Source organism: Trachypithecus francoisi, unplaced genomic scaffold, assembly GCF_009764315.1.
Source record: "Trachypithecus francoisi isolate TF-2019V2 unplaced genomic scaffold, Tfra_2.0 Lachesis_group5, whole genome shotgun sequence".
Classification (NCBI taxonomy): domain Eukaryota; kingdom Metazoa; phylum Chordata; class Mammalia; order Primates; family Cercopithecidae; genus Trachypithecus; species Trachypithecus francoisi.
This window is the reverse complement of record NW_022681470.1, coordinates 140359940-140431864: the sequence shown is the minus strand read 5'-3', so window position 1 is coordinate 140431864 and position 71925 is coordinate 140359940. Positions and strand designations below refer to the sequence as shown.

The window sequence follows — 71925 nt, the reverse complement described above, 5'->3', positions numbered from 1 at the left end:
ATCAAACCAAAAATATACTAATCAAACCTGTTTATTTTGAAAGGAATTAACAAAACTAAGCAAATTCTAGCAATATTAATGTTTTTCATAAAGGAGAAAAGGCACAAGGAAATGATATCAGGAATGAAAAGGGGTATGCAAAAGGTATGTAACAGCAAAAGCCACAAATAATTAAAATATCAGAAAATATTATAAACGTCAAGTATAAATTTTAAAATACAAAACTGCCTATAAAAACAACTCTTGCCAAAACAGACTTAAGATGAAATTGGGAAAGATGAAATAAATAAAAATTTTAAAAAGATGAAATTGCAAATCTTACTAGTGCCTACAAAATACAAAAATAATTGAGTCCATGCTTTGAATTCATTCCAAAACATGAAAATAAAATCCCATAACAATGGCAACAAGTAATCCAGATTCAGCTGATTCTGCCAGTGAATTGTGACTGATAATGCTTGTAATAAGAAAGTACTGTATGCCTTAAGGAGAAAATACGCCAACCTTCATACAAAAAACAGGCAATGATAGACTAAGACAAGAATATTGCTTGGAACAGGCCCCAAGCCTGGCCATAAACATGCCGTGAGAAACTGGCCATAAACAAGATCTCTGCAGCACTGTGACATGCTTGTGGTGGCTATGATGCATACACTGGAGGTTGCTGGTTTACTGGAATGAAGGCAAGGAAAACCTGACCCACCCAGGGCAGAAAATTGCTCAAGGCATTCCTAAACCACAAACAATGCCATGAGCAATCTGTGCCTTAAGGACACGTTCCTGCTGCAGATAACCTTTGTTCTCCATAAAGAATATGCTCAGTTAATCTGTTAAACTGCAGAAACAATGTTTATCACAAGCTTACTGTCAATAAATAGGTGGGTCAAACTCTGTTCGAGGCTCTCAGCTCTGAAGGCTGTTAGCCCCCCGATCCTACTTTGCACTCTGTTTCTGTGTCTGTGTTTTTATTCCTCTAGCGCCGCTGGGTTGGGGTCTCCATGACCGAGCTGGTCTCAGCAAGTGGCGCCCAAACATGGGGCTCAAACCCGGGTTGGAGAACGTGGAACTATGCTGGAGGACACCCGAGTACTCTTAAGCAATCCCCGTGGTAAGAAGGGGAGCTCAGAAGCATCAGGGTAACAATGGGACAAGGGTCGAGTAGACACGAGGCTTATTTGAGTCTGCTTTGGCAGCTCCTCAGAAAAGGAGGAGTGAAAGTTAGCAATAGCCAACTTATGCAGCTTTTTAGTGTGGTAGAGAAATATTGCCCCTGGTTTCCGAACCGAGGAACTATGGACGTAGAGGTCTGTGAGAAGGTAGGCAGTGCACTGAAAAAGGCATATAAGGATGGTGCTGAGGATATTCCTATAACTGTCTGGTCAGTGTGGTCTCTGATTCATTCCACCTTGGAACCTTTTCACACTGATGAGGAGGAGGAAGGAGACAAAAGAAGAGGGGGAAGTGTGATAATGTTGCAGAAGAGATAAAAGAACAGATCTGTCAACCGCTTAAAGAGACCCATGAAGGGGAAGCTTGTCCCTGCTCCTTGGCACCCTCTCAATACCTTGAAGATAAAGAATGGCCTGACCCTCTGGATCTTTCTTTTCTGGAGGGCACTGAGTGAAAAATAGTCTCCCCAGCAACTGTTCGAGCAGCGCCCCAAGCGACTGCCCTCAGTTCTATTCAGGCAGGAATTCAGCAAGCTAGAAGAGAAGGTGATTTAGAGGCTTGGAGATCCCTGTTAGGATACATCCCCCAGGTCAACAGGTGAATGTTAGGGCTACATTTGAGCCTTTTCCCTTTAAATTACTGAAAGAGTTTAAACAGGCTATCAATCAGAATGGACCAGGTTCTCCTTTCATGATGGGTCTGTTAAAGAATGTTGCTACCTCCAGTCAGATGATTCCCATTGATTGGGATGCTCTTACTCGAGCCTGTCTGGATTCTACTCAATTTTTACAGTTTAAGACCTGGTGGAAGATGAAGATGAAGCTTCTACTCAGGCTGCCTGCAATGCACAAGCTCAACCTCCAATTAATATAACTACAGACTAACTTGGGAGTCAGTGGCTGGGCTGCATTAGACGCACACGTCTAATGCAGGATGATGCTATAGATCAGCTTACAGGAGTGTGTATTAGAGCTTGGGGAAAAAAAAATCTTCAGGTGGAGAACAATACCCTTCTTTTAGTGCTGTTAAGCAGGGGCCAAAAGAACCTTATGCAGATTTTATAGCTCAGTTACAGGAGTCTCTTATACAGGTGATTGCAGATTCAACTGCTCAGGATATAGTGTTGCTGTTGTTAGCTTTTGACAATGCTAATCCTGAATGCCAGGCTGCTGTGTGACCTATTAGAGGGAAAGCACATTTAGTTAATTATATCAAGGCCTGTGATAGTATTGGAGGTAATCTGCATAAAGCTACTCTGTTAGTGCAAGCCGTGGGAGGGCTGAGAGTGGGTAAAGGAAATGTTCCATTTCCTGGAGCTTGTTTCAACTGTGGGAAACATTGGCATACAAAGAGAGAATGTAGAAAAAATCAGAGGGTCCAACCCCCCTTTGATGGAAAAAAGAAAACTGCTGAACCAGGTCTACACCTGAAGTGTAAAAAGGAAAGCCTTTGGTCAATCAGTGTCATTCTAAATTTGATAAGGACGGAAACCCGATTTCGAGAAACGCCACGAGGGGCCTGTCCTGGGCCACATGTCAAACCAGGGCATTCCCGGCTCAGGTCACTCCCTCACTCCTGTACAATGCTTGTCCCCTGCCACAGCTGGTAGTGCCACAGTAGATCTGTGTTTCACCAGGGCTGTGAGTCTATGGCCTGGAGAGCCACCACAGAAAGTACCAACAGGAGTCTGCAGACCTCTGCCAGCAGGAACAGTAGGACTACTTCTGGGAAGATCTAGTTTAAATTTAAAAGGAGTGCAGGTTGATACAGGAGTAATTGATTCGGATGGTAATGGGGAAATTCAAATCGTTATATCTACCTCCATTCCGTAAAAGGCAGAGCTGGGAGAGCATATAGCGCAGCTTCTGATTTTACCGTACGAGGGATTAGGAAAAAGTGAAACTAAAAGAACAAGGGGATTTGGCAATACAAATAAACAAGGGAGAGCCACCTACTGGGTAAATCAAATTACTGATAACTATCCTACCTGTGAAATAACTATTCAAGGAAATAAATTTAAAGGTTTGGTAGATATAGGAGCAGACATTTCAATCATTTCTCTACATCACTGGCTGTCCACATGGCCAATTCAACCTGCTCAATTTAACATAATTGGAGTTGATAAAGCCCCTGAAGTATATGAAAGTACTTATATTTTGCATTGTGAAGGGCCCGATGGACAACCTGGGACTATTCAACCAATTATAACTTCTATACCTATAAATTTATTACAACATTGGGGAGCACAAGTTCTAATTCCTGAGCAATTATACAGCCCTAAAAGTCAACATATGATGCATGAAATGGGCTATGTTCCTGGTATGGGACTAGGAAAAACTTTGCAAGATTTGAAGGAAACTCTTCAAGCAGAAAGACAAAGTTCCCGCCAAGACTTAGGATACCATTTTTGATGGCGGCCATTGTTAGGCCTCCAGAGCCCATCCCGTTAAAATGGCTGACAGACAAGCCAATATGGATAGAAGAGTGGCCGCTGAGTAAAGAGAAACTGGAGGTTTTAAATGAACTAGTCAAAGAACAGCTTCAAAAGGGACATACAGCTCAAATGCTCTCCCCTTGGAATTCCCCAGTTGTCGTAATTAAGACAAAACCAGGTAAATGGAGAATGTTAACTGACTTAAGGGCCATTAATTCAGTTATATAACCTATGGGGGCATTACAGCCAGGACTGCCTTCTGCTGATTCCAAAAAAATTGGCCTTTAATACTCAAAGATTTCAGACTTGTTTCTTTACTATCCGTTTAGCTCATCAGGACTGCGAACGGTTTACATTTACAACTCCTGCGGTAAACAACCTGCAGCCTGCTAAGCTTTAATTGGAAAGTGTTGCCACAAGGCATGTTAAACAGTCCAACAATTTGCCTGACTTACATAGGGCAAGCAATTGAACCTACTCATAAAGATTTTCACAGTGTTACATTATTCATTATATGGATTATATTCTTTGTGCTTCCCCCACTCTGGAAATACTACTCTAATGTTATGATCACTTGCAAAATTCAACTTCTCATGCCAGTTTAATTATAGCCCCTGACAAAATTCAGACTACTACTCCTTACTCCTATTTGGGGACCTTAGTAGATGACACCACAATAGTGCCACAGAAAGTAGCCATATGTAGGGATCAACTGAAAACACTGAATCAGACTTTCAAAAATTACTAGGGTATATTAATTGGACACAGCCTGCTCTAGGCATTCTGACTTATGCCATGAGTAATCTGTTTTCTATCCTTAGAGGAGATACTAGTGTCACAAGCCCTCAGCAATTAACAAAAGAAGCTGAGGCACAGCTGCAGCTAAGTGAAAAGCAAGTCCATAAGGCCCAAATAAATAGAATAGATCCAGAGAATACTCTAGATTTGCTAATTTTTCCAAATCATCATTCACCTACTGGTGTTATTGTTCAAGAGCAAGATCTTGTAGAGTGGCTTTTCCTTCCACATACTGATCCACGGACTTTGACTCCTTATTTGGATCAAATTGCTACTATGATAGGAAATGAGAGGACTCAGATTGTTAAATTACATGGCTATGATTCTGAAATTATTGTCCCTCCCACAAAGACACAAATACAGCAAGCTTTTATAAATAGTCTTGTTTGTCAAACCCATTTAGCTGACTTCTCAATAACCATTTTCCTAACATGAAACTGTTTCAATTTTTGAAATTAACTAATTGGATTCTCCCTAAAATAACTAAATTCAAACCAATTGAAGGTCCTGAGAATGTCTTCACAGATGGGTCTAGTAACAGTACAACCCCTTATTTTGGATCGAAAGGTAAAGTTTTTCAGACACCCTATACTTCAGCTCAAAAAGCAGAGCTTGAGGCTGTAATTGAGGCATTGACTGCTTTTAATATGCCTATTAATGTGATTTGATTATTCATATGTGGTTCATTCTACACAGCTGAAAATGCTCAGCTACGATTCCACACAGATGAGCAACTAATGACTTTATTTACCCAATTGCAAACAGTGGTTAGGATCAGAATGCACCCTTTTTACATCACTCACATTAGGGCTCATACACCTCTTCCAGAACCTTTGACTGCAGGGAATCAAATAGTTGATCGCCTAGTTGCTACTGCAATATCTAATGCTAGACACTTTCACAATTTAACCCATGTTAATGTCTCCGGTCTCAAACGCAGATATAGCATTATCTGGAAAGAAGCTAAAGCTATTATCCAGCGATGCCCAACTTGCCAAATGGTGCATTTCTCATCTTTTACAGGAGGAGTTAATCCTCGAGGATTGGAACCTAATTGTCTTTGGCAAATGGATGTCACACATGTTCCCCTGTTTAGGAGACTAGCTTATGTACATGTATGTGTGGACACCTTTTCTCACTTTGGGCTATATACCAATCAGGAGAGTCTTCTGCCTGTGTTAAACGTCACCTTTTGCAGTGTTTTGCGGTGATGGGCATTCCAGCTTCTTTTAAAACAGATAATGCCGCTGGGCGCGGTGGCTTATGCCTGTAATCCCAACACTTTGGGAGGCCGAGGCAGGAGGATCACAAGGTCAGCAGATTGAGACCATCCTGGCTAACACGGTGAAACCCTGTCTCTACTAAAAATACAAAAAATTAGCCAGGCATAGTGGCGGGTGCCTGTAGTCACAGCTGCTTGGCAGGCTGAGGCAGGAGAATGGCCTGAGCCTGGGAGGCGGAGCTTGCAGTGAGCAGAGATCACACCACTGCACTCCAGACTGGGCGACAGAGCAAGACTCCCTCTCAAAAAAAAAAAAAAACAAATAATGCCTTAAACTACACTAGCCAAGCTCTAGCTACATTTTTCTCTATATGGAATATTGAACACATTACTGATATCCCATATAATTCTCAAGGACAAGCCATAGTGGAAAGAATGACTCTCTCCCTAAAACAGCAGTTGCAAAAACAGAAAGGGGGAGACAGTGACTATAGGACTCCACACATGCAACTAAATCTAGCATTATTAACTTTAAATATTCTGAGCTTGCCTGAAGGGCGATTGCTATCAGCAGCTGAAAAACATTTACAGAAGACAGCTACAAAGGCCGAAGTGGAACAACGGGTTTGGTGGAAAGACCCCAGAACAAAAGGTTGGGAAACAGGTAAAATAATAATACGGTGCAGAGGTTATGCTTGTGTTTCTAAAGGATCGAATCAACAGCCAAATTGGGTGCCACTGAGACATCTAAAGCCCTACTATGTTGGGGTGATGAGACCCAACACCAGGCTGTGGGGGCTATGAAGTCTGGTGGAGTCAAAGGAATGAGACAAGTTAAGAGTACATAGGGTGGGTCCAGGGGGCCCAACACTAGTATGAAGGCTGCAAAGGCCCTGAGCTCTGAGAGCCCACACTATTTATTGGTGATCAAACAAAGAAGCAGGTGGTGAGGATGTGAGGACATCAGGGTAGAAAGGTAGTGGTGCATCAAGCATAGCTGTGATGGTTTAGCATACGCTCTGCTACTTGAGATAATGGAGAATAGGTTCTTCTAACTCAAGGTACAATCGATTTATGAGCTGCAAGGGGTTTTATGCCCTGGGCTTAGACTGTAGTGTGGTGGGGCAGCCTTCCACCCTTAGGCACAGAGCTTGGTGTTCCATAGGCCATGAGGGGTTTTAGACCCTCAATCTAGGACATGTTCCAAGACTTTTTTACATTATGTCAGACAAGCAGGCCCTGCCTCAGCCCTTCTACCAACACAGAAGTGGAACAATGAGTCTGGTGGAAAGACCCGATAACAAAAGGTTGGGAAACAGGTAAAATAATAACATGGGCGAGAGATTATGCTTGTGTTTCTCCAGGACCAAGTCAACAGCCAATTTGGGTGCCATCAAGACATCTAAAGCCCTACTATGAGCCAGATACCCAGGAAGAGGTTTTGGGAGGATCCCAAAGACCCACCATGGCAGTGTTGTCCAAACTGATGCTGAGGATGAACTCTGTCACGAGCAACACTCATCAAACGCAGCCACCTACCTGGGGACAGATCAAGCAGCTGTCACAGATGGTGGAAGAAAACCTGAGGAAAGCAGGACAACCAGTCACAATGAGTCATTTTATGATAGCGGTGATCACCACTGACATCAGTATTCCTTCAGCAAGGGCTGACACAGAGAACAATTATACTCATTGGGCATATTTACCTTTTCCACCACTTCTATGGCCTGTAACTTGGCTGGACACCCCATTGGAAGTTTACACTAATAATAGCTCTTGAATGCCCAGTCCTACAGATAGAGGCCCATCTCACCCACATGAGGAAGGAATTGTTATGAATATTTCTTTAGGATTTAAATATCTGCCCACCTGTTTGGGAAAGGCCACTAGTTGTCTACCCCCTCGCTATCAAACTTGGCTGGCAATAATGCCTGGACATAATCACTCTATGGCACAGTTACACATGCTTTCTGGTCTCAGTATTTACCATAATGAATCTGCTCCTCTAATTGAGGCATACTGCCCTCAAAAACCTATTTGTAAACAGGATTGGACCTGGTCAGAAAAAATGAAGGTACTCATTTGGGAAGACTGCATTGCAGGACAGGCAGAGGTGCTGCACAATTCCTGTGGAATCATCATTGATTGGTCCCCCAAGGGGATGCTTAGCATGAATTGCACCTCTCAGTCTCTGTGCGGCGGCCACACTATGTTCAGCTGGTCTGAACAAAACGATTGCATGGTAGAAATGATAAGAAGTACGGCAAGAGTTCCTATTATCTGGAAACATTGCAGTATAGTGGCACCTCAACCTCAAATGATACGGCCCATATCTAAACTTAAGGATTTGTGGAAACTATTAATGGCTCTTGATAAGATCAAAATTTGGGAAGGAAAATATACTATGCCATCACAATATAATCCTAATTACATTTTAAAACTTGTTGAAAACAATACAATTTGGATACAAAGTTGTGTTCGCCCTCCTTTCCTGTTTGTAATGGGCAATCTAAAGTTTGACACCCCTAATTATCATGTAACTTGCCAGGAAGGTAGATTGTTCTCTTGTGTGAACTCTTCCTTGTTTAATACTAATCATTCTATCCTGGTAGTGAGAGCTCGAGAAGGAGTATGGTTACCGGTGAAGCCTTCCCATCCTTGGGAAGCCTCTCCCTCTGTACATATTATTACTGAAATTCTTCAGAAAATTCTGAGAAGCTCTCGGTGTTTCATTGCTACTTTAATCCTTATTATTATGGGACTGATCTCTGTCACAGCTACTGCTGTGTTAGCTGGAGTTGCACTACACTCATCAGTGCAGACAGCAGATTTTGTAAATAAATGGCAAAAGAATTCTACTCTGCTGTGGAACTCTCACACTAAAATAGACCAAAAGATAGGTAATCAAATCAATAGTCTCGGACCAACTGTAATGTGGCTGTGAGACTGAGTAGCTAGTTTGGAATATAGAATGCAGCTGAAATGCGACTGGAATACTTCTGACTTTTGTATCACTCCTCACCCTTATAACGAATCAGAGCATGAATGGGAAAGAATAAAAAAGCATCTGGAAGGACACTCTACAAACTTGTCTTTGGATGTTGCAAAATTAAGAGAATAAATATTTCAAGCATCCCAGGCACACCTGACCTTAATACCAGGAACTGGAGGGCTTGAAGGAGCTGCAGATGGATTGGCAGCCATAAATCCTACAAAATGGATAAAAACACTTGGAGGCTCTGTGACTTCTATGATGGTTGTGCTATTAATCTGTGTTGTTGGTCTTTGTGTAGTCTGCAGATGGAGATCCCAACTCCTGCAAGAAGTAGCTCATTGTGATAAAACTGCCTTTGCTTTTATTGCCCTGGAAAAACAAAAAGGGGGACATGCTGGGAATAGGCCCCAAGTCTGGCCATAAACAGGCCATGAGAAACATCATAAACGAGATCTCTGCAGCACTGTGACATGCTCGTGATGGTTATGACGCACACACTGGAGGTTGCTGGTTCACAGGAATGAGAGCAAGGAACACTTGGCTCACCCAGGGCACAAAGCCGCTCCAGCTGTTCCTAAACCACAAACAATGGCATGAGCAATCTGTGCCTTAAGGAGAAGTTCCTGCTGCAGATAACAAGCCAGAGCCTGTCCCTTTGTTCTCCTTAAAGAATACTTTCAGTTAATCTATAAACTGCTGAAATGATGTTTATCACGGGCTGTCAATAAATAGGTGGGTCAAACTCTGTTCAAGGCTCTCAGCTCTGAAGGCTGTTAGCCCCCAATCCCACTTTGGACTCTATTTCTGTGTCTGTGTCTTTATTCCTCTAGTGCCGCTGGATTGTGGTCTCCATGACTGACCTGGTCTCGGCAAATATTACATGCCAATGTAATATTTTTTACTAATATATTTTTTAAACCTTTACACTATAGGTATATAAAATAGTCTAGAAAAAAAAAAAGTTAATCCATTATACTCAAACTGCATTTTCCTGGAATTACAAGGATGATATAACATTAGACTGTCAATCAGTTATCTTTCCACATTAAAAAAAAAAATCCATTTACTTATACATTTAAATATTAGGTATCTATCAATGGCAGGTACAGTCAGTCCTAGGAACTTGAATTTTCTGAGTAAGGCAAGATCATCACAGAGGAATCGGGAAAGCATTCAATAAATTCTTAAGCCATTCATGGGAAAGACTCCCTAAACAATGAAAAGTGGAAAAAAGCCTTGACCTTTTAAAAATCTACAGCAACCAATACAGTGATTAGTAATGATGGAAAACATCTGCCATAAGGATTAGAAATAAAAGTATGCTTGTTTTACTACTTCTAGTTATTATTCTAGTCTTTTCTGCCTAGACAAGACATAAATTACTTAAGGTTACAAGTGGAAAAATTAAACTGTAAATTACAGATAATATGAATGCCTATGTGGAAAACTCAAAAACAATACATAAAACTAGGATGTTAAAGAATGTTAGGCCAGGCACAGTGGCTCACGCCTGTAATCCCAGCACTTTGGGAGGCCGAGACGGGCGGATCACGAGGTCAGGAGATCAAGACCATCCTGGCTAACACGGTGAAACCCCATCTCTACTAAAAATACAAAAATTAGCCGGGTGTGGTGGCAGGCGCCTGTAGTCCCAGCTACTTGGGAGGCTGAGGCAGGAGAATGGCATGAACCCGGGAGGCGGACCTTGCAGTGAGTGGAGATCGCGCCACTGCACTCCAGCCTGGGCAACAGAGCGAGACTCCATCTCAGAAAAAAAAAAAAAAAAAGAATGTTGAACAAGGCTTCTAGTAAAATTCAGTATACAAAGATCAAGTGACTTTATATAGACAATCGGAAATCAGCTTCTAAAAAAAATAAAACAGGTAATCAGCCTCTGAAGCTAGGCAACTTCTAGGCTATGAGACTAGAGTATCATTTCTTAGTGATACATCACTATTAGTCCAAGCACCAGGATGAGGCCAACCTACAGTATTGACCTCGCCTATGACCCACAAGTGCTCATACTCCAGCAACTGTGAAAAAGCTTCATGAAGAACCTATAGGTCTTATTTGAGACAATCAGGATGGCATCTAAGGACAGTCTATGAAGTGACAGAAGTCACACAAGGCAATTAAGACTAATCTGAGTCTTTTGTGTCACTGGCAACAGTTAAACACAACAAAGATGGGCTAAATAATCACACTCATACCACAAGAGAACCATTCTAAACTCCATTCCTCTTCATAAGAAAACATGTAACATGAAAATGCATGCAAAACCTCGGTTCACGTTTTGTTTTGTTTTTTGTTTTGTTTTTGAGACAAGGCCTCACTCTGTCACCCAGGTTGAAGTCCAATGGCACGATCACAGCTCACTGCAGCCATCACCTCACTGGGGTCAGTGAGACTCCTGAGTAGGTTGGACTACAGGCACGTGCCATTGCACTAGGCTAATCTTTATATTTTTTGTAGAGATAGGGTTTTGCCATGTTGCCCAGGCTGGTCTTGAACTCCTGGGCCCAAGTGATCTGCCTGACTTGACCTCCTGAAGTGCTGGGATTACAGGCATGAGCTATTACAACCAGCTGATTCAGGACTGAATCAGGTAAACTTACCTGAAGCTCTGGATTACCATTACACTGGTTGGATTAAGAACCACAGAAAGAATCACCAAGAAACAACAGTCTTAATGGCTGTACATGACATAATAGAAATATTTAAATTTGTACCACTCAGACTGGAACCTGGTTATGCAGCCTCTGTGTGTGTGTGTGTGTGTGTCCCAGGGCCACATTCAGGAAGTGCCAGTGATGGTGTCAAGCACAGCAGAATATCATGATCATCCATGTCCACAGGAGTTTTTTTCTGTTTTCATAGCACATGGGCAAAATGAAGACCCAGAAACGGGTCATACTGCCAATCATAGCAGTTAACTGAGTCAGGCATACATGATTGCTTTGCAAAACAGTGGCATCAAAGACAACATTCGTGGTTCCCACCACCTCTCTGCACTGCCTGATAGCACAAGAGTTCCCACCTCTCCAGGTGAAGGGTTATGGGTCTCCCTCCATGGCCATGAAATCACGGTATCTTAAGTTACTATCTGTTAGTTAACCCTTTCTCCACTCAGACCCTTCTTCAACCCTATTTATCTGAAAAGATCAGGTTTGAAAAGAGGAACAAGAGTATTTTTACATTTTGAAACTATATCATAACCTTTACCTTGGCCAGTGTGAGCCATTACAGGTGGACCATGTCTAAGAATACGACAAACCAAAAAGAGAATCCACACTGTTAAAATAGGATTGTCTGAATCCTGAAGGCCCACTTTAGGTCAATTGTAACCAAGGATGTATAGCAACTAGAGTGGTGTTGCTATAGGAGAAAGACATACCATGCTAGGAATGAGCAGCAGGGTATGAGAAATTTCCAAAATAGTTCTATAGAACCACCCAGAAAGCCATGTCTTTGACAGGTTTCAGGGAAGGAATTCTGATGTTCCATACATGCTCAGTTTCTCGTAAGTGTGAATGCCCCTCATATTCACTAAAGGAAGAATATAAAAAATTACTTTCCAACATTTATTACCTTCATCAGAAGTTTTTCTCCACTGTGAAATTATAGGTAAACACCAAAGTATTTGACAAAAATACAACTTCTGAACATATCTTACATCAAACATATCTTACATTAAAAGGGTTTAGCTCCTTACCTCCATTGCAAGAACCCAAGGAAACAGTGAAAGTTTTTTTTTTTTTTTTTTTTTAAGACAGAGTCTCGCTTGGTCACCAGGCTGGAGTGCAGTGGCATGATCTTGGCTAACTACAACTTCTGCCTCCCTGGTTCAAGCGACTCTCCTGTCTCAGCCTCTTAAATAGCTGGGATTACAGAGGCACGCTACCACACCCAGCTTATTTTTGTATTTTTAGTAGACATGGAGTTTCACCATGTTGGCCTGGATGGTCTTGATCTCTTGACCTCCTGATTCACCTGCTTCAGCCTTCCAAAGTGCTGAGATTACAGGCATGAGCCACTGCATCTGGCCAGCTTTCTATGTTTCTAACATTGTACAGCTTCAGAGTGAACTCTTACACAGTGCATTGTCAGCAGATTCCAACAGTTCTCCCACAGGCCTTTAACTTTTTTTTTTTTTTTGAGACAGACTCTCGCTCTGTCGCCCGGGCTGGAGTGCAGTGGCCGGTTCTCAGCTCACTGCAAGCTCCACCTCCCGGGTTTATGCCATTCTCCTGCCTCAGCCTCTGAGTAGCTGGGACTACAGGCGCCCGCCACCTTGCCCGGCTAGTTTTTTGTATTTTTTAGTAGAGACGGGGTTTCACCGTGTTAGCCAGGATGGTCTCGATCTCCTGACCTCGTGATCCGCCCCTCTCGGCCTCCCAAAGTGCTGGGATTACAGGCTTGAGCCACCGCGCCAGGCCAGGCCTTTAACTTTATGGAGCATCTTCAGAGTGTAAGGTCTTTCCTATCTTTGAAGTGAACAGGGACAAATGAGCACTTTGACACAGTGCTTACATTGATGTTTTCTCACCAGTGTGAATTACAATGTGACTATTAAGGCACATGCACTTCCAAAAGGATTTTCCTCATTCCTTACATAAAATGGGTTTCTTGGCAGGCACAGTGGCTCACGCCTTATAATTCTACCACTTTGGGATGCCAAGGCAGGCAGATTACCTGAGGTCAGGAGTTCAAGACCAGCTTGGCCAACATGCTGAAACCCCATCTCTACTAAAAATACAAAAAATCAGCCAGGTGCAGTAGTGTGTACCTATAATCCTAGCTACTCGGGAGGCTGAGGCAGGAGAATGGCTTGAACCCGGGAGGCGGAGGTTGTGGTGAGCCGAGATCACACCACTTCACTCCAGCCTGGGCTGCGAGACTTCATCTCAAAAAAAAAAAAAAAAAAAGGTTTCTCTCCATGGTGTTTTTACATGTTCAGTAAGATGAGAATGCCAGGTGCAGTTGCTCACGCCTGTAATCCCAGCATTTTGGGAGGCCGAAGCACATGATCCAACGTGAGGTCAGGAGTTCTAGACCAGCTTGGCCAACATGGTGAAATTCTGTCTCTACCAAAAATATAAAAAATTAGTCAGGTGTGGTGGTGCATGCCTGTAATCCCAGCTACTTGGGAGGCTAAAGCAGGAGAATCGCTTGAACTTAGGAGGCAGAGGTTGCAGTGAGCCAAGAATCACGCCACTGCACGCCAGCCTGGGTGACAAAGCAAGACTCATTGGAAAAAACAAAAGAGAGAGAAGAACTATGTTTTCCCACACCCCTTACATTTATAGGGTTTCTCTACAGCGTGAGGTTGTACATGTCTAGAAAGATTCAAGTGTTTAGGCTCACATTCCTTACATTGACAGTGTTACTCTCTCCTGTGAATTTTTACATGTTCAGTTAGGCTTGAGGAAACAGCAAAGGTTTTTCCACATTCTTCACATCCATAGGGCTTCTCTCTAGTGTATTTTCAAATGTGCAATACGAGCTGAGAAAGAAGCAAAGGCTTTCCCACACTAGTCACATTCAAAGGATTTCTCTCCCATATGAGTTCTTAAATGTTGAATACGTCCTGAGGATGTACGGAAGGCCTTCCCACATTCCTTACATTTATAGGGCTTCTCTCCAGTGTGAATTCGCACATGATTAGTAAGATCTGAATGACAAGTGAAGACTTTCCCACAGTCCTTACACGTATAGGGCTTTATTTCGGTGCGAGTTCTTAAGCGATCATGAAAGCACAAGGAATTTCGAAAGGACTTCCCACATGTGTTACATTCAGAGGTCTTCTCTGCAGCATGAGTTTTTAAGTGTTGAGTTAGTACACAAGACCTACTGTAAGCTTTTTCACATGCATTACATTTATAGGGTTTATATCCAGTGTGAGTTCTTAAATGATCAACTAGACTGGAGGAGACAACAAAGGCTTTCCCACACTCCTTATATTCATAGGGCTTGTCTCCAGTGTGTCTTCTTCGTAAATGTTTAGTAAGGTCTGAGCGTTCTGTGAAGGCTTTTCCACATTTCTTACATTCATATGGCTTCTCTCCACTGTGTCTTCGTAAATGTTTAGTAAGGTATGAGCGCTCAGTGAAGGCTTTCCCACATTTCATACATTCATAGGGTTTCTCTCCAGCATGTGTTCGTAAATGTTTGGTAAGATATGAGCACTTAGCGAAAGTTTTCCCACATTTCTTACACTGATAGAGTCTCTCTTCTGTGTGAGTTTGCATGTGAATACGAAGATAGGCAGAAGAGGTAAATGGTTTCCCACATTTGTAACACTTAAAGGGTTTCTCTCCAGTGTGAGTTCTCAAATGAGCAAAAAGAGATGCGAAAGAAACAAAGACTTTCCCACACTGGTCACAATCAAAGCGTTTCTGTCCTGTGTTACTTCTTCTATCTTCAATAACACCTGAGGATGTACCAAAGGCCTTCCCATATTCCTTATGCTCATATGGCATCTCTCCATTATGAACTCTCAAATGTCCAAAAAGAGATGGGTAAGAAATAAAGGCCTTCCCACAGTGGTCACATTTAAAGGTTTTCTCTCTGGCGTGACATCTTATATGTTCAATAAGGCCTGCAGATGTACCAAAGGCTTTACCACATTCCTTACACCCATAGGGCTTCTCTCCAGTGTGAGTTCGTACATGTTCAAGAAAGCCTGATGGCACAGTGAAGGTTTTGCCACAGTGCTTACATTTATAAGGTTTTATCCCAATGTGGGTTTGCACGTGATTATTAAGGTGGGTAGGATATCTAAAACCTTTTCCACATTCCTTACATTCACAGGGGTTTTTAATAATGTGTGTTTCAACATTTACAGCATGGCTTGTGGAGTGAGTAAATGTTTCCCCACATTGCTTCCATTCATAGAGTTTTTCTCCACTCTGAGTTTTCCTGTGTGCTTCATGGTGTGACTGATGAACCAAGCCTTTCCCACAGTCAATGCATTCAAAGGATTTGTCTTGTGTACACCTTCTCTGGACCTGAACATTTAAAATCAGGCTGAAAGATTTTCCATGCTTACTGAACACAGAAACTTTCCTTATGGTAGAAGTTTTATTGTACAGAGAAAGGAGGTCTTTTGCATACTGAATACATTCAGATGTCTTCTCTCTATTTTGAGTACTCACGTTGGTCTTAAAGCATGAATGTTTACAGAGGATATCTCCACATTGCTTACAGTCATAGAGTTCCTCTCCATTTTGGTTTCTTGCCTGTTAACACAGGAATGAACAATAAAGGAAGCATTTCAGCAGACTTATTAATAGATACCACTCATCTAAGAAACATGATAATTATTATTTTCCACTTTTATAACATGCATATAATTCCTACCCTTTGGATTTCCTTCAACTTGAATAATGGAACCCTACTGTAAGAATCCTATGCCATCTGCTCTAATCTTGGAAAGATTCCTATAGCTTTTCATGAAGTTATTTTAAAAACTCAAATGTCTAGTTATACATGTCACAATGAACATTCATGGGAAGTCTTAAGTACCAACCTTCACACTAGATATGGGATCTCTCTCCAGATATTTCTCCCATGGGTGAATTGGGTGAATGCCAAGTCTCTAAATTCTCTATCATTTCTGCTGATTTCTTTCTTTCTTTTTTTTTTTTTTGAGATGGGGTCTCACTGTGTTGCCCAGGCCTGAGTGTGCAGTGGCGCAATCTCGGCTCACTGCAACCTCCACCTCCTGGGTTCAAGCGATTCTTCTGCCTCAGCCTCCCGAGTACCTGGGACTACAGGCACACACCACTACGCCCAGCTAATTTTTGTATTTTTAGTAGAGACGGGGTTTCACCATATTGGCCAGGCTGGTCTCAAACTCCTGACCTCGTGATCTGCCTGTCTTGGCCTCCCAAAGTGCTGGGATTAGAGGCATGAGCCACCATGCCTGGCCATTTCTGCTGATTTCTACAATGCAACGTCAATCTTCTCTGAATGTGAAAAATAAAGTTATTTTGTTAATCTTACCAATTGTATCCCATTTGATGTTTTTAAACAAAAATTATCTTGCCAAAGGGCTGGCCCCTTGGTTTTCAGGCACATTTTCCATTCTGAAATAAAAGAGAAAAATATATATGAGAGTTTACATATGAAATGGTAGGTTAAATAAGAAGCAGATAGATTTGAGCAATTTATATATGTCTAAAATTTGGCAATCATATGGGGTCAAGTTTTAGTAGTTTTTAAAACAACTTATTCTATGAAAATTAAACACAATGGTGAACAGGAACAGTACTATCAGGGAAGGAAAAGTAAGAAAAATTAGAACAAAAGCATTAAACCATAAACATAAAGAAGGTCGTTTGTTAGATAACAGGGAAGTCTGGATAGAGGCAAAGCAATGGAGGATGAAACGTTAAGATATCCCAAAACGGCCGGGCGCGGTGGCTCAAGCCTGTAATCCCAGCACTTTGGGAGGCCGAGACGGGTGGATCAAGAGGTCAGGAGATCGAGACCATCCTGGCTAACACGGTGAAACCCTGTCTCTACTAAAAAATACAAAAAACTAACCGGGCGTGGTGGCGGGCGCCTATAGTCCCAGCTGCTCGGGAGGCTGAGGCAGGAGAATGGCGTGAACCCGGGAGGCGGAGCTTGCAGTGAGCCGAGATCCGGCCACTGCACTCCAGCCTGGGCGACAGAGCGAGACTCCGTCTCAAAAAAAAAAAAAAAAAAAAAAAAAAAGATATCCCAAAACATCAAAGCCCAGTGGACTCAGCCTTCTGATTTAAAGGGCATCTTTTAAAAAAAAACTTCATTATGCTTCCAAACATACTGAGAACTTCTCATGGACCAGGGCTGTTCTTCACAAAAACTCACCTTGGAGAACTCTTGGCAATGTGCTCAACTCTTCCTCTTCCTCCAGCCAAGAGATCAGACTGGGTTTGAAGAGCTGGTAACCTGTACACAGGGAAAGATACACCAATGGAAGAGGCTCATGCAAGAAATGGCAAACTTTTCCATGAAATAGGGCCTACGTTTCTAATTAAAGCAGTGAAAAGCACTTAAATTGCATATATCCCATCTTTCTGTTCTCTGAAGACACTGGTTATCTCTGACCCCTGAAATTCACATTCAAGCTTAACCCATTTCCTGTTTGCCCCAAGAAATGAGCACTAGCAGTCAGCTGCACTTTTTCTTTCTAAATGGCAAATATTAAATACAAATTTTAAAAACCACTAAAACCTTTATCAAAATAGAAACTAATGGAAGCTCAAAGAGAGATCTTGATTCTCCTGGGAAAACTCCCATACCAGTAGTCCTGAACTTTAGAGTGAATTACTCATCTGAAGACAGGGCCCCAACAGCAAACTTTCTGATTTAGTACATCAAAGGTGGAGTCTGAGAGTACACATGTCTAAGAGAGTGATGGTGATGCTACCGATGCAAACTACCACACAAGATTAAAACCCACTAGTACAGGAACTGTCTGTTATTTCCTATTTTATTCATGAAAAAAATTTTTTTTCAATGTGTATATATCCCACTGTATTCAGATTTGACATCACTAATCCTAGAGCACAGTAAGTACATAATTTGTATCTTGTTCCAGAAGAGGCTACAAGGGATGATGCCAGGCTTACCTACTGAGGACAGGTTCTTATAGTTTTCCAGCATCACATCACTATACAGGTTTCTCTGAGTTGGGTCCAGTAAAGTCCACTCTTCCTGGGTGAACTCCACAGCCACACTGTCAAAGGTTACCAGGTCCTAAACCAACAGACACATGCTGATTTGAACCAAGTAACATCTCCACCAATGTTGGCTGAAGAATGAAGAAAGAGGATCCAATCCCTGTACAGGGTACCGCGTGGTCCCACTATCTACACCCCAAGGTTCAATGACCCTAGGATCTCTTCTATCCACATTCACTCACTGTCAATTTCCTCCAATAACATGGCTGTAACAGAACCTCTTAACGTAAACTTATCAACCACAACTAGACTGGGAGCTCTTCTCATTTGATTCCTCTCTACTGCAATACACTCCTGAGCACATGACAAACACTTGATAAATGATGACATGGAAAAATTCCTTAAGAACAGAACACTTTCATACCCCTTACCATCTGTCCTGGCACCCAGAAAAATAAATACATGGTTGGCACCAGGAAAATGAACATTAATTCATAACTACAAAAATACTGAGATAATTTTCAGGGTAACTCCTCAAAAACACTGAGATAATTTTCAGGATAACTCCTCACCAATATGAGAGGTATGACTTTCTGGGGAAAATTCCACTAGGGTCTATATTTGCTTTAAGGAACAATAGAGACAGGTCTACCTACAAGAAAATGAGTCTTTGTTGGTATCATTACTCCAATTTTAGAAGGATACAACTTTCACACTAAGTTTGGATCTCCCCAAATTCATCATTATCAGAATATGTCTCCAGAGACATTGCTCCCTCTTGAGTGAATGCTATTTCTCTCAATTATCTTTTATGCTTATTTTCTACATACATTGGAAGTATCAATATTCTGAGTGTGAAAAATAAGAAATACCCTTTCTTAACATTACCGTTTGTATCCCATTAGAAATTTGTATTTTCCAAAAATCCTGCTGCAGTGCTGAAACACTGGTTTGATGTTTTATTGCCCAGTCTGAAATTAAACAAAAACATAAACTGAGGGTTTAAAAAAAAAAAAAGGTAAAATGAGAGAGTTAAAAATTATAGGCCTCATTCATATTTGTTTTTAAAATAATAAGAAAAAAAGAAAGTTAAATTTGAACATTTAGACTATATCAAAAATTTGGCAATAAGAATAAAGGGTCAAAATTTTAGCTAATTTGCTACAAATTGACTCATTTAAATTTAAAACTAATGTCAAACAGAAAATGTTATCAGAACAGTGGGAAAGATCTGGACCAAGGCCATAGTTCAAAGCAAAGAACTTGAAAAACAAAATATATAGTTTCATAAGAACATACAAAGTTGGAATAAATGGAAATTTAAAGAGTATCAGAAATTGAATATTTTCTAACTTCTGAGATAAATGGCCTTAACCTTGTGAGAGAAGGTGCAACTTCTGAGATAAATGGCCTTAACCTTGTGAGAGAAGGTGCATCTTGAAAAGTTCCCTCATTATGTTTCTGATGGTTTGGATGTTAGTTCCCTCCAAATCTCATATGGAAATGTAACACCAAATACTGGAGGTGGGGCCTGGTGGGAGATTCTTGGATCATGGGGGCAGATCCTTCATGAATGGCTTAGTGACATCCTCGGAGTAATAAGTGAGTTCTTGTTCTGAGTTCATGTGAGACCTGGTAGTTTAAAACAGGAGTCTCCAACTCCGGGACCATGGACCAGAACCAGGCCACACCACAGGAGGTGAGTGGCAGGGGAGCAAGTGAAGTTTCATTTGTATTTATAGCTGCTGTCCATCCTAATTGCCTCCCGAGCTCCACTTCTTGTCAGATCAGCGGCAGCATTAGATTCTCATAGAAAAGCAAACTCTATCATGAACTGTGCATGCGAGGGATTTAGCTTGCGTGCTCCTCTTGAGAATCTAATGCCTGATGATCTGTCGCTGTCTCCCATCACCCCTAGATCCCCAAATGGGACCATCTGGTTACAGGAAAACAACCTCAGGGTTCCCATTGATTCTACATTATGGTGAGTTGTATAATTATTTCTTTATTACAGTGTAATAATAGTAGAAATAAAGTGCACAATAAATGTAATGCACCTGAATCACCCTGAAATAATCTCCCTGCCACCTGGTCTGTGGAAAAATTGTCTTCCACAAAACTGGTCCCTGATGCCAAAAAAGTTGGGGACCGCTGGTTTAAAAGACTGTGACACCACCCCCAACTTCTCTTTTACCCCCTTTCTCATCATGTAATTTGTGGGCTCCTCCTTTGCTTTCTGCCATGATTGTAAGGTTTCTGAGGCTCTCACCTGAAGCAGATGTCAGAACCATGCTTTCTGTAGAGCCTGCAGAATCGTGAGCCAAAATAAACCTATTTTCTTTATAAATTACCCAGTCTCAGGTATTTCTTTCTTGCAACACAAGAACAGACTAACACAGCTTCCAACCATATTGAATCTCTCACTGACCAAGGTTCTTCACAAGGTTGTTCTTCACAGATACTCACCTTGGAGAACTCCTTGCTGCAAGGTCCTCAACTCTTCTTCTTCCAACCAAGAGATCACACTGGGTTTAAGGAGCTGAAATCCTTTACAAGAAGACATGATACATTAATGGAAGGCAGGCCAGGCACAGTGGCTCATGCCTGTAATCTCAGCACTTTGGGAGGCTGAAGTGGGTGGATTACCTGAGGTCAGGCGTTCAAGACCAGCCTAAGATGGTGAAACCCCCGTCTCTACTAAAAATACAAAAATTAGCTGGGTGTGATGGCGTGTGCCTATAATCCCAGCTACTTGGGAGGCTGAAGCAGGAGAATCGCTTGAACCTGGGAGACAGAGGTTGCAGTGAGTCGACATCATGCCACTTCATTCCATCCTGGGCAACAAGAGCAAAATTCCATCTCAAAAAAAAATTAATGGAAGAGGCTCATGCAAGAGATGATAAACCTTATATTATAGAATTATAGTTCTTAGAGAAAGCAGTGAAATTATTTCAAATGGACTAAAACTGAAAATATCTCTTCTTTCTGGGTCCCAAAAATTGGCTATCTCTAACCTCTGAAATGCAAATCCATGCTTATGTACACATTTACAAAGCAATAACCTTTCAGTCACAGAAATAAGGTATGTTGTCAAACTCCTGAATGAAGAAAAAAAACAAAGTGAAACAAAGAAATCCTTGTATACTTGGAGAATAAAACTACACCAGTGATTCTTAATATTATAGTGTGTCAAATTGATGTGGAAGGATAGTTAAAACACAGATGATAATCCAAGTGGAGAGTTTCTGATTCAGTAGGTCAAAGGCAGAGACTAAGACTGTACATTTCTTTTTTTTTTTTTTTTTGAGACGGAGTCTTGCTCTGTCGCCCGGGCTGGAGTGCAGTGGCCGGATCTCAGCTCACTGCAAGCTCCGCCTCCCGGGTTTACACCATTCTCCTGCCTCAGCCTCCGGAGTAGCTGGGACTACAGGCGCCGCCACCACGCCCAGCTAGTTTTTTGTAGTTTTAGTAGAGACGGGGTTTCACCGTGTTAGCCAGGATGGTCTGGATCTCCTGACCTCGTGATCCGCCCGTCTCGGCCTCCCAAAGTGCTGGGATTACAGGCTTGAGCCACCGCGCCTGGCCAAGACTGTACATTTCTAAGGGAATAACAGTGATGCTGTTGAAACTGGACCACACTTTGAAAACGACCACAGTAATTAAGACCTATTATGGCAGGGACAATGTCTCTGGTGAATTCAGTGTTGAACAAACCAATTCTGGAACACGGCAAGTACACAATGTGTATCTCTTCCCTAAGAGGCTACATAAAATGATGGCAGTCTTACCTACTTTGGCCACGTTCTCATAATTCTCCAGCATCACATCTCTGTATAAGTTTCTCTGAACTGGGTCCAGTAAAGTCCACTCCTCCTGGGTGAAGTCCACAGTTGTATCCTCAAAGATCACCAAGTCCTAAACCATCACACACATGCTGACTTCAGCCAAGTAACAGATCATGTTTGTAACATGGAGTGCAGTAACAGATCAACCAATGTTCAGTGAAGAATCAGTTAACAGACCCCAATGCCTATAAAGAGTTGTGAGGTCTCTCATTATCTACCCAAAGCTTAATAATTCCAGGTAAATCTCAGGTATTCCTCTCTCTATCCTTGCTCATTCACTACTTATCAATTCCAGTTGTATGGCTTTAATGGCACATCTCAAACATGAACTTCTCATCACAAGCAGATTGTGAGTGCTTTCTCATCTTATTTCCCTCTACTAAAAGATACCCCAGAGTACACTGCATCATATACTTGATAAACAGTGATGAATGATTAGCCTTTTTTTTTTTTGGAAGCAGGGTCTTGCTCTGTCACACAGGCTGGAGTGCAGTGGTATGATCATAGTTCACTGCAGCCTTGACTTACTGGACTCAAGTGATCATCCTGCCTCAGCCTCCCGAGTAGCTAGGACTATAGCCATGCACCACCATGCCTGGCTATTTATTTATTTATTTATTTTATAGAGACGATGTCTCACTATGTGCCCAGGCTGGTCTCAAATTCCTAAGATCAAGGGATAATGCCACTTCTCAGCCTCCCAAAGTGCTGAGATTACAGGTGTGAGCCACTGTGCCTGGCCAGGATTAGCCTTTGAGTAAAGGATGCTTTCATCTTCCTTTCCATCTGCCAGACCACTCAGCAAAATAAGAAACATATATCTGGCACCATAAGGGATGAAATTAATTAACAATTACTGAAATGCTGAAATGTTTTTCAAGGATTACCTTGAAAAGGGTTACCAGTATGAGAACCTCCACTCCCTGGGGAAATTCAACAAGTGACTCAGTGCTTGAGTGAGTCTTTATTTACTTAAAGAAGTTCTGGAGACACATCTGCCTAGAAGGAAATGTGTTTACCTGGTGATGCACGTATGTCATTTTGTGAAAGTATACACTTTCTGCATACCTGATAACTATTTGTCAAGAAGTAAGCCATCTTCCTTTCTGCCTCTGTCTTTTCTTCATGAAGGCAGATTGGGTTCCTATAAAGAAGACCTCCTGGAAGAAAAAGAAGGCATAAGAACCAGACATAATCACAGTTCCAACATTCGCATGCATGGAAGTTATTCCATCCTGGTTCGAAATTCTCTTATAATTCATATAAACTCACACAAATATACACTACATTCATAAAATACCACTGCAGTTCTGTCTCACCTAGAGCGAGAAAAAGGAATTGTGAGCCAAGCTGTCATAAGTAAACGTATAATATCCTCATTGTACAGGTAAAGAAACTTTTTTTTTTTTTTTTTTTTTTGAGACAGGGTCTCACTCTGTCACCCAGGCTGGAGTGCAGTGGCGTGATCTTGGCTCACTGCAAGCTCCTGGGTTCACACCATTCTCCTGCCTCAGCCTCCCAAGTAGCTGGGACTACAGGTGCCTGCTGCCACAACTGACTAATTTTTTATAGTTTTAGTAGAGACGGGGTTTCACTGTGTTACCCAGGATGGTCTCGATCTCCTGACCTCATGATCCGCCCACCTTGGCCTCCCAAAGTGCTGGGATTACAGGCGTGATCCACCACACCCGGCCAGGTAAAGAAACTTAAGATGAGAAATGTCTTTTTGTGCCCATGGTGATATAACTCACAAATGAGATTATGCAGCACCTCTTCTCAAAGCACACACATAAGGAGGCTAACTAACACAAGAGCCCTCTCTGGCCCACTTCAACACCTCAGAAAGGAACTACTAGCGTGAATACAAAGGCCTAGAGTACTGGACTCTATATTCTGCATGGGGTACTGATATGGTGTGGCTCTGTGTCCCCACCCAAATCTCATCTTGAATCGTAATAATCCCCACATGTCAAGGGCAGAACCAGGTGGAGGTAACTGAATCATGGGGGCAGCTTCCCCCATGCTATTTTCATGATAATGAGCGAGTCTTACAAGATCTAATGGTGGATCTTTTTTGTTTTTTGGTTTTTTTTTTTTGAAACAGAGTCTTGCTCTGTCACCCAGGCTGGAGTGCAATGGCGTGATCTCAGCTCACTGCAACCTCCGCCTCCCAGGTTCAAGCAATTCTCCTGCCTCAGCCTCCTGAGTAGCTGGGATTACAGGCGCGTGCCACCACACCTGGCTAACTTTTGTATTTTTAGTAGATACGGGGTTTCACACCATGTTGGTCAGGCTGGTTCCGAACTCCTGACCTCATGATCCACCCGCCTCAGCCTCTCAAAGTGCTGGGATTACAGATGTGAGCCACCGCACCCAGCCAGTTTGATGGTTTTATAAGTATCTGGCATTTCCCCGGCTTGCACCCATTCTCTCTCCTGCCACCCTGTGAAGAGGTGCCTTCTGCCATTGATGTACGTTTCCTGAGGGCTCCCCAGCCATGCGGAACTGTGAGTCAATTAAACCTCTTCTTTATAATTATCCAGTCTTATGTATTTTTTCACAGCAGCGAGAACAGACTAATATGGGTACCTAAAGCAGATTTTTGGAAAAACTTACCATAGGACAAATCCATGGCTTCTATCCTGAACAAATCAATTCTGGAACACGGCAAGTACACAATGTATATCTCTTCCCTAAGAGGCTCCATAAAATGATGGCAGTCTTACCTACTTTGGCCACGTTCTCATAATTCTCCAGCATCACATCTGGCAGTGAAATATGTCTGGACACACTTTTTTGTAATTCCAAGGACATGTCAGGGTAGCTTATAAATCTAAGTGGCTAACTGGCCATCTATTCCTCTTTATATAGAGTATTCGGACTCAGGTAGACATCAATCATTAATCAACAAGCATTACTTATGTCATTAAATACCTTATATTAAATCTTTACTGCTGGTGATATGTGTGAAACCCACTAGAAATGGTATATGTACTGTATAAAATGAGTATTAATAACACCAACTGGGCCTGGCGCGGTGGCTCAAGCCTGTAATCCCAGCACTTTGGGAGGCCGAGACGGGCGGATCACGAGGTCAGGAGATCGAGACCATCCTGGCGAACACTGTGAAACCCCGTCTCTACTAAAAAATACAAAAAACTAGCCGGGCGAGGTGGTGGGCGTCTGTAGTCCCAGCTACTCGGGAGGCTGAGGCAGGAGAATGGCGTGAACCCGGGAGGCGGAGCTTGCAGTGAGCTGAGATCCGGCCACTGCACTCCAGCCCCGGCGACAGAGCAAGACTCCGTCTCAAAAAAAAAAAAAAAAATAACACCAACTGCCATTTATTAGGGACTGTTATATGTTAGACATTACATATATATATACACACATATATATATGCTCACTTATCTGAACAATATCCCTATTTAGTGCTGGAAAAAATCTAAATTCAGAAAACACAAATGACTCTTCTAATATCATCTACTTAGGAGGTGGTGAACCAGGACTTGAATACAGTCAAGTTTGTCCCTAAGTCTAATCCTCTGTGGTTGTTGTTACTCTCCTATAACGACCGCCATATAAAGGACTCTGGAAATTGATATCTGGCTTACTTAAAATGTGCTATTCTACTTTTGAATATAAAGAATTAGAACCAGAATGTCATGGCTTTACAAACAAGTCAGAACTCATTTCCAACTCTGGTTGCTTCGACAGGGTTCCAAGTAGAAACACTGAAGTTAGTGTTCTGAGCTCTACCCATTGCTCCTGCAAGAGGGCAAAAAACATGCAGAGCAGCAAGAGAAAATCAGACTCTGCCCTACATTGACTATTTGATGGGTCTTCTCAGAAAATCATCTTTTATTATTATTCGTGAGTTCTCTTTTTCCTAAAACTTCTGCTTGTATTTTTATTCCTTTCTTCCTTTATGGTTCTTACAAATCAAATGAAAAATGCAATTGAGGTCATCAACAGTATACAGAAGGAAACGAAAAAATTATTTGAACTTGAAAACAGACTATTTAGAAATACACAAAGGAGAAAAAACAAAAATGAAGAAAAATTACAAGATTCAAGGGACATCATCAAAAGCAAATTTTTGAGTTACAGGAGTGCAAGAAGACAAGAAAGAAACAAATAGAACACATACTTAAAGAAACAATAACAACAATGTTTCCACACTGAGGAAAATATATAAATATCCATACTCAGGAAGGGCAAACATCTCCAATCACATTCAATCCAAACAAGGCTACCCTAAGATATAATCAAACAGTCAAAACTGAAAAGCAAAGTGAGGATCTTGAAAGCAACATGAAAACATTAAAAAAGATGCAAATCACATATGAAGGAGTTCCAATAAGGCTATGAGCAGACCTGTCACCAAAGACCTTACAGGCCAGGAGAGAATAGGATGACATATATAAACTGCTGTCAGGAAAAACAAACCAACAAAAAAACTGCTCACGAAGAATACCATACCCAGCAAAGTTGTCCTTCAGGAATGAAAAGAGATGAAGATTTTCAAAGAAAAACAAAAGCAGAGGCAGTTCATCAACACCAGACCTAACAAGAAATGCTAAAGGGAGTTCTCAAGCATAAAAAAAGGCCGCTAATTAGTAACAAGAAAAAAAAGCACAAAACTGAGGTAAAAATAAGCACCTAGTTAAATTCAGAATACTCAAACACGTAATGGTGGTTTATAAAAGAATTACATCCTTACTATGAAGGTTAAGAGATAAAAGTATTAGAAACAGTAAGAGCTAAAATAATTTAAGGGATAGACAATATAAAAATATGTAAATTATGATATCAAAAAAATAAAATGAGGAGAGGTTGAGTTAAAGTATAGTTATATTGTGTGATCACAGTTATTGGCTTAAAATATCCTGCTATAAGATGCTTCATATAAGTCTTACGGTAAGCACAAAGCAAAAATGTATAGCAGACACACAAGATAAAAAAAATTAAAGAATCAAAAGTACACCAGTAGAGAAAATTATTAATCATAAAAATAGACAAACAAAGAAACAAAGAATATAAAAAAACAACCAGAAAACTTAACGAGCCAGGTGCAGTGCCTCTTGCCACTAATCCCAGCACTTTGGGAGGTGGAGGCAGGCAGATCACTTGAGGCCAGAAGTTCAAGACTAGCCATGGCCAGCACGGTGAAACCTTGTCTCTACTAAAAATACAAAAATCAGCCAGGCATGATGGCAGGCACCTGTAATCCCAGCTACTCGGGAGGCTGAGGCATGAGAATTCCTTGAACGAGGCAGGAGAATCACTTGAACCCGGCAGGCAACAGTTGCAGTGAGCCAAGATCACGCCAAGATCACACAACTGTTCTCCAGCCTGGGCTCTTTTTTCCCAAGGTAGGTACTTAACTACAACGATTACCCTGAATGCACACATACTAAATTGTCCAATTCAAAGACAGAATGGCCAAGTGGATTAAAAAAACAAACAAAGACACAAATGATATGTTGTTTACAAGGGACTCACTTCACCCTTAAGGACATACATAAATTAAAAACAAAAGGATGGGGAAAAAAAACACTCCACGCAGACAGAAACTAAAAGACAGCGAGGTTAAGTATTACTTGTATCAGACAAAGTAAACTTTAAGTCAAAAACCATAACAGGACACAAAGGTCGTTATATGATAATAAAGGGATCTACTCATCAGTAGGAATAATTATAAATATACAACTGGCCATCTGAATTCATGGTTACCACATCTCCACTTATTAGGGTAGATTCAACCTGCCATAGATTGAAAATATCCAGAAAAAAAAAACGCATACGTCCAACTATATTATGCATGTGCAGATATTTTCCCTTCTCATTATTCCCCAAATAATACAGCAAAACAACTATTTAAATAGCATTTACTTTAAGTATTATAGTAACCTAAAGATGTTTTAAAGTATATGAGAGGATGCACATGATTTTCAAACAAATACAACATCATTTAATAAGAGACTTGAACACGCCTAAATTTTGGTATCCACAGGTGGGGGAGGGTTTACAGGAAGCGGGGTTATCCTGAAACAAATCCCCCACAGATTCCAAAGGATGACTACATATGCCAACAACAACAGAGCACATAAATATATAAAGCAAATTAATAATAGATCTGAAGACAGAGATAGATTGCAATAAAATAATAGGGGACTTTAATACTCTACTTTCAACAATGGACAGACCATTCAGACAGAAAATCAATGAAGAAACATTAGACTAGAACTACACTTTAGACCAAAACAATCTAACAACATAAACAGAACATTTCATCCAACAGCAGCAAAATACACATTCTTCTCAAGTGCACACAGAACATTATCCAAGATAGATCATATGTTAGGCTACAAAACAACAACAACAAAGCAAGTCTTAATAAATTTAAGAAGGTTAGAATCATATCAAACATCTTTTCTGACTACAGCTGTATGAAAATAGAAATCAATAATAGGAAGAAAATTAGAAAATTCACAAATAAGTGGAAACGAAGTAACACACACCTGAACAAGCAAAGGATTTAAGAGGGCAATTAATAGCAATAAATGCCTATATGAAAAAAGAAAATCACAAGTAAACACCCTAACACTGCACCTTGAGGACTTAGAGGAACAATAAGAACTAAGCTCAAAGTTAGTAGAAGGAAGGAAATAATAAAAACCAGAACTGAAATAAATGAAACTAGAAAAACAACACAAAAAATAAAGGAACTGAAAAGTTTTTTGAAAAGATGAACAGGTCGGGCGCGGTGGCTCACGCCTGTAATCCCAGCACTTTGGGAGGCCGAGACAGGCGGATCACGAGGTCAGGAGATCGAGACCATCCTGGCAAACATGGTGAAACCCCGTCTCTACTAAAAAATACAAAAATCTAGCCGGGCGAGGTGGCGGGCGCCTGTAGTCCCAGCTACTCGGGAGGCTGAGGCAGGAGAATGGCGTAAACCCGGGAGGCAGAGCTTGCAGTGAGCTGAGATCCGGCCACTGCACTCCAGGCTGGGCGACAGAGTGAGACTCCGTCTCAAAAAAAAAAAAAAAAAAAGAAAAGATGAACAAACCTTTAGATAGACTAAGGAGTGAAGAGAAAAAAAAAAGGCTGGGCACAATGGTTCACACCTGCAATCGCAGCACTTTGGGAGGCTGAGGTAAAAGGATCACTTGAGCCCAGGAATTCAAGGCCAGTCTGAGCAACATAGCAAGGTCCTTATCTATACAAAAAATGTTTTAAAAAATAGCTGGGACTGGGCATGGTGGCTCACACCTGTAATCTCAGCATTTTGGGAGGCCAAGGTGGGCAGATTGCTTGAGCTCAGGAGTCCGAGACCAGCCTAGGCAACACAGTAAAATCCTCTCTACAAAAAATACAAAAATTAGTTGGGTGTGGCAGTGCATGCCTGTAGTCCCAGCTATTCAGGAGGCTGAGGTAGGAGGATAGCTTGAGCCCAGGAGAGAGAGGCAGCAGTGAGCCGAGATCATGCCACTGCACTCCACCTGGGCAATACAGCCAGAGCTTATCTCAAAAAAAAAAGGGGGGCCTCAGAATAACACCACCCATCTACAACCACCTGATCTTTGACAAATCTGACAAAAACAAGAAATGGGGAAACGATTCCCTATTTAATAAATGGTGCTGGGAAAATCTGCTAGCCATATGTAGAAAGCTGAAACTGGATCCCTTCCCTACACCTTATACAAAAATTAATTCAGGATGGATTAAAGACTTAAATGTTAGGCCGGGCGCGGTGGCTCAAGCCTGTAATCCCAGCACTTTGGGAGGCCGAGACGGGCGGATCACGAGGTCAGGAGATCGAGACCATCCTGGCTAACACGGTGAAACCCCGTCTCTACCAAAAAATACAAAAAACTGGGAGAGGTGGCGGGTGCCTGTAGTCCCAGCTATGCGGGAGGCTGAGGCAGGAGAATGGCATAAACCCGGGAGGCAGAGCTTGCAGTGAGCTGAGATCCGGCCACTGCACTCCAGCCTGGGCGACAGAGCGAGACTCCGTCTCAAAAAAAAAAAAAAGACTTAAATGTTAGACCTAAAACCATAAAAACCCTAGAAGAAAACTTAGGCAATACCATTCAAGACATAGGCATGGGCAAGGACTTCACGTCTGAAACACCAAAAGCAATGGCAACAAAAGCCAAAATAGACAAAAGGGATCTAATTAAACTAAAGAGCTTCTGCACAGCAAAAGAAACTACCATCAGAGTGAACAGGCAACCTACAGAATAGGAGAAAATTTTTGCAATCTACCCATCTGACAAAGGGCTAATATCCAGAATCTACAAAGAACTTAAACAAATTTACAAGAAAAAAAATCAAACAACCCCATCAAAAAGTGGGCAAAGGATATGAACACACACTTTTCAAAAGAAGACATTTATGCAGCCAACAGACACATGAAAAAAATGCTCATCATCACTGGTCATCAGAGAAATGCAAATTAAAACCACAATGAGATATACCATCTCACATCAATTAGAATGGCGATCATTAAAAAGTCAGGAAACAACAGGTGATGGAGAGGATGTGGAGAAGAAGGAACACTTCTACACTGTTGGTGGGACTGTAAATTAGTTCAACCATTGTGGAAGACAGTGTGGCGATTCCTCAAGGATCTAGAACTAGAAATACCATTTGACCCAGCCATCCCATTATTGGGTATATACTCAAAGGATTATAAATCATGATGCTATGAACACACATGCACACGTATGTTTACTGCGGCACTACTCACAATAGCAAAGACTTGGAACCAACCCAAATGTCCATCAGTGACAGACTGGATTAAGAAAATGTGGCACATATACACCATGGAATACTATGCAGCCACAAAAAAGGATGAGTTCATGTCCTTTGTAGGGACAAAGATGCAGCTGGAAACCATCATTCTCAGCAAAATATCACAAGGACAGAAAACCAAACACCGCATGTTCTCACTCATAGGTGAGAATTGAACAATGAGAACACTTGGACACAGGGTGAGGAACATCACACACTGGAGCCTGTCGTGGGGTGTGGGGATGGGGGAGGGATAGCATTAGGAGAAACACCTAATGTAAATGACGAGTTAATGGGTGCAGCAAACCAACATGGCACATGTATACACACGTAACAAACCTGCATGTTGTGCACATGTACCCTAGAACTTAAAGTATAATAAAAATAAATGAATGAGAAGAAAGAAAGAAAGAAAGAAAGAAAGAAAGAAAGAAAGAAAAAAGAAAGAGAGGCCGGGCGCGGTGGCTCAAGCCTGTAATCCCAGCACTTTGGGAGGCCGAGACAGGCGGATCACGAGGTCAGGAGATCGAGACCATCCTGACTAATACGGTGAAACCCTGTCTCTACTTAAAAATACAAAAAACTAGCCGGGCGACGAGGCGGGCGCCTGTAGTCCCAGCTACTCGGGAGGCTGAGGCAGGAGAATGGCATAAACCCGGGAGGCGGAGCTTGCAGTGAGCTGAGATCCGGCCACTGCACTCCAGCCTGGGTGGCAGAGCAAGACTCCGTCTCAAAAAAAAAAAAAAAAAAAGAAAGAGAGGCCGGGCGCGGTGGCTCAAGCCTGTAATCCCAGCACTTTGGGAGGCCGAGACAGGCGGATCACGAGGTCAGGAGATCGAGACCATCCTGACTAATACGGTGAAACCCTGTCTCTACTTAAAAATACAAAAAACTAGCCGGGCGACGAGGCGGGCGCCTGTAGTCCCAGCTACTCGGGAGGCTGAGGCAGGAGAATGGCATAAACCCGGGAGGCGGAGCTTGCAGTGAGCTGAGATCCGGCCACTGCACTCCAGCCTGGGTGGCAGAGCAAGACTCCGTCTCAAAAAAAAAAAAAAAAAAAAGAAAAAAGAAAGAGAGAAAGAAACAAAGAAAGAAAGAAACAAAGAAAGTAAGAAAGCCAGCCAGCCAGGTAGGCATGGTAGCACAAACCTATAGTCCTAGCTACTCAGGAGGCTGAGGTGGGAGGATCACTTGAGACCAGGAGGTCAAGGTTGCAGTGAGCCATGACTGCAGCACTGCACTCCAGCACAGGCAAGAGCAAGACCTTTTCTCAAAAAGAAATAAAAAAAGAACACTCAAAATCAGATATGAGAGAGGAAACATTACAACTGTTAACTACAGAAATACGAAGGATTGTAAGACTACTTGGAACAATCACATGCCAACAAACTGGATAACCTAGCAGAGATGTACAAATTTCTAGACACACACAACCTACCAAACACTAAATACTAAAAAGGAGAAAATCTGAACAGACCAATAATGAAGAAGGAGACTGAATCACTAACTAAAAACCTCCCATCAAACACACACCAAAAGGACTTGACTGCTTCGTGGTTGAATTACATAAGACATCTAAGAATATCTAAACCAATCCTTCTGAAATTATTCCAAAAAACTGAAGAAGGATGCTACAAAGAAACTTACAGGGCCGGGCGCGGTGGCTCAAGCCTGTAATCCCAGCACTTTGGGAGGCCGAGACGGGCGGATCACAAGGTCAGGAGATCGAAACCATCCTGGCTAACATGGTGAAACCCTGTCTCTACTAAAGAATACAAAAAACTAGCCGGGCGAGGTGGTGGGCGCCTGTAGTCCCAGCTACTCAGGAGGCTGAGGCAGGAGAATGGCGTAAACCCAGGAGGCGGAGCTTGCAGTGAGCTGAGATCCGGCCATTGCACTCCAGCCCGGGCGACAGAGCAAGACTCCGTCTCAAAAAAAAAAAAAAAAAAAAAAAAAGAAACTTACAGGCCAATATCCCAAATGTATACAGATGCAAAAATCCTCAACAAAATACTAGAAAGCTGAATTCAACAGTACATTAAATTATCATTCATAATGATCAAGTAGGATTTATCCCTGGAATGCATGGATGGTTCAACATATGCAAATCAATGTGATTAGTACCACATTAACAGAATTAAGTATAAGAATCATATGATCTTGTCAACAGATGCAGGAAAAGGATGAGACCACACCACTGCACTCCAGCCTGGACGACAGAGCAAGACTACATCTCAAAAAGAAGAAGAAGAAAAACAAAAGGTGCTGAAGAACATTAACCAAAAGATTTTTTTTTTTTTTAGAGACAAAGTCTCACTCTGTCACCTACGCTAGAGGGCAATAGTGTGATCTCAGCTCACTGCAACCTCCACCTCCCAGGTTCAAGCAATTCTCATGCCTGTCTCCCTAGTAGCTGGGATGACAGGCATGCACTACCACACCCAGCTAATTTTTGTACTTTTGTAGAGACAGGGTTTTGCCATGTTGGCCACAGTGGTCTTGAACTCCTGGCCTCAAGTGATCCTCCCGCCTCGATCTCCCAAAGTACTGGGATTACAGGCATGAGCCACCAAGCCCGGCCCCAAAATATCTGTAACCTCAAATAAGTTGAGAAACATGCTCAAGTATCTTAGGGGGAGAGGGATCAAGTACTCCTTCCATTCATTTTTTTAATGAGCTGCCATTTTCCATGAAAGCCATCTGCCATAACCCATGGAGCTGGCAGGGGCAGAGAGCATCAGCACCAAACCAGAATAGCATCGCAACATAGTAGGCACCTAGCAAGGTGTAGTTGGTGCAAATATACAGAAGAGGAGTACAATTCTATTGCCAGGGTCCCTTCTTCAAATCAGTCACTTGTATGTGCGCTAAGAAATGCCCAATTCACATGAACAAATGACTCCAGATCCTGGAGAAGAACAGGATAATCACCCCTCTTCCTGGGATCATGGCTGGTAAGCAGTATCCTGGGGTGCATTACTGGTACTAGCACAGGGTCCAAACTTTATGACAAAGACTTCAGGCCAACACTTGGAAGGGACAACACAAAGCATGGCACAGCAATACACATAAACTCCTACAAGACAGGCAGCCTTCCCAAATGGTACAGAGTGGAAAGTAAAGTTCCTCTTCAAAGTTTCCCTTCTTGTTAAAGAATGAATCATAAGTGTTAGAAATAATATTTTCTTTTAGGCTGGGTGCCATGGCTCAGGCCTGTAATCCCAGCACTTTCAGAGGCTGAGGCAGGTGGATCACCTTGAGGGAAGAGCGAGACCCTCTCATATTGTTTTATACTCGGTACCTGTTTTAAGAAGAAACAAGGAAGTGAAACCAAAGGCAGGGAGCCCGGCATCAGGCACCAGACCCAAAACCAGACCCGAAACCAGGCTTGGGCCTGCCTGGCCTGAACCTAGTAGTTAAAAATCAACTCATAGGCCGGGCGCGGTGGCTCAAGCCTGTAATCCCAGCACTTTGGAAGGCCGAGACGGGCGGATCACGAGGTCAGGAGATCGAGACCATCCTGGCTAACACGGTGAAACCCGTCTCTACTAAAAAATACAAAAAACTAGCCGGGCGAGGTGGCGGGCGCCTGTAGTCCCAGCTACTCCGGAGGCTGAGGCAGGAGAATGGCGTAAACCCGGGAGGCGGAGCTTGCAGTGAGCTGAGATCCGGCCACTGCACTCCAGCCCAGGCGAGAGCGAGATTCCGTCTCAAAAAAAAAAAAAAAATCAACTCATGACTTAGCAACTGATGTTATCCATAGATTACAGACACTGTGTGGAAGAACATTGTGAAACTCCCTGCTCTGTTTTGTTTCACTCTGACTACGAGTGCATGAAGCCCCTGTCACGTATCCCCTAGATTGCTCAATCAATCACGACCATTTCATGTGAAATCTTTAGTGTTGTGAGCCCTTAAAAGGGACAGAAATTGTGCACTCAGGGAGCTCAGATTTTAAGATGGTAGCTTGCTGACGCTCCCAGCTGAATAAAGCCCTTCCTTCCAAAACTCGGTGTCTGAGGGGTTTTGTCTGCAGCTCGTCCTGCTACAACCTGAGGTCAGGAGTTCTAAACCAGCCTGGCCAATATGGCAAAGCCCCATCTCTAGTAAATATACAAAAATGAGCCAAGCGTGGTGGCAGGCGCCTGTAATCCCAGATACTTGGGAGGCCGAGGCAGGAGAATCACTTGAACCCAGGAGGCGGAGGTTGCAGTGAGCCAAGATCATGCCACCGTACTCTAGCCTGGGCAACAAGAGTGAGACTCTGTCTCAAAAAACAAAAAAGAAATAACAGTTTCTTTTAAAGATTAACTTCCTTCAAGCCTCCTTTCGTTGTGCTAATAACTCTTTGTTAGGCCCTATCCTATGTAGCTGTTAGATATAAGGGAATGAGTACATTCTATGTCCTTGTACTTTAACCAAGATACTTGTTCTAGACATGTTCAGGCATGCCCCAACTCACAGCTTATGCCCCTTCCTTATTTGGAAATGTTATTACTTCTCTAAGTCTTTTCATAAGCAACTTCCTCTTTTCCTTTATTCTCCCTTGCCCTTACCTTTAGGAAAGTTTTAAGTTATTAGCCAGTTAGGTTTAGCTTAGATTGTGCGGTCCAGCTCCAGCCAATAAAGACAGGACACAGTAGCAGGGAAAAGCTCCATAAGAGATAAAAATTGCTTCCCTCCTTTGTTTGTGTGTCCTCTCACCATTGTTCCATCTGTGAGGAGCACCCTTTCTGCAGAAAGTAAATTGCCTTGCTGAGAATATTCTTTGTCTGAGCGCTAGTTCTTCTCAGCACCAAGGAACAAGCATTTCTAGAGTAATAAGCGTTTTACTTATATAGAAAATCAGCAAGCCACGAAAGGTCAAAGGGCACTTACAAGGGACTTTCCACCCCAGTTCAAAGTGATCTCACCCTTTTGGCCAACTGTGTTGTAAATGGGGCACTAAGTAACTTTTGTAGGATCTTTCAGGATCCCTCCAACACACTCTTGCAATTACACTTGGAGAGGCTCATGAAATTAAAGGATTTATTACACTCATAGATCCTAGAGAGGAAGGCATGCCATGCCATGCAGGGGGCCATGCTGGAGGAGGACCAAAGCAGGAGGCTCTGACAAGCAGGTAGGGAGCTGAGAGAGAAGCCTCCCTTGAGGGCAACTGCCTTTACTGGGGCTTGAGGTATAGTACTAAAGCAAAAGGCATTAGATTTCATTGGTGCATTTGAATGTTACTAGGTCATGGTCAGGGGAGGGCCAACAGAAGAACTTATAGCATAAGTACCTTATCATACTGGGACATCTTGTCACTTGAGCGGGGAGCTCACAGCCTGCTTGTTAGAATGCTAAGGCATCAAGAAAATATGAATTTTAAAAAATGTATAATGTATTCAGGGAAGAATGACAATATGGAACCTGGAATGAAGACATCTGGTTGGATCCAGATGAAAGACATGATCTTAAACCCCTGTTATGATTTGGATGTGGTCTGTCCCCATCACAACTCCTGTTGAGGCTTGGTCCTCAATATCACAGCACTGGGAGGAGGGGCCTAATGAGATGTTTGGGTCATGGGGGTGGATCCCACATAAACTGATTAATGCTGTCAGGCAGAAGTGAATTTTAGCTCACACAGAACTGGATTAGTGCCCACAGGAGCTAACTGTTATAAAGCAAGGCTGCTGTTTGTGTTTGATCCCTTTTGCACAAGCCTGCTTCCTCTTCTGCCTCTCCACCATGTTTTGCTGCAGCATGTGAGCCTCATCAGAAGCAGAGCAGATGCTGGGGCCATGCTCTTGAACTTTCCAGTCACTAGAATCCTGAGCCAAAGAAACCTCTTTTCTTTATAAATTACTCAGGTATTATATCATAGCAACAATAAAGAGACTAACACAACCTAAGACACTTTGAGCCTCCCTTACCAGGGATATAGCTTACCTTTTGGTTTCTGAGGAGAAAGCCTTCTGCTTGAAATTTGTGACAATCTCATTTGGTCCAGATACCTTGGAAGGTAATATATATTCTCCTCAAGACCCACACCATAATCACTTATTTTTATCACTAGAGTCATAACTAGTCCAAAATCCAGGGCCAAAGATATACAACATAATGCAAGAGAAAAAAGCTCACACAACAAAAAAATTCCAACTCTGATAACGTATCACAAGAAAACAAGGGAACATGTATGGGATGGATTCTAAGGGTATTAGATCAAGAAGGTTAAAAGGTAACGTTAAATAGGCCCAAATTCATTGATATGGAGCCCTGATATGGTTTGGATCTGTGTCCCCACCAAATCTCATGTCGAACTATAGTTCCCCAGTGTTGGAGGTGAGGTCTGGTGAGAGATGACAGGATCATGGGGGCAGATTTCTCATGAATGGTTTAGCACCATCTCCTTTCATACTGTCCTCATGAACTGGCCATTTAAAAGTGTACAGCATCTCCCATCATTCTCCCTTGCTCCTGGCTCCTGCCATATAAGATGTACCTACTCCTGCTTCACCTTCTGCCATGACTGAAAGCTTCCAGAGGCCTCCCCAGATGCAGAAGTCACTATGCTTCCTGTACAGCCTGCAGAACTGTGAGCCAATTAAAGTTACTTTTTTTATTCTCCAATTTAAAATTTTTAATTAAAAAAATAAACTTTAATGTTGAAAATGCAAACTTGGGGAGGGCAGAAAGATCACACACAAGGCTACCACTTCACACTTGGAGGGCTGCACAGTAGCTCGACAGAGGCGCTCCTCACTTCCCAGACAGTGGGGCGGCCAGGCAGAGGTGCTCCTCGCTTCCCAGATGGCTGGGCGGCCGGGCAGAGGCACTCTTCACTTCCTAGACGGTGCAGTGACCAGGCAGAGTCACTCCTCACTTTCCAGACAGTGGGGCAGCCGGGCAGAGGTACTCTCGCTTCCCAGATGGTGGGGCGGCCGGGCAGAGGCACTCCTCACTTCCTAGATGGTGCAGTGACCAGGCAGAGTCACTCCTCACTTCCCAGACAGGGTGGCAGCCAGGCAGAGGTGCTCCTCACTTCCCAGACAGGGCGGCAGCCAGGTAGAGGTGCTCCTCACTTTCCAGACAGGGCAGCAGCTGGGCAGAGGCGCTCCTCACCTACCAGATGGTGAACAGCCGGGCAGAGAGGCTCCTCACTTTCCAGACAGTGGGGCAATGGGCAGAGGCACTCATCACTTGCCAGATGGGACAGCGGCTAGGTAGAGGCGCTCTTCACTTCCCAGACAGTTGGGCAGCTGGGAACTTCTTTATAAATTAACCAGTCTCATGTATTTATTTATAGCAATGTGAGAATAGCCTAATACAGGTACATATTAGACATTTTGAATTTTACATATTAGGTAATGGACCACGGCATGATTCTAATAGCTAAACTGGTTGGATGACTGAAACTTGTACTCATGACCTAGTTGACAGGGTTAGTATGTAAGAGCTCCCCTGGCTAACACAAAGGAGGGAATCCTAGACACATAGGAAGGTTGCACTGGATTTATCACATGTGATCTACACAGCTTCCCTTCTTCAACCTACATTGAGGGCCCAGAAGACACCCTCTTCACAAAGCCATTCAGAAATAGGTAACTGAAGGGAGTACCTCCATTCTTGAAAAGTTCTGTTTATTCTCCTTTATACATTTGTTAAGACTATAGGAGATACAATCACTGAGATGAGTTCCCTGTTTCAATGGGGATGATGACAACCTTGAGTGCCAAAAATCAAGTGGGTAGCACTTAACTATCCAAGACAACAAGACTACATCGAATGTCAAGGGCACACTGAATGTACCAATAATTGGAATGCTTTGGCTTGCAGAGATCATCGTTGTTAGCAAACTGATCACATTTCGTCCCTAGGATGAAACAGATAAGCACCCTACTACAACAGGGATTAATAAATCTTGTTGTAATGGGACATATAGTAAATGTGATACTTTGTGAGCCACAGTTTCTGTTACAAATACTCGACTCTGCCTTAGTAGTATGAAAGAAGCCTCAGAAAATATGTAAACAAATGAACATGGTTGTTCTGTTCCAATTACAATTTACAAAAACAGGTTGAAGACTAGCCATAGTTTGCCAATGTGAGTCTTGGAATATTGCTTGATCTATGTAACAAGAAATCTCAAGTCTAATGGCCAAAAACCTGGTAAGAGTCACCACAGGGGACCCCGATTTACAGTCTCTCACCCAATCACCAGACCTAGGTAACACACCACTCAGGATTGTGCAGAAGCCACATGGACTTTGGAGAATTACGGGGAACTATCAAAACTTACATCAATTCTCCTGTTTTCCATCAAAATAGAGTCTTCAGAGGTTTTGACATTACACAAAACTTTGTAACACTCCATCACATTGAGAATATTTTGTATATTAGATCCCATGAACAGGAAACAGTAAATAGTTTGGATACCTTTACAGGCTACAAAGTAGAGGATGGGAGATTCAAGAGCCAGCTAAATTAACAAAGTTGGTTTTGTTTTGTTTTGTTGAGACAGCGTCTTGCTCTGTTGCCCAGGCTGGAGTGCAGTGGTGTGATCATGGCTCACCATAACCTCCACCTCCTAAGCTCAAGTGATCCACCTCAGCCTCCCAAGCATCTAGGATGACAGGTGTATACTACCACGCCAGGCAATTTTTTTTTCTTTTAACCTTTTTTTGGTAGAGATGGGATCTTACCACGTTGGCCAGGCTGGTCTTGAACTCCTGGCCTCAAGCAATCTGCCTGCCTCGGCCTCCTGAAGTGTTAGAGTTACAGGCCTGAGCCACCATGCCCCATCCAATCAACAAAGATTTGAGGGTTCAGTTGTCTAGACCATATCAAGATATCCCCTCCAAGGTGTCACTCCTAGTCAGTGCTCCCCAAAATTAGGTGCAACACTTGGCAAATCTATAAGATTCTTGGCCAGGCACGGTGGCTCATGCCTGTAATCCCAGCACTTTGGGAGGCCGAGGTGGGCAGATCACAAGGTCAGGAGATTGAGACTATCCTGGCTAACATGGTGAAACCCCATCTCTACTAAAAATACAAAAAATCAGCTGGGCGTAGTGGCACACATCTGTAGTCCCAGCTACTCAGCAGGCTGAGGCAGGAGAATCACTTGGATCCAGGAGGCAGAGGCTGCAGTGAGCTGAGACTGTGCCACTGCACTCCAGCCTGGGTGACAGAGCGAGACTCCATCTAAAAAAATAAAAATAAATAAAATAAAATTCTTTAGACAGCATATACCACATGTCAATGTGCTTCAACCCATCTACAGAGTTGGTCATAATGCTTACAAGTGAGTGAACACCAAGTGATTGCAGTGCACCAAGCTCAGCCTGCAGTATAAGATTTGCAAGCACTTGGTCAAAATAATCCACCAGATACAATGATACTCAAAGTATCCATAGTAAATAATAGTTGCTGGAAGCCTCTAGCAAGCACCAGTAGGAAAATCATAGCAGTAGTTCAGAATACATATATTCCTTCTTCTGCAGGAAACTAGTCTCCTTTTGAGTAAACAATTACCACTGGGTTCAACATAGAAGTTGTACATGGTACATCAAGTGACCAAGTGGCCTGAGCTTCCTACCATGAACTTGAGGTTGTCTGACCAACAAAACTCCAAGTTTGGGGCAAATGCAGCAGCAATCTTTCATCAAATGGAAATGGCACAGAAGATATTGAGCTCTACAAGTTTCAGCGAGTACAAGTAAACTGCACCAACAAATGGCAAAGACTCAACACAAGCTCCATTCGCACTGCCTCATTTCCCTCAATCCATGCCTGTGGCTTCCTGAGGTTTTTTTTTTTTTTTTTTTATTTTTTTTTTTTTGAGGCGGAGTCTCGCTCTGTTGCCGGGACTGGAGTGCAGTGGCCAGATCTCAGCTCACTGCAAGCTCCGCCTCCCGGGTTTACGCCATTCTCCTGCCTCAGCCTCCCGAGTAGCTGGGACTACAGGCGCCTGCCACCTCGCCCGGCTAGTTTTTGTATTTTTAGTAGAGACGGGGTTTCACCATGTTAGCCAGGATGGTCTCGATCTCCTGACCTCGTGATCCGCCCGTCTCGGCCTCCCAAAGTGCTGGGATTACAGGCTTGAGCCACCGCGCCCGGCCCCTGAGGTATTTCTTATGCCTATCTGAGACAAGGCCTGTTTACAGATGTGTCTGCACAATATGCTAGCACCATCCAAAAGTGGGAGCACGAACACAACAGCTCAGCTGAACAATGATGCCAAAAGACTGTAATATCTTTCAGATAAGAATAGCATCCTAGCCGGGCGCGGTGGCTCAAGCCTGTAATCCCAGCACTTTGGGAGGCCGAGACGGGCGGATCACGAGGTCAGGAGATCGAAACCATCCTGGCTAACACAGTGAAACCCCGTCTCTACTAAAAAATACAAAAAAAAAAAAACTAGCCGGGCGTGTTGGCGGGCACCTGTAGTCCCAGCTACTCGGGAGGCTGAGGCAGGAGAATGGCGCAAACCTGGGTGGCGGAGCTTGCAGTGAGCTGAGATCCGGCCACTGCACTCCAGCCTGGGTGACAGAGCAAGACTCCGTCTCAAAAAAAAAAAAAAAAGAGGCCAGGCACGGTGGCTCAAGCCTGTAATCCCAGCACTTTGGGAGGCCGAGGCGGGCGGATCACAAGGTCAGGAGATCCAGACCATCCTGGCTAACACGGTGAAATCCCGTCTCTACTAAAAAGTACAAAAAACTAGCCAGGCGAGGTGGCGGGCGCCTGTAGTCCCAGCTACTCGGAGGCTGAGGCAGGAGAATGGCGTGAACCCGGGAGGCGGAGCTTGCAGTGAGCTGAGATCCGGCCACTGCACTCCAGCTTGGGCGACAGAGCGAGACTCTGTCTCAAAAAAAAAAAGAATAGCATCCCAGTGGCAGAACTTCTCACAGTATATTTGACTATCTGGGTCTGGAGGACACGGCCAGAAGGACATGTAAACAATGATCCATGAGCAGTTGCTAGTGGTTTCACTGAATGGCCAAGGATGTATATGGAACAAGACTGGTAAGTCTAGAAAAACATACATGGATAGATCACTCTTAAAGGACATGGGCTGTGAAGATATTTGTGTCCCACATAAATGTCCAGCAAAGGCAATCCACTAGAAACGAGACTCTTAATAATCAGATGGACCGGCCGGGCGCGGTGGCTCAAGCCTGTAATCCCAGCACTTTGGGAGGCCGAGACGGGCGGATCACGAGGTCAGGAGATCGATACCATCCTGGCTAATACGGTGAAACCCCGTCTCTACTTAAAAATACAAAAAACTAGCCGGGCGACGAGGCGGGCGCCTGTAGTCCCAGCTACTCGGGAGGCTGAGGCAGGAGAATGGCGTAAACCCGGGAGGCGGAGCTTGCAGTGAGCTGAGATCCGGCCACTGCACTCCAGCCTGGGTGGCAGAGCAAGACTCCGTCTCAAAAAAAAAAAAAATAATCAGATGGACAAAATGATACTCTATATAGAAGTCAATTGTTTTCCCCTGCCACCCCAATGTTTGCTCCATAGGCCCTTGAATAAGATGGTCATAAAAACAGGGATAAAGGCTACTATGGCTCAACAGTATGGACTTCCATTGACCAAAGCTGATGCAGCTAACGCTACTGCTAGGTGCTTAATCTGCTAAAATCAAAAACCAAAACTGAATATATAAGGGAATTATTTTTTTTTCTTTTCTTTTGGGGGGAGGTGGGCAGGGTCTCACTCTGTCACCCAGGCTGGAGTGCAGTGGCATGATCATGGCTCACTACAGCCTCAATCTCCTGGGCTCAAGCAATCTTTCTGCCTCATGCTCCTGAGTAGCTAGGACTACAGGTGTATATCACCAAGCCTGGCTAATTTGGGGGGCTTCTGGGGAGTGTGGTTTGATTTTTTGTTTTTGTAGAGATGGGGTTTCACCATGTTGCCCAGGTTAGTCTTGAACCAAGGGCATTAATTTCTAGAGTGGGCCGGGCGCGGTGGCTCAAGCCTGTAATCCCAGCACTTTGGGAGGCCGAGACAGGCGGATCACGAGGTCAGGAGATCGAGACCATCCTGGCTAGCACGGTGAAACCCCACCTCTACTAAAAAAATACAAAAAATTAGCCGAGCGAGATGGCGGGCGCCTGTAGTCCCAGCTACTCGGGAGGCTGAGGCAGGAGAATGGCGTAAACCCGGGAGGCGGAGCTTGCAGTGAGCTGAGATCCGGCCACTGCACTCCAGCCTGGGCGACAGAGCGAGACTCCGTCTAAAAAAAAAAAAAAAAAAAAAAAAATTTCTAGAGTGACCAGGGGAGCCATCTGGTGGCAAGATGATTACATTGGACCACTCCTATCATGAAGGTGACTAAGATTCATCCTCACTGGAACAGACTTATGTTCTGGATATGGATTTGCCAGAAGCCTAACTAGTAGAGAGGCAAATCCATATAGGATTTGTATAGAGACAGATTTGTATAGGGGAGAGGCAAATCCACTAGGCGTCTGCCTATACAATGCATCATCCATGCACTCACAAAATGCTTTCACTGTAGTCACAGCATTCACACAATACTGTCTTTCATCAAGGAACCCATTTCACTGAAAAGGAAGTGCAACAGTGGGAACATGTCCCTATCATCAACTGGTCTCATCACACACCCCATCACTCAGAAGCTGCTAGTCTATATGAAAGGTGAAATGGCTTGCTGAAAATTCAGATAGAGGGCCAACCGGGAGACAACCTCTGAAAGAGTTGGATTCTGTTTCACAAGACACAGTGTATGCTCTGAATCAGAGATCATTAGATGCTACTATTTCACCACAGTCAGAACAAACAGGCTCAGGAATTGATGGGTGAAGGCAGAATTAGCTCCACGACAAAAATTTTGCTTCCAATCCCAGCAATGTAGAGCAGTGTAATTTAGAGATCTGAGTCCATAATGGGGAATGCTTCCCAAGGGCAACTATTTGGTCCCAACACACTGGAAAGTGAGATTAACATCTGGCCCTTATGAGTTTCATATCCATTAAACCAAGAAGAAAAAGAAAAGAAAAAGAAGGATGTGAGAGGGAATAATCTATTAACTGAAGGGATTAATCTAAATTACCAAAGGGAAACTGGGGTACTGCTACACAACTGAGGCGAAAAGGATGATGTCTAGAACCTCCTAGCACTTCCATATCACTTAGAAAGATTAACAAGAAATTACAATAGAAAAAAAGGAAGGAACATGGAGGACCAAGATCCTTTCACAATGAAGGTTTGAGTCACTCCATCAGGTACAGAACCCAGAGCTGCAGAGTTTCCGGCTGAGGGCAAGGAAAATACAAAAAATGTTCACTGAAAAAGTAAAACCATGGATATCAACTATAACTTCAAGATCAACGACAGAAACAAGAACTTCAGTAGTTTGGCAGGTTTTCTGTTTTTGCTTTTTTGAGACAGAATCTCTCTCTGTTGCCCAAGCAGGAGTGCAGTGGCGCAATCTCAGTTCACTGCAACCTCCACCTCCCAGATTCAAGCAATTCTCCTGCCTCACCCTCCAAAGTAGCTGGGATTTCAGGTGCCCACTACCACACCCAACTAATATTTTCCATAGAGACAGGGTTTCACCACGTTGGCCAGACTGCTCTCAAACCCCTGACTTCAAGTGATCCACAAGTCTCGGCCTCCGAAAGTGCTGGGATTACAGGCACGAGCCACCACATCCAGTCCCAAGTTTTCTCTTTGATTTTTATGTATACATGTTAATTTCTAAGCATGTATTTATTTTATTTTTTTTTTTTTTTTTTGAGACGGAGTCTTGCTCTGTCGCCCGAGCTGGAGTGCAGTGGCCAGATCTCAGCTCACTGCAAGCTCCGCCTCCCGGGTTTATGCCATTCTCCTGCCTCAGCCTCCCAAGTAGCTGGGACAACAGGCGCCAGCCACCTCGCCCAGCTAGTTTTTTTGTATTTTTTAGTAGAGACGAGGTTTCACTGTGTTAGCCAGGATGGTCTCGAACTTCTGACCTCGTGATCCGCCCGTCTCGGCCTCCCAAAGTGCTGGGATTACAGGCTTGAGCCACCGCGCCCGGCTAAGCATGTATTTATATAAACCAACCATTCACTTCTCTTTTCTATTTTATATATAAGTTACTAGAGATTAAATTTATATATTTATATATATATATATATATATATATATATTTTTTTTTTTTTTTTTTTTTTTTTTTTTGAGACTCAGTCTCGCTCTGTTGCCCAGGCTGGAGTGCAGTGGCGAGATCTTGGCTCACTGCAAGCTCCGCCTCCCAGGTTCACGCCATTCTCCTGCCTCAGCCTTCTGGGTAGCTGGGACTACAGGCGCCCGCCATCACACCTGGCTAATTTTTTTTTTTTTTTTTTTGAGGTGGAGTCTCGCTCTGTCGCCCGGACTGGAGTGCAGTGGACGGATCTCAGCTCACTGCAAGCTCCGCCTCCCGGGTTCACGCCATTCTCCTGCCTCAGCCTCCCGAGTAGCTGGGACTACAGGCACCCGCCACCTCGCCCGGCTAGTTTTTTGTACTTTTTAGTAGAGACGGGGTTTCACCGTGTTAGCCAGGATGGTCTGGATCTCCTGACCTTGTGATCCGCCCGCCTCGGCCTCCCAAAATGCTGGGATTACAGGCTTGAGCCACCGCGCCTGGCCTCTTTTTTTTTTTTTTTTTTTGAGACGGAGTCTTGCTCTGTCACCCAGGCTGGAGTGCAGTGGCCGGATCTCAGCTCACTGCAAGCTCCGCCGCCCAGGTTCATGCCATTCTCCTGCCTCAGCCTCCCGAGTAGCTGGGACTACAGGCGCCCGCCACCTTGCCCGGCTAGTTTTTTGTATTTTTAGTAGAGACAGGGTTTCACTGTGTTAGCCAGGATGGTCTCGATCTCCTGACCTCGTGATCCGCCCGTCTCGGCCTCCCAAAGTGCTGGGATTACAGGCTTGAGCCACCGCGCCCGGCCGGCTAATTTTTTTTTGTATTTTTAGTAGAGACGGGATTTCACCGTGTTAGCCAGGATGGTCTCCATCTCCTGACCTCGTGATCAGCCCACCTCAGCCTCCCAAAGTGCTGGGATTACAGGCATGAGCCACTGCACCCGGTGCTCATGAAGACTCAAATTTAAAATTTAGTCTTCAGATAACAGAATATTCAAGGAGAATATGACAAAATTTCAGTAGACATTAACATGGCTTCAGGTGTGGTGGCTCACACCTGTAATCCCAGCACTTTGGAAGGCCAAGGCTGGCACATCACCTAAGATCAGGAGTTCGAGACCAGCCTGCCCAACATGGCGAAACCCTGTCTCTACTAAAAACACAAAAAATTAGCCAGGCATGGTGGCAGGTGCCTGTAATCCCAGCACTTTGGAAGGCCAAGGCTGGCACATCACCTAAGATCAGGAGTTCGAGACCAGCCTGCCCAACATGGCGAAACCCTGTCTCTACTAAAAACACAAAAAATTAGCCAGGCATGGTGGCAGGTGCCTGTAATCCCAGCACTTTGGAAGGCCAAGGCTGGCACATCACCTAAGATCAGGAGTTCGAGACCAGCCTGGCCAACATGATGAAACACTGTGTCTACTAAAAATACAAAAATTACCTGGGCATGGCGACGCACGCCTTTAATCCCAGCTACTCGGGAAGCTGGGGCAGGAATATCACTTGAACCTGGGAGGCGGAGGTTGTAGAGAGCTGAGATCGCACCACTGCACTCCAGTCTGGGTGAAAGAGTGAGAATCCATTCCAAAAAAAAAAGAAATTAATATGACCTGTGATGAGGGGCTGTGCACCTTCTCACTTAGGAGTGAGAAATTCTCCCTTCAATCTTGTTAAGTGGAAATGCAGACTTAATCATCATAAGAGAATCAAAGTGTGTGTAGATGGGCACATGTGGATGCTGACCAGGCAAAACGGTGAACATGCCAGTTACCAATTTATCCATCTCAGCTCCAAATTCACCATCACTATCTGCTGTGGAACAAAGGGCTGTATTCCTTAAGCATTTATCTTTTAATGGAACATGTTAAGCTTTATCATGTTGCATTATAAGATGGAAGGGAGGCCAGGTGCAGTGGCTCACGCCTGTAATCCCAGCACTTTGAGAGGCCAACATGGGCGGATCACCTGAGGTGAGGAGTTCGAGACCAGCCTGCCCAACATGGCGAAACCCTGTCTCTACTAAAAACACAAAAAATTAGCCAGGCATGGTGGCAGGTGCCTGTAATCCCAGCTACTCGGGAAGTTAAGGCAGGAGAATTGCTTGAACCCAGAAGGCAGAGATTGCAGTGAGCCAAGATCACACCACTGCACAGTCTGGGCGACAAGAGCAAAACTGTCTCAAAACAAAACAAAATAAAAAATTAGCTGGGCATGGTGGCGAATGCCTGTAATCCCAGCTACTCGGGAGGCTGAGGCAAAAGAATCACTTGAACCCGGGAGGCGGAGGTTGCGATGAGCGAAGGTCACGCCATTGTACTCCAGACTGAGTAACAAGAGTGAAACTCCGAACTCCGTCTCAAAAAAAAAACAAAAAAACAAAAAAAAACACAAAACCTGCAGGTAGTTTCTAGGAGTTGAGCACAGCCTCCAGCAACAGCCAGCAACAAGTCCTATAGCTGCAAGGAAATGAATTTTGCCTATTGGCTGAATGTGGAAATACACTATTCCCTAGGCAGAGGTTGCAGTGAGCCAAGATCATGCCACTGCACTCTAGCTAGGGCAACAGAGCAAGACTCTATAGCCAAAAAAAAAAATTGTACTGTAGGTTTCAGCTAAGGCAATTAGATAAGACACAGCATGCTTATCAAATTCGTAGATGGACTATACAATTTGATGATTGACAGAACTGGACTCAAAATTACTGCCACAGGCTGAAGTGACTCACTGAATAAACAGGATTTTTATTTTTAAAAAAGAAATAGAATATACAACACAAGAATTAGACAACACTCATATAAAATGTCTCACACATAAAACATAAACCAAAATGCTACACTACTGGCCAGCTGCAGTAGTAGTTCACGCTTGCAATCCCAGCACTTTGGGAGGCCAAGGTGGGCAGATCACTTGAGGCCAGGAGTTCAAGACTAGCCTGGCCAACATAACAAAACCCCCTATCTCTACAAAAAATACAAAAGTTAGCCAGGCGTGGTGGTGCATGCCTGTAATCCCAGCTACTTCAGAGGCTGAGGCATGAGAATCACCTGAACCCAGGAGGCGGAGGGTGCAGTGAACTGAGATGGCACCACTGCACTCCAGCCTGGGCAACAGAGGAAGAATCTGTCTCAAAAACGGCAGGGAGGGGGGCGCGCGGGGAGAAAGAAAAGAAAGAAAGAAAGAACACTATACTTCTGAAAATATATTTGAGTATTCTTATTCAGGATGAAACTGAACAAGACACTGACTTTCTTTTTGAAAACAAGTCGCTTGCGGTTAAAACTAAAATCTATCTTCAGATGTAGCAGCAGTAAAACAAACAAACAGAAAAAAAAACAAAAAACAAGCTAAAGTCTGTTCCTTATTTTTTCCAGAATAATTTTTTTTTTTTTTTTTTTTTTTGAAACGGAGTCTCGTTCTGTCGCCCAGGCTGGAGTGCCGTGGCCGGATCTCAGCTCACTGCAAGCTCCGCCTCCCGGGTTTACGCCATTCTCTCGCCTCAGCCTCCCGAGTAGCTGGGACTACAGGCGCCCGCCATCTCGCCCGGCTAATTTTTTGTATATTTTAGTAGAGACGGGGTTTCACCGTGTTCGCCAGGATGGTCTCGATCTCCTGACCTCGTGATCCGCCCGTCTCGGCCTCCCAAAGTGCTGGGATTACAGGCTTGAGCCACCGCGCCCGGCCCAGAATAATTTTTACACAACTTTACATCCATTCAGAAACTGCCAAATGGTACAAGATCTATGGATGGGAATTTATAATATCCAGCAAAATTAAACGTACATTTGTCCTCTGACCTAAAATCCAGTATTAAAGGTTTAACTTGATAATACACTTATAAAAATGTTAACTACATATAAAGAAGTTCATTTACTGCAGGTTACTCATGGATGCTAAAATAATTAGTAGAAAGGTTGCTGGGGAACAAGATATTCCAGGTGTCCTGCAAGGGATGGTGGCTCATGCCTGTAATCCCAACATTTTCTGAGGTTGAGGTGGGAGGATCACTTGAGCCCAGTAGTTCAAAGCTGCAGTGAGCTAGGATCTGACACTGCACTCCACCCTGGGTGACAGAATGAGTCTCAAAAAAAAAAAACCCCAAAAAAAAAACCCCACAAATATATATATGCGAATATAGAGTTATAGAGATCTCTTTCTCTCTACATTCTCATATAAATATATAATATATATATTCCAGGTGTCAAAATATCAACCCACATATTACTCTCTTTTGTGCTGATGACATGGTAAAAAGGTACGAGGGAGGCACACCTCACACAAGAGTGTGAAAACTCAATCAGCCCACAAAAGGATCTCACATATTACTTTCTTATCCAAAAGGAAAAGGCTATCTTTAAAATAAAGTGCTCTGGCCAGGCGAGCTGGCTCATGCCTGTAATTCCAGCACTTTGGGAGGCCAAGGTGGGCAGACCATAAGGTCAGGAGTTCAAGACCAGCCAGTCTGACCAGCATGGTGAAACCCTCGTCTCCACTAAAAATACAAAAATTAACTGGGCACAGTGGCAAATGCCTGTAATCCCAGTTACTTGGGAGGCTGAGACAGGAGAATCACTTGAACCCGGGAGGCGGAGATTGCAGTGAGCCGAGATCGCGCCACTGCACTCCAGCCTGGGAGACAGAGTGCAACTCTGTCTCAAAAAATGAATAAATAGGTATTCTACCATAAAGACACAGACACACAAATGTTCAATGCAGCGCTATTCACAAGAGCAAAGACATGGGATCAACATAAATGCCCCTCAATGACAGACCAGATAAAGAAAATGTGGGCTGGGCGTGGTGGCTCAAGTCTGTAATCCCAGCACTTTGGGAGGCCGAGATGGATGGATCACGAGGTCAGGAGATCGAGACCATCCTGGCTAACACGGTGAAACCCTGTCTCTACTAAAAAATACAAAAAAAACTAGCCGGGCGAGGTGGCGGGTGCCTGTAGTCCCAGCTACTCGGGAGGTTGAGGCAGGAGAACGGTGTAAACCCAGGAGGCAGAGCTTGCAGTGAGCTGAGATCCGGCCACTGTACTCCAGCCCGGGCGACAGAGCAAGACTCCGTCTCAAAAAAAAAAAAAAGAAAAAAAGAAAATGTGGTACACATACACCACTGAATACCATGCAGCCATGAAAAAGAACAAGAAGATCATGTCTTTGGCAAAAACATAGAGCTGGAGGCTATTATACTTAGCAAACTAAGGCAGGTACAGAAAACCAAATACTGGCAGTTGTGTGCTAGGTCACCAAGATGTCGTTCCCAAAGTATACTCCATCACGCCTGGCCACTCTGCCCTCGATGCTTGACCTGGCCAACTATGACATGTCCCTGGTAACCGGGAGGGCACAAGCTAAGCAGCTGGCCATAAGAGCCCAGTTTCAGCAGGAGTACCTGCTCCAGTACAATGACCCTAACCACCGCTCGTCGAAGATCCTGTCTTGATTAGTTGGACCTATGCAAGATCAGCAAATGTCTATCCTAATTTCAGACCCACTCCTAAAAACTCACTCCTGGAAGCTCTGTGTAGAATTGGGCCCCTCTTCTTCTGGTATTATGTTTTCAAAACTGACATGGATAGGAAAGAAAAACTTATCCAGGAAGGAAAATTGGATAGAACATTTAACATCTCATATTAAGTCTGGCAATAATAACTATATATATTCTTGCTTAAATAAATCATCTATTAATCATTAAAAAAAAAAGAAAAGGGCCGGGCGCGGTGGCTCAAGCCTGTAATCCCAGCACTTTGGGAGGCCGAGACGGGCGGATCACGAGGTCAGGAGTTTGAGACCATCCTGGCTAACACGGTGAAGCCCCGTCTCTACTAAAAAATACAAAAAGCTAGCCGGGCGAGGTGGCGGCCGCCTGTAGTCCCAGCTACTCGGGAGGCTGAGGCAGGAGAATGGCATAAACCCGGGAGGCAGAGCTTGCAGTGAGCTGAGATCTGGCCACTGCACTCCAGTCCGGGCGACAGAGCGAGACTCCGCCTCAAAAAAAAAAAAAAGAAAAGAAAAAAAAAAGTAAATCAGTATATTGAAGAGATAGCTGCACTCTCGTTTGCTACAGCAGTATTCACAGTAGACAGGATTTGGAAGCAGCCTAAGTGTAGATCAACAGATGAGATGAATGGATAAAGAAAATGTGTGTGGTACACATATACAATGGAGTACTGTTCATCCATAAAAAACAATGAGATCCAGGCCAGGTGCAGTGACTCACACCTGTAATCCCAGCACTTTGGAGGCTGAGGTAGGTGGATTACTTGAGTCCAGGAGTTTGAGGTCAGCCTGGGCAACACTGTGAAACCCCATCTCTAAAAAAAATACAAAAATTAGCCAGGTGTGGTGGTGAGCACCTGTAGTCCCAGCTACTCAGGACGCTGAGGTGGGAGGATCACTTGAGCCCAGGAGGTGGAGGTTGCAGTGAGCTGAGATCTCATCACTGCATTCCAGCCTCGGCGACAACAGCTCAAACTTTCCTCAGCTGCTGCCAAGGTGCTCGGTCTTTCTGAGGACCGCGTTGCAGTGAGGCCCTCACTTCATCTGGCAACTAGCACCGCATCCGGCAGCACCAGCCCCATACTGGCCCGCGACATGGCCTCCATCTCCAAGCTCGCCTGCATCTACTCAGCCCTCATTCTGCATGAGGACGAGGTGACCGCCACGGAGGATAAGATCAAAGGCGTCATTAAAGCAGCCGGTGTAAATGTTGAACCTTTTTGTTCTGGATTGTTTGCAAAGGCCCTGGCCAACGTCAACATTGGGAGCCTCATTTGCAATGTAAGGACTGGTGGACCTGCTCCCCCAGCAGCAGGTGCTGCACCAGCAGGAGCTCCTACCCCCTCCACAGCTGCTGCTCCAGATGAGGAGAAGAAAGCGGAAGCAAAGAAAGAAGAATCTGAGGAGTCTGAGGAGATGGTGAAACCCCATCTCTACTAAAAATACAAAAATTAGCTGGGCGTGATAGTGTGTACCTGAAATCCCAGCTACTCAAACGGCTGAGGCAGGAGAATTGCTTGAACCAGGGAGGCAGAGGTTGCAGTGAGTCGAGATTGTGCCACTGCACACCAGCCTGGCGACAGAGCGAGACTGTGTCTCAAAAAAAAAAAAAATAGAATGAGATTCTGTCATTTTCAACAACATAGATAGAACTAGAGGGCAGTACATTAAGTGAAATAAACCAGGCACAGAAAGACAAACTTGGGCGTGGTAGGTGATGGTTGCCGTAAGCCAGTATCATGCCACTGCACTCCAGCCTGGGCAACAGGGCAACACCCTGCCTCAAAAAACACTCAAAAAAAAAAAAAAGCTTGAATAGAGCTCAGATCCAAAAACACTCCGTTATATTTTAGAACAATTTGGAGAATTTTCATTTATTATACAGAGTAAATATTAGATAATATTATTTTTAATTTTCTTGATGCAAATAGTATTATGGTTTCAGTAAGACGACACTCTTATCATTGAGTCAGGCATTACCCACTACTTAAATGTCGAGCTTTTACCATCCTGGCTAACACAGTAAAACCCCATCTCTACTAAAATACAAAAAATTAGCCGGGCATTGTGGCACGCACCTGTAATCCCAGCTACTCGGGAGGCTGAGGCAGGAGAATCGCTTGAACCCGGGAGGCGGAGGTTGCAGTGGGGTGAGATCGCGCCACTGCACTCCAGCCTGGGCAACAGAGCGAGACTCCCTCTCGAAAAAAAAAAAAGTCGAGCTTCATCTCTGCAATGAATTTCCCATTTACTCTCAAACAGTTCACCATAAAATGTATTTACGAGAGAGCAAATACACAAAACGCTAAAAACAGGTGCAGCTACAATGGATACTTATTCGTCGTACTGGATGGTCAACATACCCATAGGTTTAAGTTTTTTCGAAAGAAAAATGCAGGAAAAATACTTAGTACAGTCATCCTGTTAACGGTAAATTCGATTATTGTAGTATTTGTGTGTAAACCCTCCACTCTTTCTTCCAGGAAGGCTGGTTATGAAGCTCTTTGGAGACGTACAGAGCTAGGAACTTCAAATGAAAAGAATAGCTGAGTATTCTTAGTTTTCTTTAGTAGAAAGACTCGCGGTCTACAAACGTTTATATGCACATGCAGAAATACGCATACCCTAGACAGCTAAGAAAGCACCTTTCTACCTGAACGTAAAGTGTCAGAAAAAAATATACAGGTTTCGCAAAGGCAAAATGCCAAAATCTCACATGAAACACTCGTTTGCATAAAAAAGGAAGCACCTGCCCCCTTGAACCAACTTTCTCCCGGTGCTCACCCGAACACGGTGGACTTGCCAGGTCCGTGGGGCTGCAGGATTTTGGGGACGGAGTCAATCGAACGCGAACAGCAAAATTCTTTTCCCTCTGAAAAATAATTCACAAAGGTTGCCTTGGAGACTTATTTTTTAGGCCTCAGAGTCCTCGGACACTTTTGAAGACGGGAACGCATGGCTGAAAACATCCCTCGGACGCGCCCATACTGCACTTCCCACCCGGCTCCTCTAGGGGACCGAAGGTCCGAATGGCCTCTCCGACGTGGCCTCGCCCGATGGCGACGTGGCCTCGCCCGATGGCTCCGCGGCTCCCGTGGACGCGAGTGGAGTGGTCCGGGCCTCTCGAAGGAGGATCCTCGATTACCCTGGGTCGATTGTGACCTCTGCCACACCGCGAAACAACGCCCAACCCACTAGTCTCCACAAGCCTCACCAAAGTAGCGAACGACCAGACAACACAAAGAAAAAAGTGGCTCCGAGAGAATAGGTGCCAGCGACTAAAAGAGACAACTGGCGCGCCGCTAACGTCACTTCCGCTGGAGCACTGGAAGGGGCGTGACTCGTTGCGCGGGCAATTGGACAGGATGGAACTCTTTAGGATTCTAGTTTCCCTCCGCGTGGGTGCGGAGGTATCAAGGGGTAGGCCGAGAGAAACGGTCCCACAGGACAAGGTGGGGGTTAAATCAGGGCTGAGGGCGGGGCTGTGGGCGGGGCCCATGTCCGGGGGCGGGGCTGGATGTGGGACCAGACTCACCCGTTGGCTTCCGTCGGGCGATGCACTCGCCCCTCAAGATGCTCATTAAAAACTTTCCCCACGTTCCTGGACCCCTTTCAGGATTCTCTCCAGTTGATAACCTGCCAATCCACAAAATGACCTGCTTCCTCCATTCGATCACGTCTTTAGAACTTTATTTTCTCTTATTTCTTTTTATTTATCTGACCTTGCTAAACTCTAATCGTTGATTCCTCTGCGTTTTCAATGTATCGATACCTTCTGTAAATATTGCCTTTTTTTTTTCTTTTCTTTCTTTTTTCTTTTCCTTTTTTTTTTTTTTCCTTTGAGGCAGGGTCTGGCTCTGTTGCCCAGGCTGGAATGCAGTGGTGGGAGCACAGCTCACTGCAGTCTCGACCTCTCCGGGTTCAAGCCATCCTCCCACCTCAGCCTCCTGAGTAGCTGGGACCACGGGCGCACCACCACGCCCGACTAATTTTTGTATTATTATGATGATGATGATGATTATTATTATTTGGTAGAGACAGGGTCTAACCATGTTGCCCAGGCTGGTCTGGAACTCCTAGGCTCAAGCGATCTGCCCGCCTTGCGCTCCTGAAGTGGGATTACAGGCGTGAGCCACCACGCATCATGCCTGGCCTTATTTTTTTCTTCTTCAACTGTGTATTTGTTACTATTTCTCATATCTTATCAAATTATTCAAAGCCTTCTGTACTCCATTGTGAAATACCACTGATACCAGGCATTCTTTACTTATTCTGTGCAAAAAAAAGAAGAAGACGACTGTTGGACTTGTAGAGATTTAGTTGAATCTTTGGGTTATATTGGTATCTTTATAATAGTGAGTCTTCCTATGTGTGAATATACAATATCTCTCTATTTAGGTCTTCTTTAAATTCTTTCAGTAATGTTTTGAAATTTTCAGTTTACAAATATTTTACCTCTTGGAGTAAAGTTATTCCCATGTAACTTATTTGGATGCTTTTGTAAAAGGGATCACATTCTGTTTCCTTTTCTGATTGTTCATTGCTGGTGTATAGATACAAAACTAATTTTCATCTCTTGATGTTGTACTGTGCAACTTTACAGAATTTATTATAAGCTCTACTAGTTTTCTTGTAGATTCTTCAAAATTTTCTATATATCAAATATCACCTATAAATATACTTTTATTTGTTCTATTCTAATTGGGAAACCTTTTATTTTACTTTCTTGTATGATTGCTCTGGCTAGCATTTCCTATAGAGGCTGGGTGCGGTGGCTTATGCCTGTAATCCCAACATTTTGGGAGGCCGAGGTGGGTGGATCACCTGAGGTCAGGAGTTCAAGACCAGCCTGACCAACATGGTGAAACCCCGTCTCTACTAAAAATACAAAAAATTAGCCAGGCGTGGTGGTGGGCACCTGTAATCCCAGCTACTCAGGAGGCTGAGGCAGGAGAATCACTTGAACCTGGGAGGCGGAGGTTGCAGTGAGAACCTGGGAGCGGAGGTTGCCATTGTACTCCAGTCTGGGTGACAAGAGCAAAATTTCATTTCAAAAAAAAAAGAAAAAAAGAAAAAATAATTTCCCGTAGAATGTTGAATAACAATGGAGAAATCAGACCTTCTCTTCTTCCTGATCTTAGGGATAATTTTTAGGCACTCACTATTGAACATGATGTTAGCTGTGTTTTTGTAAGTGCATTCTGTCATGTTGAATAAACTCCCTTCTATTTCTAGTTTTCTTAATTTTTTTTTTTTTTTATTTTTTTGAGACAGAGTCTCACTCTGTCACCCAGGCTGGAGTGCAGTGGCATGATCTTGGCTCACTGCAACCTCCACTTCCAGGGTTCAAGCAATTTTCTGCCTCAGCCTCCCAAGTAGGTGGGATTGTAAGTGTCCACCACCACACCTGGCTAATTTATTTGTATTTTTAGTAGAGACGGGGTTTCACCAGCTTGGCCAGGCTGTTCTCCAACTCCTGACCTCATGATCCAGCTGCCTCGGCCTCCCAAAGTGCTGGGATTACGGGCATGAGCCACCACGCCTGGCCGGTTTTCTTAATTTTTATCAAGGAAAAGTGTTGTGTTTCATCAAATGCCTTTCCTGCATTAGTTGAGGTCATTCTGCGGGATTTTTTGTCTTTTGTACTAATGTGAATAATTACATTTTTAAATTTCCTTTTGTTGAACCAACTTTGCATTCCTGAGATAAATCTCACTAGTCATGGTGTATAGTGCTTTTAATGTGCTGTTGGATATGATTTACTAATTTTTTTTTTTTTTTTTTTTTTTGAGGCAGAGTCTCGCTCTGTTGCCTGGACTGGAGTGCAGAGGCCTGATCTCAGCTCACTGCAAGCTCCGCCTCCCGGGTTTACGCCACTCTCCTGCCTCAGCCTCCCGAGGAGCTGGGACTACAGGCGCCCGCCACCTCGCCCGGCTAGTTTTTGTATTTTTTTTTTAGTAGAGACGCGGTTTCACCGTGTTCGCCAGGATGGTCTCGATCTCCTGACCTTGTGATCCGCCCATCTCGGCCTCCCAAAGTGCTGGGATTACAGGCTTGAGCCACCGCACCCGGCCAATTTACTAATATTTTTTAAGGATTTTTGCATCTATATTCATGAAAGATAGTCTCTAATTTCTTTTTTTTTTAGATGGAGTCTCACTCTGTCGCCCAGGCTGGAGCGCATTGCTGCAATCTTGGCTCAATGCAGTCTCAGCCACCCCAGGCTCAAGCCATCCTCCCACCTCAGCCTCTCAAGAAGCTGTGAGCACAGACGCACCACTGTGCCTGGATACTTTGTGTGTGTGTGTTTAGTTTTGCTCTTGTTGCCCAGGCTAGATTGCAGTGGTGTGATCTTGGCTCACTGCAACCTCCGCCTCCCAGGTTCAAGCGATTCTCCTGCCTCAGCCTGTCGAGTAGCTGGGACTACAGGTGTGCATCACCACACCTGGCTAATTTTTGTGTTTTTAATAGAGACAGGGTTTCACCATGTTGGCCGGGCTGGTCTCAAACTCCTGACTTCAGGTGATCTGCCCATCTCAGTCTCCCAAAGTGCTGGGATTACAGGCGTGAGCCACCACACCTGGCTAATTTTTGTGTTTTTTTTTTGTAGAGATGGGGTTTCACCATGTTACCCAGGCTGGCCTCCAACCCCTAAGCTCAAGCAATCTGCCCACTCTGGGCCTCCCAAAGTGCTAGGATTATAGGATGAGCCACCACTCCCAGCAAAAAAAAAAAGAAAAAGAAAGGAAAAAAACAGAACGTGTTTTCTCCTGCTTTGGTTTGGTTTGGTTTGAGACAGAGGCTCGCTCTGTTGCCAGGCTGGAGTGCAGTGGCACAATCTCGGCTCACTGCAACTTCCACCTCCCGGATTCAAGCAATTCTGCCTCGGCCTCCCAAGTAGCTGGGACTACAGGTGCATACCACCACGCCCAGCTAATTTTTGTATTTTTAGTAGAGATGGGGTTTCCACCATGTTGGCCAGGATGGTCTTGATCTCTTTATTTTTTTTTTTTATTTTTCATTATTTTTATTTACTTATTTATTTTTTTTGAGACGGAGTCTCACTCTGTCGCCCAGGCTGGAGTGCGGTGGCCGGATCTCAGCTCACTGCAAGCTCCGCCTCCCGGGTTTACGCCATTCTCCTGCCTCAGCCTCCCGAGTAGCTGGGACTACAGGCGCCTGCCACCTCGCCCGGCTAGTTTTTTTTTGTATTTTTTAGTACAGACGGGGCTTCACCGTGTTAGCCAGGATGGTCTCGATCTCCTGACCTCGTGATCCGCCCGCCTCGGCCTCCCAAAATACTAGGATTACAGGCTTGAGCCACCGCGCCCGGCCGGTCTTGATCTCTTTACCTCGCAATCCACCTACCTCGGCCTCCCGAAGTGCTGGGATTACAGATGTGAGCCACCACACCCAGCCTCCTGTTCTACTTTTCTGGAGGATATTGAGAAACACTGGTGTTGATTATTCTTTAAATGTTTGGTACAATTCATTGTGAATTGACACTTCTTTGTTCCTTGACAATTCATTGTTGGGAAGTTTTGAAATACTGATTTAATCTCTCTTCTTGTTACAGGTCTGTTGAGATTTTTCCTTACTTTTTAATCCAGTTAATTTCTGTGTTCCTAGAAATGTGTCCATTTTATTTAGATTATCTAACTAGCTGTACAATTAATTGTTCATAGAATCCTCTTATAATCTTTATTTCTGAATAGTTTGTTGTTAGTGTGCCCCAGTTTCATTTCTAATTATTTGCATCTTCTGTCTTTTTTGTCAATCCAGGTGAAGTTTTTCGATGTTATCGATCTTTGCAAAGAGCAACTTTTAGTTTCATTGATTCTCATTGAACAGATTCTTATCTATTCTCCATTTCACGTATTTCCCCTCTTTATTATTTCCTTTCTTCTGTTGGATTAGTTTACTTTCCTCATTTTGGTAGTTCCTCAAGATGTAAAATTATTTATAGGTATTTACAGCTATAAATTTCCTACTGAGGCCAGATAATGTGGCTCATACCTGTACTCCCAGCGCTTTGGGAGGCCAAGACAAGAAGATTGCTTGAGCCCAGGAATTCAAAGCTGCAGTGAGCTGTGATCGTGCCACTGCACTGCAGCTTGGGGGACAGAGCCAGACCTTGTCTCAAATAATAATAATTTTCCACTGAGCACTCTCCTCATTGCATCCTATAAGTTTAGGTCTGTCCTGTTCATTTTTGTTTCTCTCTACATATTTTCTTTTGTAATTTGTTGTTGTTGTTGTTGTTGTTGTTGTTTGTGACTAACAGAAATTTATTTCTTATAGCTCTAGAGGCTAGAAAGTCCAAGAACAAGGCACAAGTAGATTCAATGTCTCCTGGGGGCCTGCTTCCTGGTTTATACATGACTGTCTTCACACTGTGTCTTCACATAGTGTAAAGGGAAAGGCAGCTGTCTTGGCCAGACTGGAGTACAGTGGCACAATCACAGTTTATTGCAGCCTCAACCAACTGGGCTCAAGCGATCCTCTCACCTCAGTCCCCAGAGTAGCTGGGACTACAGGCACATGCCACCATACCCAGTTAATTTTTTAGAAAATTTTTCATAGTGATAGGGGTTCACTATGTTGCCTGACTGGTTATGAACTCACAGCCTAAGTGATCCTCCTGCATCAGCCTCCCAACGTGCTTGAATTACGGGCGTGAGTCATCGTGCCCAACCTAATTGCTTTTTTTAATTGACAAATTTTCATTGTACATATTAATGGAGTATAAAGTGATATTATCATTTATGAATGCAATACAGAATAATTAAATGAAGCTAATTAACATATCCACCACCTCAAGTACTTACCATATTTTGTGGTGAAAACAGATGCCTTGAAATTTATTCTTTTTTTTTTTTTTTGAGAGGGAGTCTCGCTCTGTCGCCCGTGCTGGAGTGCAGTGGCCGGATCTCAGCTCACTGCAAGCTCCGCCTCCCGGATTCACGCCATTCTTCTGCCTCAGCCTCCCGAGTAGCTGGGACTACAGGCGCCGCCACCTCGCCCAGCTAGTGTTTTGTATTTTTCAGTAGAGACGGGGTTTCACCGTGTTCGCCAGGATGGTCTTGATCTCCTGACCTCGTGATCCGCCCGTCTCTGCCTCCCAAAGTGCTGGGATTACAGGCTTGAGCCACCGCGCCTGGCCTGAAATTTATTCTTGATCCTCTGTTTTTTAAGAATGTGTTAGAGGCCGGGCGCGGTGGCTCAAGCCTGCAATCCCAGCACTTTGGGAGGCCGAGACGGGCGGATCACGAGGTCAGGAGATCGAGACCATCCTGGCTAACACGGTGAAACCCCGTCTCTACTAAAAAAAAATACAAAAAATTAGCCGGGCGAGGTGGCAGGCGCCTGTAGTCCCAGCTACTCGGGAGGCTGAGGCAGGAGAATGGTGTAAACCCGGGAGGCGGAGCTTGCAGTGAGCTGAGATCCGGCCACTGCACTCCAGCCTGGGCGACAGAGCGAGACTCCGTCTCAAAAAAAAAAAAAAAAAAAAAAAAAGTGTTAATTCACACATATTTATGTATTTTAATGTTTTTCTGCCATTATATATTCTAACTTTATTCTGTTGTGTTCTGACAAGGTACTTTATATATATTCAGTGCTTTTAAATTTACTGAGACTCAGCTGGGTGTGGTGGCTCACATCTGTAATCCCAGCACTTTGGGATGCCAAGAGTGGATGGATCATTTGAGGTCAGGAGTTGGAGACCAGCCAGGTCAACATGGTAAAACCCTGCTTCTGCTAAAAATACAAAAATTAGCCAGGTGTGGTGGTGCACACCTGTATTCCCAGCTACTCGGGAGGCTGAAGCAGGAGAATCACTTGAACCTGGGAGGTGGAGGTTGCAGTGAGCCAAAATTGCACCCCTGCACTCCAGCCTGGGCAACATAGCAAGACTCTGTCTCAAAAAAAAGTAAAAATTAAAAAAAATAAATTTACTGAGACTCGTTCTGCGGCATATACATTTGACATATCGTGAAGATGTTCCACATGAACTTAAGAATGTGTGTTCTCGGCCGGGCGCGGTGGCTCAAGCCTGTAATCCCAGCACTTTGGGAGGCCGAGACGGGCGGATCACGAGGTCAGGAGATCGAGACCATCCTGGCTAACACGGTGAAACCCCGTCTCTACTAAAAAATAGAAAAAACTAGCCGGGCGAGGTGGCAGGCGCCTGTAGTCCCAGCTACTCGGAGGCTGAGGCAGGAGAATGGCGTAAACCCGGGAGGCGGAGCTTGCAGTGAGCTGAGATCCGGCCACTGCACTCCAGCCCGGGAGACAGAGCGAGACTCCGTCTCAAAAAAAAAAAAAAAAAAAAAAGAATGTGTGTTCTCATGATATCGGATGGACTGTTCTACATGTCTCTGAGGGTTAGTTGGCTTACAGTATCTTTCAAGCTCTCTATGTCCTTACTGATCTTCTATGTAGATGTCCTTTTATTAAAAGTGTCATACATAACTCTCCAATTATTCCTATGGAACAATCTATTTCTCCCTTAAGTTTTGTCATATAACTTTGGGGTCTGTTTTTCATGCATACGTGTTTATGATTGCTGTATCTTCTTTTTCTAATTTTTAATTTTTTTAAAAGACAGAATCTCGGCCGGGCACGGTGGCTCACACCTGTAATCCCAGCACTTTGGGAGGCCAAGGTGGGCGGATCATGAGGTCAAGAGATTGAGACCATCCTGGCCAACATGGTGAAACCTCATCTCTACTAAAAGTACAAAAATTAGCTGGGCATGGTGGCATGCACCTGTAATCCCAGCTACTCAGGAGGCTGAAGCAGGGGAGTCGCTTGAACCCGGGAGGGAGAGGTTGCTGTGAGCCGAGATTGCATCACTGCACTCTAGCCAGGCGACATAATGAGCCTCCGTCTCAAAAAAAAAAAAAAAAAAAAAAAAAAAAAAAAAGACAGAGTCTCATTATGTTGTTTAAGCTGAACTTAAACTCCTAGGCTCAAGCAATCCTCCTGCCTCAGCATCCCAAGTCGCTAGAACTAAAGGCATGTACCATCATGCATGGCTTGTTACATCTTGATGAATTGAAGCTTATATCAATATATTACCATCCCTTGTATATTATAAAGTCTTTTACTTTATTTGTCTGATATCATTATAGTCAATCCAATTGTCTTTTGGTTGCTATTTGCATGGAATATCTTCTTTCCATCCTTTCACTAACAACCTATCTGTTGCTTTTTATATAACGTGAATTTCTTGTAGACAATACGATTTGATCATGGTCTTTATAATTTCATCCATTCTTCAACGGCATGACTTTTTCTTGGAGTGTTTGATTCATTTACATTTAAAGTAAAAATGAAGGATTTTCTTCCTGCCATTTTGCTATATGTGTTCTGAATGTTTTATACTTTCAGCTCCTTATTTCCTCCACTGCTGATTTTTTGTGTGTTTATTTGATTTTCAGAGTGAATCCTTTAACTCTCTTATAATTTTCATTTATGTACATTGCACTTATATTTTCTTTTTCTTTTTTTGCTTTGTTTTGTTTTGTTTTTGAGACAGTCTTGCCATGCCGTCCAGGCTGGACTGCAGTAGCACAATCTCACCTCCCAGGTTCAAATGATTCTTGTGCCTCAGCTTCCTGTATAGCTGGGACTACAGGCTTGTGCCACTACACCTGGCTAATTTTTGTATTTTTAGTAGAGACAGGGTTTCACCATGTTGACCAGGCTGGTCTTTAACTCCTGACCTCATGTGATCCGCCCATCTCACCCTCTCAAAGTGCTAAGATTACAAGTGTGAGCCACCACATTCATATTTACTTTCTTTCTTTCTTTTTTTTTTTTTTTTTTGAGATGGAGTCTTCTTGCTCTGTTGCCTAGGCTGAAGTGCAGTGGTGTGATCTCAGCTCACTGCAACCTCCACCTCCTGGGTTCTGATGATTCTCCTGCCTAAGCCTCCCAAGTAACTGGGATTACAGGTACGCACCACCATGCCTGGGTAATTTTTGTATTTTTAGTAGAGACAGGGTTTCACCATGTTGGCCAGGCTGGTCTTGAGTTCCTGACCTCAGGTGATCCACCTACCTCAGCTTCCCAAAGTGTTGGGATTACAGGAGTGAGCCACTGCACCCAGTCAAAACTTTAATAGCCCTCATGAGGATTACATTTACCATTCCAAAGTTATATTAAGATTATTTGAATTCGTACCCACTTAACTTCAATAGCATACAAAAACTCTGCTATACAACTGCACACTTCTGTTATTTTTGTTGCAAAATATATCTTTATATATTATATACATAAAACATGCACTTATAATTTTTATTGATGTTTTAAAAGTCCAGTAAAAAGTAAAAGCTGGAGTTACATACAAAAATACCATAAATGTGGTTTTATATTTTCCAACGTACTTAGCTTTACTGGAGATCTTTATTTCTCCACACAACTTGAGTTACTGTCTAGCATCCTTTTATTTTATCCTGAAGAACTCCTTTTAGCATCTCTTTTATGTTTATTTTATTTATTTATTTATTTATTTATTTATTTATTTATTTAAGACAGAGTCTCACTCTGTTGCTCAGGCTGGAGTGCAGTGGCACAATCTCAGCTCACCACAACTTCTGGCTCCCGGGTTCAAGAGATTTTCCTGCCTCAGCCTCCCAAGTAGCTGACACTACAGGCATGCACCACCGTACCTGGCTAAGTTTTGTATTTTTAGTAGAGACAGGGTTTCACTATGTTGGCCAGGCTGCTCTCAAACTCCTGACCTCGTAATCCACCCACCTCAACCTCCCAAAACGCTGGGGTTAAAGGCATGAGCTACCGCACCCAGCAGCATTTCTTATATGGCAAGTGTAGTGGTAACCTTTCTTGGCATTAGTTTTTCTAGGAATGTCTTAAATTCTCCCTCATTTCTGAACATTTCTGGTGAGCACAGAATTCTTGGTTGATAGTGTTTCTTTTTCAGTTCTTAAATATGTCATCTCACCGACTATGTCCCTCATTATTTCTGATGATATATTTGTTATTAATAGTATTGAGAATCCCTTTATGTAAGGAATCACTTCTTTCAGCACTCTTTGTCTTTGCCATTGGACATTTTGATGATAATGTGATTCACTGTGGGCCTGAGTTTCTCTCTTTTTAAAAACAAAATTTTTTTTTTGAGATGAAGTTTTGCTCTTGTTGCCTAGGCTTGAGTGCAATGGTGCAATCTCGGTTTACTGCAACCTCCGCTTCCCAGGTTCAAGTGATTCTCCTGCCTCGGCCTCCCAAGTAGCTGGGATTACAGGCACCTACCACCGTGCCTGACTGAGTTTCTCTTACTTGGAGTTTGTTGAGCTTCTTGGATTTAAATATTCATGTGTTTCATCAAATTTGGAAAGTTTTGCTTAATATTTCTTCACATTTTACTTCTTCCCCTTTATTTCTCTCTTATCTTTCTCCACTTTCCATAATGTGTAGTTGATCTGATGCATGGTGTACTACAGGTCCTTTAAGTTCTGTTTGGTCTTCATTCTTTTTTTTTTTTTTTTTGCCGTCAATAAGAAATTTACTTGTTTTAAAAAAATCCAAATGCTGGCATTGTCCAGAAAAATTTAACAGGTTTATTTATAATTATTATAAAGTTGAACCGCTGAAACTTGTTCACTGAAACATTTTAACTTGCATTAATGCTTTACGCCTCTGCATTTATATTAAAAATTCACACACAAATGAAAATGGAAAAACTGCCAATACCTGATTTCTGTCCCCTATTTTTCCACTCGCAATCATATACTTAGGTACCTTTTGACCCCATGGAAAAAAAAATATCTAACGTTCAGAACTACCAATAACAGGAAGAAGAGAATTTTTTTTTTTTTTTTTTTTTTTTTTGAGAATGAAATGTTTCCCATCATAGTGGATTCTTAAGCACGTTCTCCACGTATGCGGCGTGCTAGCTGGATGTCTTTTGGCATAATTGTTACACGTTTGGCATGGATAGCACACAGGTTGGTGTCTTCAAAAAGGCCAACCAGATAGGCCTCACTTGCCTCCTGCAAAGCACCGATAGCTGCGCTCTGGAAGCGCAGATCTGTTTTAAAGTCCTGAGCAATTTCTCGCACCAGACGCTGGAAGGGAAGTTTGCGAATCAGAAGTTCAGTGGACTTCTGATAACGTCTAATTTCACGAAGCGCCACAGTACCAGGCCTGTAGCGATGAGGTTTCTTCACCCCTCCAGTAGAGGGCGCACTCTTGCGAGCGGCTTTTGTAGCCAGTTGCTTCCTGGGTGCTTTACCACCGGTCGATTTGCGGGCAGTCTGCTTTGTACGAGCCATGGTACAGAGACCTCCTTACTTACCCCCCTTCTTCTTCGGCTGGAGCTCGGCGAGCGAAAGGCCGGTCTTCATTCTTTTTCCTTTTTTTTTTTTCTTTTTTTTTGAGACGGAGTCTCGCTCTGTCGCCCAGGCTGGAGTGCAGTGGCCGGATCTCAGCTCACTGCAAGCTCCGCCTCCCGGGTTTACACCATTCTCCTGCCTCAGCCTCCCGAGTAGCTAGGACTACAGGCGCCCACCACCTCGCCCGGCTAGTTTTTTGTATTTTTTTATTTTTTTATTTTATTTTATTTTTTTGTTGTTGAGAGGGAGTCTCGCTCTGTCGCCCAGGCTGGAGTGCAGTGGCCGGATCTCAGCTCACTGCAAGCTCCGCCTCCCGAGTTTACGCCATTCTCTCGCCTCAGCCTCCCGAGTAGCTGGGACTACAGGCGCCCGCCATCTCGCCCGGCTAATTTTTTGTATTTTTTTAGTAGAGACGGGGTTTCACCGTGTTAGCCAGGATGGTCTCGATCTCCTGACCTCGTGATCCGCCCGTCTCGGCCTCCCAAAGTGCTGGGATTACAGGCTTGAGCCACCGCGCCCGGCCACTTTTTTGTATTTTTTTAGTAGAGACGCGGTTTCACCATGTTAGCCAGGATGGTCTCGATCTCCTGACCTCGTGATCCGCCCGTCTCGGCCTCCCAAAGTGCTGGGATTACAGGCTTGAGCCACCGTGCCTGGCCTCTTTTTCCTTTAGTCCCCTCAGAGTTGATATTTTTCAAAAGTTCTATCTTCAAATTTGTGGATTCTTTCTTCCACATGCTCACATCTTCTGTGAAAGAGAAGATGTAACCAGTGACCAAAGAACTAATGTTAGGAGTTTGGCTTTACAAAGAAAATAGCTCCATATTATCTTATTTAGAATTGGTAGGTATTTTATTTAGAAACTATTTTAAAAAGAAAATAAAAAAGGATATAACATAGAAAGCAAAGTGCAGAAAACTTTAAAAAGAACACTTACATAAAAACATTTAAGAGGAATTAAAACAGTTCCTTCTCTGAGAATAAATGAAAATGTGAATAAATAGATAGACAATGAAAAGGTGGAAAAGCTCATGTAATAGTGCTTTTTATCTTCTGCCATGGACCCTGGTGGACTGAACAAAGGAGGATGAACACAGGAATAAAGACAAAGATAAAAAGATGTTTTAAAAGAAGGGGTCGGGGGCTCCTTGCTTCCAGTGAACAAGGGCCCTGAGCTTCTAGAGCCCTTTGTATCTATTGAGTAAAGGAAATAGAGAGTAGGGGGTGATTGTCAGCCAGCTGCATGATTTAGTGCAGGCCTGCATCTCTGTTTTCTTTTTTTTTTTTTTTGAGATGGAGTCTCACCGTTGCCCAGGCTGGAGTGCAGTGGTGCGATCTCGGTTCACTGCAAGTTCCGCCTCCTGGGTTCACACCATTCTCCTTCCTCAGCCTCCCGAGTAGCTGGGACCACAGGTGCCCACCACCACACCCGGCTAATTTTTTTGTCTTGTTTAGTAGAGATAGGGTTTCACCATGTTAGCCAGGATGGTCTTGATCTCCTGACCTCGTGATCCACCCACCTCAGCCTCCCAAAGTGCTGGGATTACAGGCGTGAGCCACTGTGCCCAGCTGCATGTCTGCTTTCTTTGGACAGTAGGCTCCAGATGTTCCAGTAGATAACCTCAAGGAGCATAGTGCCATGGAGTGATTGCCCTCAGCATACCTTCTGTGGGCACAGATGTGAGTTTGCCCACGTCCTGCATTCATGATAAACAGTTTGCTGTTTAATCATATAGCCTCCAGTGGAATGCTGAGTTGGTCACAACCCTCAGGCTTTCAGCTCCCAACATCTCCCCCTTTCTATTTTTGCATTACTTGAATGAATGTAAGGCCAGGTTGGGCAGCTCTCATTTTCTGATTGGCAGTCCATCCAATTTTACAGAGTATGAAAAGCAAACAAGGACAGAACAGCATTATTCCCAGAACAATATATGAGAAGTTAATGTGGCACTTTAGATAGGTCCAAGGGTTGAGGCTCTCCAGACCTCACTGGAATTCAGTCCATGCTTCTAAAGAAGGCTGAAATTCTTGAGTTTGCTTATTTAAATCAAGAATTTTGCTTTGTAATTCACCAATATCAAAGGTGACATTGGATGTGAAAGCTCCCTGAAAATGGGCTGTCACAAGGTCCCATGGATACTCACTTTGCTTATATTCTAAGTTGGTTACACAAATATGAATGTGATTAAAATGACAGCACAATTGTTGTTGCAGTTGTAAGCTTCGCACTTGTTCCCCTAACCATAGAACCATGGATTTCAACATTGCCACTTCGGTTTGTAACTCAGTGTTAATTTTACTCTGAAATTGCCATGTTTTGTTGGCGGTACAAGTCTAGTTCTCTACGTACTAAACTATTTGAACAGAACTACGCAAAGCTACAGAGGACATTACTATAGAAGTTATTAGTGTGACCGAGGAAATAATAGCAAAAATTATCATGCCGAAGGCTTTATGGATACGATGAGTAAGCTGAGTTAGAAGAAGTTTCATGACGGGCGGATCACGAGGTCAGGAGATCAAGACCATCCTGGCTAACCCAGTGAAACCCCATCTCTACTAAAAAATACGAAAAACTAGCTGGGCGAGGTGGCGGGCACCTGTAGTCCCAGCTACTCGGGAAGCTGAGGCAGGAGAATGGCATGAACCTGGGGAGGCGCAGCTTGCAGTGAGCTGAGATCCGGCCACTGCACTCCAGCCTGGGCGACAGAGTGAGACTCCGTCTCAAAAAAAAAAAAAAAAAAAAAGAAGACGTTTCATGAAGTGCAAAGCCGCGGGGGTGGCGGCCCAAGGCTCAGATGGATTAACAGGAATCCATACACCAAGTAAGTGACCCAGAATTATCAAACTAGAGATGTGTTAGCACTGTGTTATGATTAATATAGTGACAGAATTGACAAGATTTACATGTCAACTGGATATTGTTTACCTGGAGCTGGTCCTTCTTAGCTGCCATAAAGACATAAGGATTAAAAACACAAACTGTAAATTTAGTGGTGATATTCTTTACAAATGTAACATCAAAACTGGGTCGAGTAGCAGTACTAGTATCAGAGAGTACCCCTACACAGATACTACCATTTGTAAATAGGACTGCTGCTTTCCATATGGTTTCTTGAATTGGACCTTTCCTACCTAGATGCTGCCACTGAAGAAGAGGCAGGCTAAAGCCTGTTTCATGCCAAGCAACCCGGGCAGCAGAATGGGATTGGATCCCTGTGTGTTATAAAGAAGAAGCATTGGCCAGGCACGGTGGCTCACGCCTGTAATCCCAGCACTTTGGGAGGCCGAGGCGGGTGGATCACAAGGTCAGGAGATCGAGACCATCCTAGCTAACATGGTGAAACCCCGTCTCTACTAAAAATACAAAAAAATTAGCCAAGCGTGGTGGCAGGCACCTGTAGTCCCAGCTTCTCGGGAGGCTGAGGCAGGAGAATGGTGTGAACCCAGGAGGTGGAGCTTGCAGTGGGCCGAGATAGTGCCACTGCACTCCAGCCTGGGTATCAGAGCGAGACTCCATCTCAAAAAAAAAAAAAAAAAAACAAAAACAAAACAAAACAAAAAAAAACCTTCTACCAATGTCAGTGAAGTTTGTGCCATGATGTCTGATTTTCATCTTTACCATCTAGTTGACCTTTAAGTCCCCAATCCACAATGTCTCCAGTTAACATAGTTTGTTTTCTAACCAGTGGGCCAAGACACTGGGTCCATGGAGGGGGGCAGGAACTATTGAAGGGAATCCATTCCATATAGTCGACACAATTGGGGTGATTGGGCCAGGAATGGTTGGTTAGCACACCAGTTACATTATTAGAACTAAGACCTAAAAAGCACATGACTTTTCCATGGTGACTCAACCGTGCTTGAGCTTGACTTGTAAGACAGCTACTATGGTTGAACAACATCTTTGTAGTGCTACACCAGGGGAGTCCTTCCAGTGGGACCGCATAATTGATGATATTGTTCTGAGAGTCTAACTGTTCTATGTCGGGGGAATTAGGGGTACTGGAGCCCACACTCCCTGATCATGATAGATTTCAGGAGAAGTGTCACTCCACAGTACAGGCTGTACTACTGGGGGATTAGGAACATATGCCCAATATGTTTTTGACTCTGCACAGGGAAAATATACCACACAGGACATTATGGCTAACATGGCCAAGAACATGGAATCAAGGGTTTTTGCCTGGCCCTGATGCTCCAGTAGTTTCCACTTTTTTTTTTTTTTTTTTTTTTTTTTTTTTTTTTGAGATGGAGTCTCGCTCTGTCACCCAGGCTGGAGTGCAGTGGCCGGATCTCAGTTCACTGCAAGCTCCGCCTCCCGGGTTCACACCATTCTCCTGCCTCAGCCTCCCGGGTAGCTGGGACTACAGGCGCCGCCACCTCGCCTAGCTAGTTTTTTGTAGTTTTTAGTAGAGATGGGGTTTCACCGTGTTAGCCAGGATGGTCTCGATCTCCTGATGTCGTGATCCGCCCGTCTCGGCCTCCCAAAGTGCTGGGATTACAGGCTTGAGCCACCGCGCCCGGCCCCATTTCCATTTCTATGTGACCAGCGAAGCCTACTGGGACAGTCCCTTGCTGGTCACTGAATTCCTTGGAGCTGTGAAGCATTCAGTTTCAGAAAGAGATTAGTACTAGGTCCCTATCTGACCTTTTTTTTTTTTTTTCTTAATAGAGGCAGAGTCTTGCTATGTTGCCCCAGGCTGGTTGTGAACTCCCGGGTTCAGGTGATCCTCCCCCATCCTGGCCTCCCAAAGTGCTGAGAGCCCCTACCTGACCTTTTTTTCTTTTTTTTTTTGAGATGGAGCTTTGCTCTTGTCACCCAGACTGGAGTGCAGTGGCACAATCTCAGCTCACTGTAACCTCCACCTCCTGGGTTCAAACAACTCTTCCGCCTCAGCCTCCTGAGTAGCTGGGATTACAGGTGCCCACCACCATGCCTGGCTAATTTTTGTATTTTTAGTAGAGATGGGGTTTTGCCATGTTGGCCAGGCTGGTCTTGAATTCCTGCCCGGGCCTCCCAAGTAGCTGGGATTACAGGCATGCACCACAACACCTGGCTTATTCTGTATTTTTAGTAGAGATGGGGTTTCACCATATTGACCAGGCTGGACTCGAACTCCTGACCTCCAGTGATCCACCCACCTCGGCCTCCCAAAGTGCTAGGATTAGAGGTATGAGCCACCATGCCAGGCCCCCTACCTGACATTGTAAAGAAGGGACATGCTTGGTGGCTCCATCAGGCAGATCATAATATCTGCATGTGAAATATCTAAGGGTTGTATCCCACTTTTCCCCTTCCCATGGCTTCACAGCAATTTACGATGTACAAAAGAAGCCTTAAGAATGAACAAAGGCGATTCCACTTGATTTACAAGCAGGTTTCTCTCCACTGAGTTTCTACACCTTCTATAAGGTATGAAAAGTTTTTAAAAGCCCTGCCACATTCCTTTTTTCCTCTTACTTTTGAGTCAACTTTTTCTTGAGACAGGTTCTCATTCTGTTATCCAGGCTGGAGTGCACTGGCACAATCTCAGCTCACTGCAACCTCCGCCTCTTGGGTTCAAGTGATCCTCCCACCTCAGCCTCCTCAGTAGCTGGGACTACAGACGAACACTACCGTGCCCAGCTAATTTTTGTACTTTTGTAGAGATGAGGTTTCACCATGTTGCCCAGGCTGGCCTCGAATTCCTGGGCTCGAGTGATTTGCCCGCCTCAGCCTCCCAAAGTGCTGGGATTACAGGTGTTAGCCACTGCACCCGGCCCACATTTCCTTATGATGGGATTTCAATCCACTGTAAGCTCTTCCATGTTGTGCAAGATCAGTCTTTGATTTCATACTACAAGAAACTTTTTTTTTTTTTTGAGACGGAGTCTCGCTTTGTCGCCCAGGCTGGAGTGCAGTGGCACCATCTCAGCTCACTGCAAGCTCCGCCTCCCGGGTTCACACCATTCTCCCGCCTCAGCCTCTGAGTAGCTGGGACTACAGGCACGCACCACCACGCCCGGCTAATTTTTTGTATTTTTAGTAGAGACGGGGTTTCACCGTGTTAGGATGGTCTTCATCTCCTGACCTCATGATCCACCCATCTCGGCCTCCCAAAGTGCTGGGATTACAGGCGTGAGCCACTGCACCCAGCAAGAAACCTCTTCTTTATATTCTTTTATTTTTTCTCACTTGAGTTTTATAAGTTCTTTCACCAGATGAGTTCGGATGCTTTAAGGGATAATAAAATGGTTTTTCACGTGCCTTAGATTCACTGAAATGGTCTACTGCATGATTTCTCACATTTAGCAGACTAAAGACTAAAAGGAGGCCAGGTGTTGGTGGCTCACACCTGTAATCCCAGCACTTTGCGAAGCCGAGGTGGGCAGATCACTTCAGACCAGGAGTTCTTTTTTTTTTTTTTTTTTTTGAGACGGAGTCTTGCTCTGTCTCCCGGGCTGGAGTGCAGTGGCCGGATCTCAGCTCACTGCAAGCTCCGCCTCCCGGGTTTTACGCCATTCTCCTGCCTCAGCCTCCCGAGTAGCTGGGACTACAGGTGCCCGCCACCTCGCCCGGCTAGATTTTTTGTATTTTTTTAGTAGAGACGGGGTTTCACCATGTTAGCCAGGATGGTCTTGATCTCCTGACCTCGTGATCCGCCCGTCTCGGCCTCCCAAAGTGCTGGGATTACAGGCTTGAGCCACCGCGCCCGGCCAGACCAGGAGTTCAAGACCACACTGACCAACATGATGAAACCCCAGCTCTACTAAAAATACAAAAATTAGCTGAGCATGGTGGTACGTGCCTGTGATCCTAGCTACTCCAGAGGCTGAGACAGGAGAATCGCTTGAACCCAGAAGGCAGAGGTTGCAGTGAGCCAAGATCATGCCATTGCACTCAAGCCTGGGCAACACAGGCAGACTGTGTCTCAAATACACACACACACACACACACACACACACACTACAGACAGAAAACACTTCATTCCTTACATTCATAAGGTTTCTCTCCATTGTAACT

The 71925-nt window shown here is 43.9% G+C and overlaps 3 protein-coding genes and 1 pseudogene across 3 annotated transcripts; 2 read left to right on the top strand and 2 right to left on the bottom strand.

Moving 5' to 3' along the window:
- Positions 1-13836: 13836 nt before the first annotated feature.
- Positions 13837-53860, bottom strand: LOC117074302 (zinc finger protein 560). The gene is made up of 10 exons (XM_033195604.1): positions 53771-53860; positions 53341-53428; positions 23201-23292; positions 22076-22202; positions 20754-20834; positions 19176-19258; positions 18237-18363; positions 17473-17553; positions 16624-16706; positions 13837-15857 (listed from the first exon to the last, which is right to left on the bottom strand). The coding sequence occupies exons 3-10, from the start codon at positions 23228-23230 to the stop codon at positions 14151-14153; spliced, it is 2319 nt and encodes a 772-aa protein (XP_033051495.1). The 5' UTR covers positions 23231-23292; positions 53341-53428; positions 53771-53860; the 3' UTR covers positions 13837-14150.
- On the top strand, positions 50309-50750 carry LOC117074306 (annotated as a pseudogene).
- Positions 51566-53824, top strand: LOC117074186 (60S acidic ribosomal protein P1-like). The gene is made up of 2 exons (XM_033195389.1): positions 51566-51975; positions 53570-53824. Exons 1-2 carry the CDS (start codon positions 51652-51654, stop codon positions 53822-53824), a joined length of 579 nt encoding a protein of 192 aa, XP_033051280.1. The 5' UTR covers positions 51566-51651.
- Positions 53861-64341: 10481 nt separating the features above from the next.
- LOC117074151 (histone H3.3A) lies at positions 64342-64918 on the bottom strand. Its single transcript, XM_033195368.1, has one exon. The coding sequence runs from the start codon at positions 64857-64859 to the stop codon at positions 64449-64451; it is 411 nt and encodes a 136-aa protein (XP_033051259.1). The 5' UTR covers positions 64860-64918; the 3' UTR covers positions 64342-64448.
- Positions 64919-71925: the final 7007 nt, after the last annotated feature.

Excerpts from the sequence above, each read along its gene's own strand:
- LOC117074302 (XM_033195604.1), bottom strand. The coding sequence starts at position 23,230 with ATGGCTTACTTCTTGACAAATAGTTATCAG. Across the intron at positions 17,554-18,236 it reads TAAGAACCTGTCCTCAGTAG|GTTACCAGCTCTTCAAACCC; the intron begins GTAAGCCTGGCA and ends CCCTGTGTACAG. Across the intron at positions 15,858-16,623 it reads CATCAAATGGGATACAATTG|GCAAGAAACCAAAATGGAGA; the intron begins GTAAGATTAACA and ends CTGTGTTAACAG.
- LOC117074186 (XM_033195389.1), top strand. The coding sequence starts at position 51,652 with ATGGCCTCCATCTCCAAGCTCGCCTGCATCTACTCAGCCCTCATTCTG. Across the intron at positions 51,976-53,569 it reads CTGAGGAGTCTGAGGAGATG|GGGACCGAAGGTCCGAATGG; the intron begins GTGAAACCCCAT and ends CGGCTCCTCTAG.
- LOC117074151 (XM_033195368.1), bottom strand. The coding sequence starts at position 64,859 with ATGGCTCGTACAAAGCAGACTGCCCGCAAATCGACCGGTGGTAAAGCA.